General features: G+C 34.8%; 4 protein-coding genes across 4 annotated transcripts; all 4 read right to left on the bottom strand.

Annotated features, from left to right (window-relative positions):
- Positions 1-11,404: 11,404 nt before the first annotated feature.
- LOC128235207 (E3 ubiquitin-protein ligase TRIM71-like) lies at positions 11,405-17,992 on the bottom strand. The gene is made up of 4 exons (XM_052949975.1): positions 17,818-17,992; positions 13,805-14,692; positions 12,607-12,705; positions 11,405-12,234 (listed from the first exon to the last, which is right to left on the bottom strand). Exons 1-4 carry the CDS (start codon positions 17,990-17,992, stop codon positions 11,405-11,407), a joined length of 1,992 nt encoding a protein of 663 aa, XP_052805935.1.
- A 7,963-nt stretch (positions 17,993-25,955) lies between these two features.
- LOC128211494 (uncharacterized) lies at positions 25,956-27,331 on the bottom strand. Its single transcript, XM_052916393.1, has 2 exons — positions 27,271-27,331; positions 25,956-26,934 (listed from the first exon to the last, which is right to left on the bottom strand). Exon 2 carries the CDS (start codon positions 26,843-26,845, stop codon positions 26,120-26,122), a length of 726 nt encoding a protein of 241 aa, XP_052772353.1. The 5' UTR covers positions 26,846-26,934; positions 27,271-27,331; the 3' UTR covers positions 25,956-26,119.
- Positions 27,332-28,414: 1,083 nt separating this feature from the next.
- On the bottom strand, positions 28,415-29,347 carry LOC128235193 (tripartite motif-containing protein 45-like). The gene has a single exon (XM_052949949.1). The coding sequence runs from the start codon at positions 29,345-29,347 to the stop codon at positions 28,415-28,417; it is 933 nt and encodes a 310-aa protein (XP_052805909.1).
- Positions 29,348-51,195: 21,848 nt separating this feature from the next.
- LOC128235184 (tripartite motif-containing protein 45-like) lies at positions 51,196-52,209 on the bottom strand. Its single transcript, XM_052949937.1, has one exon. The coding sequence runs from the start codon at positions 52,207-52,209 to the stop codon at positions 51,196-51,198; it is 1,014 nt and encodes a 337-aa protein (XP_052805897.1).
- Between the last annotated feature and the right edge of the window lie 18,511 nt (positions 52,210-70,720).

Raw genomic sequence — 70,720 nt, 5'->3', positions numbered from 1 at the left:
TTTCTATTAAGTGATAGAAGCAACATGGCTGGTTATCGAACATGACCGCGCTTTTCTGTCAATACACATTCTGACCAAATTTGGTTATACTTGGACTAAGGCTTCTGAAGTTATTGATAAGACAAGAACGATTTTAAGTTATTTCTTGAATTAAAGGGCGATTACTCTCGAGTGACAACAACGATATGGCTGGTTATCGAATTTGTCCGAGACATAATGCTTATTATAGCCACCCAAGCAGTATGGCTGTCTGTCGCCATTGTCCAGGATGTTATCTCCATACACATTCTGACCAAATTTGGTAATGATTGGACAAATGCTTCTAAAGTTTGTGATCGGAAAAGACCGATTTTAGATGATTTCTTTCTAAGGGCGATATATAACTGTCGAGTGACTAAAGCGACATGGCTGGTTATCGTACTTGCACGAGATATTGTGCCGATTATAACCAAATTTGGTGATGATTGGACAAAAGATCCTTAAGTTATTGAGCGGACAACAAACTTGACGCCGCCCGCCCGCCGGCAGGCACGTACACCGAAGGTGAAACTATAATACGTCCCGTTCTATGAACGGGTGTATACAACGAATGTTCTAATTACATTCGCCGTTGGTTTCTGACTCAACGTGGCTTGGCTTATATTTTGCCTTGTTATAATATTTATAAATAATAAGTATTCGTTTTTGGTGCGATTCCTCTAATAATACTCAGTTTTTCTAATAAAACAGATGCTGGATTTCGAACACGCAAATCGTGCCAAACTATCACAGTTTTATTATGCTTATATTTAGGCAGGTCAGTGCCATATATCCATCAAAAGAACACAATACCCTTACACTCTGAATTTTAATATAATTATTTTAAAACTCTGAAAAACAAAACAATATGTTAGTATCAGTGTTAAAGAGAGGTTTATGACAATGGGTAATTATTAGACAAGGTAAAATAGCATATATTGAATGTGAATGGTTCATTTTGCAATAATTAAGAACATGTACAATGCAATGGCTTCCAATCCAATTTAAAATAATCAAAATATACTGATAACTATTATTTCAGGTACTGCAGCTTAAAGAAATAAACATACATTGCACATCAGAAAACATTTTCTTCTGGCAGAATATTTATGCTATATTTTCAATGACATTTCAAAAATGCATTGTATTTGTACGCACTTTGAATGTAAATAAAGCAAATCATCAAATTGTATGGAGTACGTGTTCTTTACCATGAAATATAACGATCCAATGTTCAATACAAATAACCGTTAAAATCGTTTCCTGAAATTGGCTCACGCATCATTCTCATTAGAATGTAACAACTGAATGCCGCACGGTAAGTGAACGTTTAGTTGATGTTTCCAACCATTTCACGCTATTGGCTGGCAGAATCCGATTGTATTGTATACCTTGATTGCACGATTCGCAAATTCCAAAACAATAATCTTTCTATGTTGCGGAATGTAGTAGACAAATATTGGATTTCGTATCCCCTCCATCTCTCCCATCAGTTGTGTCATCTGACCAGTGGACAAATCAAGTTTCATAATGGTGCTACTTACACAACCACATATTAACAGTTGGTCCCCGAGTGCTGTGATACCTCTTACCTCGCTTTTTAAGGCAGGGTCCTGGAACGTCTGGAGAATGTATAGGTTTATATCAAGCTTTGTGATGGTGTTCATGTTATTTTCTGACCCGTAGATGACGGCAGTCGAACCTTCACAAACCACTGTTAAGTGGACAGGACGTTTGAACAGTTTTGTTCCATTGTCATCTCTTTGTATTTCTCTTATAACATGCCCGTTCATATTCAGTACCGCTACCTTTACATAGTAGAATGACACTATCAACCTATCTGCATGGTAAGCAATACCTCGACAGTTACCATCCACGATAATATGGTTACCAAGCGCGAGTTGCCCTTTAGTCTCCAGGAACTGAATACCCTTATTGGCCATAGTAACAGCAACCATGTCCCCGGGAAGATGAATGTTTTTCAGATTGTAATCATTGTTCATCATCTTCATTGAAATCCAGCTTGGATTTACCTATATCACAATTTTTCAATGAAAAATACATGTTTGTAATATTTGTTTCACTTAAAAAATAACATATTCTTTCTCCTCTAATAATATGGGGTCAATGGGCATTTAAAATCCACATAATTGTACAGTGGCTACCTTAAAAGATATGGTTTTGTAAATGCATATGATAAGTGAATACTTGATAAGTAAATGCACTTATAGTTTCTTAAAATAAGAGCTTTTGTACATTTAGTAACTTTTGTACAACGTAATTTAAATATAAATCATGCACCGTAATTTTATCTATTTAGACTATGTACTATTGGACAAGTCTTAATAAACTGTCTATTATGTCCTGTTTCATCAAAGGTGTTTACAATATTTTAATTAAATGAATATTCAGATATACCTGATGCGGATGTGATCTTGTGCAGTTCAATCACAATGTGTTCTAATGTCCCAAGGCCTGTGTCAGATGCAATAAGACGCTCTGTGGCTGGATCCTTTCTGAATTCGTAATGGTGAATTACGTTTTCCTTTTTAATGTCAGCAAGGTCATTCTGCAGACCCTCTAATAGCTTCTTAGCTTTTTTGGTCTCAATGAACAACAGTATCATGTTGTTTTCTTGTGCTTTAAGTGTGACATTTATTTCTTTTAGCTTTGATTTAAGGTTTGTATATTTCGGTTTCAGTGAGTCAAGTAGTTCTTTATCCATTTGTCTCGTCTTCTCTATCAGCTTTAGCAGTTACTGTTCTCTTTTGTCAATATACTTGTTAACTTTCTCTCAATATGTTCTCAGCTTGTGTATCTCATTTGAACTAGCCCTGCTACAACGTCAACGTTTTTCTCCACATCAATCTTGCATGAATCAATGTGTTCAAATAAACTGACTATTGTTAATTTATTATATCTCCATACTCTTGGCCTTCTTTAAAGGCATTCGATATATTTGATATAATATCAACATGACACGAGCGATGATTCTGCGCTACACAGTGCCCACAATTTAGGGTTTGGTGGCTTGGACAGAAGTATTTGATAAACTCGCTCGGATGGACCCCACACGGCTCTGTGCTTTCATATTCAACTTCTTGTCCACAGATAGATGTGGGCTAATTGGACTTGTCAAGAAGGGTATGAGATCTTGTCATTTTCTGTTTTCTATGGACTCTTGCACAGTTAGAGCAGAAACACTCTTTGCAGACGATACAGTAAACCTCAGCAGGGACGATTTCGCCATCTTGTTCACAAGGCTGGCAGTATATAGTGCCTTCTGCAGATGGCCCTGCTTGCAATTTCTTCCCTGGAACCTCCATAGTTCGGGTATCTAACAAGAACAAACTGATAATTATAGACAATTGTGTATGCCTATCTAAACATGATAAGAGATTGCTTTTTTGAAAAAGCTTATGTTTCCCGATTGTGTGATCATAGGTGATAAATACTCAATGATGGACATCAATTTTGTACTTTATGACTTCAGACGAACAAACAAAGGGGTCGTATACTGTCCATGAAAAACCTGCATAACAAGTATGAAGTTCCTGGGTCCAAGTATGAAGTTCCTGGGTCAAAACGTTCTTTAGTTATTGAGCGGAAAGAAATGTGTCGAATGGACTGTTGACCCACAGATTGGTTTTTACCTTAAGGTCACAGTGAACTTGATCTACTGACCTAAAAATCAATAGGGTCAACTACTAATCAAGACCAACTAGCAAATCAATTATGGACTTACTGGACAAAGGCGTTCTTTAGTTATTTTTTCACCTACAGGTTACTGCGACCTTGGCCTTTGCTTTACTTATCCCAAAATCAATAGGGGTCATCTACTAGTCAATATGCCTATCAAGTATAAAGTTCACGGGTGCAAAAATGCTTTAGTTAATGAGCGGAAAACCATTTTACATCCCAAGGTCACGACGAACTTGACCTTGGACCAACTGATCTCAATATCAATAGCGATCATTAACTAGTCATGACCAAGTAGTATACCAAGATTGAAATTCCTGGGAGAAAGCTTTCTTTAGTTTTTTTACCTCGCGGTCACTGCGCATCTACCGCGACCTTGGCCTTTGACCAACTGAATTCAAAATAACAAGGGGTCATCAACTAGTCATGACAAACATTCATACCAAGTTTTAAGTTTCAAGGTGCAAGCATTTCTTATTTATTTAGCGGAAACCGTTTTTTACCTCAAGATAATCACGACCTTGACCTTTGACCTACTGATCCCAAAATCAATTTGGGTCATCTTCTAAACATGACCATCTGGCATACCAAGTATGAATTGCATGGGTGCTAGTGTTTTTTAGTTAATATTGGAGACTTTTTTTCAACCGCACTGAGACATTGAAATTTGCTATACTGGTCCCAAAATATAGAGAGGTCATCATATAGTCATAACCAACTGGCATACCAAGTATGAAGATCCGGGGTGCAAGTGTTGAAAAGGTATTGACCAGAAACTGTTTTTTTTACCTCAATGTCACCTTGACCTTGACCTTTGACTTACTAATCAATAATGCCAATCAACTTGCCATGTCAAACTGGTATTCCAAGTATGAAATTCCGGATGAAAGCATTCTTTATTTTTCAGCGCTTGATCACCGCAATATGTCGTTTTTATCATGAAGTTCACCCCGACCTTGACCTTGGATCTACAGATCTCAGAATCAAAAGGTGTCATCTTATGGCCATGTCCAATATGCATACCAAATGTGAAGTTCCTTGGTATTAGCATTTTCAAGTTTTTGTTCAGTGGAAACGAAGTTTGGCGCAGGGACGGACGGACTAACTGGCTGACTGACTGGCTGACTGACTGACTGACTCACTGACTGACGGGTAGGCAAAAATAGTTATACCAAAAATACTCCAGCACATTATCATAGTAAACATATGAATGGGTTTTACCTCGTACCATTGGTGTAAAATGATAGCGAATTTTGTTGCTCACATGTTACAATTTGCGCTCATTCCAACGCACGCGAAATGACTCACATTAATTGGCGGAACGGATTTTAAGCCCTATACAGGATGGTATTTTGTACGAGTTTTGACTATCTGTAGATAAACAAATTTGCACTATGTCTAAGACGTAGAAGGCGAAGGATGAACCGAGCTAAACGTATTGCAAGGATAAATATATTAGGAAATAAAGCTATTCATTTTTAATCATGATAGCTAATAAATGGCCTTAACAACATGGAGAATACAATTCTTTTGCCAAATACCATTGTTGGTCAGCGGCGGCTTCAAGACTTTCTAAATGGGGGGGGGGGGGGGGGCACAACTCATTATAACCATATCAAACTTTTTTTGAATTAACATTTGTCTTCAGTGTCAATAATGTTGGGCAGATAAATTGAAATAAAAATATATCATTTACTGAGATAAACCACTGGCACCGGATTTTCAAACTCAATCATTTTTTTAAAAAAATCAAAAAAAATCTTATAATTCCTTACTAAAAGATATAAAACCGAATATGTGAAAAAATATTGATTTCTTTTTTTAAATATGCAGTTTGTACTGTATAATATACTAACACGGTATTGAACGTTTCTCTACCCGGGTCACGTAATCATTTTATTACTCAGTTCAAAAGAACTTCTGCAGATTAAAAGCCATCGAAATTTAAGGACATGATATATATCTGCCGAACACTCCACCTAATCCCGCAAAGAAATTTGCCTATCATACGATTTTTTTTACTTTATTCCCATTTTTCTGTTTTCCTAGATTTTCTACCACCTTGACTTCCGGTTTCAGAGTAAGGTTTTATAACGGCTCATTTCATTGGTCCATGAACTCCGCGAGACATTTCGCGTTTAAATGTCAACATCTGTAATATTTGGACCGAAAATGTTAATCACAGTTAGGTCTTTGACATTAAATACCGCTTTGAGTGAATTGAGCGTGCTTATTTCGGGTCAGACTGGTTCTGGAATTACACATACCATCAAAACCGAATATGAAATTGCATGAGACAACGGAAAGTGGCTTAATATGTACCACAGGAGTGACTTGTTTCCTTGACAGCGATCTCATCGCAAAAACGTTTCACAGGTAAGAAGTGCATAATGTTTTATTTATAAAAAAAGCTGTTTACCAATACGCCGTGTTAAATAATAATCTATATAATTGTAGAAACATGCATGTATTTTGTGTGTATACATGCGTTTGGTTCATTTGCACATGTATATTTATTAAGTTACATTATATTTATTTATATATTATACTAATTTTCTTTCATTGAAAATTGTGGAATATATTTTTAAATGACATATATTCACTATTTTGTCAAAAAAATAATTAAAAAAAAAATGATAATAAAAAAGAAAAAAAGAAATGTATTACTGTATCCAGGCAATGTGTCGAACACCTTTGATTAATTCATTTTGTAGTTAAACTTAATGCTTTGTTTGTTATGCATGCTTACAGAAATGAGTGCCATCTCAATTTCCTTTGCAATTGTCAAAATGCTCTTAAAGAGACTTGGTCATGTTTTGTGGTATTTTCTTTTATTTCCTGAAACTGAAAATGATTAATATGTATTAGTTATCTTTCATATTTTTAAAAATACGGAATATATTGCAAGCGAGCCGATGGCAATCATCAAATGAAAGGTGTTTGTTCGAAATGTTGTAGGCAGGGTCAGTAGGACTGCAGGCTGGAGCACCAATGTCATGGGTGGAATCTCTATATGGTAATCAGGAAAATACTTCTTGACCTAAACACTTGTACTTTTGATAGGCAGATTCAGATAAGCGTGAGCACCTTTTGTGGATAAAATGCTTGCAGAGCGAGCATACTATATTTATATGATTTTTTTTTCAATTTCTAATGAAACAGGCCCAAATATCTTGATTGAAACGGGGCCATGATCTGTATCGTAAAAATTTGAAATACACATGTAAATTATATAATTAAAGTGACGCTTAAATTTCGAAATTAGACCAATAAAACGTGATGTTCTGTTAATTTTATCATTGATATGACAATAGTGAATATACATCACTGCAAACTAATGAGTGAAATTACAACATTAAAAACTACTTAAAAATCACATTTATCAAGACTGAGACCCTCACTTTCGAAAAAGCAAATAATGTCGATTATAACAATTTTAAACGTATTCTTGAAGGTGAATGTTCGAACCATTCCTTGCACATGTAATTATTTTGTTCGGTATCACTTATTTTTTGTTTTGTTCTATAAAGCATGATAGAGTCCTTTCAATATTGACTCATGCGCACGGTGGCCTTCGATGGACATCTTTGAAATATAGGAACATACTTACCAGCAGTATAGGTACATTTTAATGCAAGTCTAGAAAATACATATCAACTATTACTAGAAGTTTTAGGTTTATTGTGTACTTTTAATTGAGGTTATCAGTCATAATTTGCAAGTAAAAGTTAGGTATTGCTCTCTTTTCTCTTCAATTATTAAAATCGCAATACGTGTAGGCTCAAGCATTATAACACATTTCGAAGAATAGCAAAAATATTAATTACAATGCACCTTTAGAAAACTAAACAAGTATATATATTTTACAAGATTAATTTTTTAAGTCCGAAATGAGTCCCAATATCTCAAAACCTTTTATAATCAAAGTTTAAAAAGATCCAACATACCTGTACATTATTATTAGATGTCTGTGAACAAGCACGATACTTAGGTTAACCTTGATCTCGTTTATTCAAAAAATATAAATCATTAAATCTGAACAAAATGCTGCATAAAAACTATAAATAATATTCAAGACAACGCATCTTTCATAGGACAGTTTAAGTGTTCTGGTTTTGTGCAATTTCACAGATAGTAATGGTTATAGTTATTTTATAAAAGTTAAAAAAAAAATTACGTACGATTAAACAATGGAAACTAAATAGCAAAACCACATCTTAACTGGTATCTAAGGCTATTCGGATTAATGCTAATCCTGAAAACAACGTAGATGTTATATATTACGTTTTACAAATTCAAAGAATTAATGAGAAGGCGGCGACTCCGAATATGGTGTTATAACCTTCCAAAATCTTTTTGAATACTGTTCTCTTGAACATAAAAACCTCTTCCACAGCTGGATTGCATAGTCGCGGGATACCTGACACACTATGAACCTCGATCATAACTATCGATAAAACGGGTAATGAGGGTCCTAGTTCACACTCACCTAAGCATAAGTATTCAAAGTAACCTACTGATTTTAACAAACTTGGTGTAGAACCACAAACAATCATGCCACAATATCTCCGAGCAGTGTTGTATAGTATGAGAGCTTTCATTTTTAATTTTCATTTTCAAGGTTTAAGAGGAGGAAGAATTGTGCCCAATAGCCTTGAAGAGCAAAATATATTAGCGGGAATGTTCTTGATGCATTACAATGTCTATAGCAAGAACGGCTTGGGATGGTTTTTTTAAAGAGCATTATTTCACACAAGATCGGAGAACATTTAACCTGAACTTCATTCTTTTGGTTGCAAATGAGTACTATATTTTGAACGACGTTAAAAGAGCACCACAAAGCGATTATGTTGAGGTGGATTAAACTACTGAAATAGTTGAATAAGCTCCTTGAAAACTTCTTATTACCAAACACACTGTTAACAAAAACTGTCGACAAAAGTGACAGCGCTGATAGCGAACCCCGTGTCACTAGCCGCAGACAGCCATGACTACGGAACGTCCTCGATCTAACGATGTGGAACGCAGTTCTGATAAATTATTTAAACGCATTATTCATGTGAAAATAACGAACAATGTGTAATATTATGTCCGTCGGTATATTCATTAAATGCGAAAGACATTAGTTTTATAAAGGTATATCATGGTTTGGTGCGTACTTGAAATATCACCAGCGACGGCTGCAAATCGACCACTGCCACTGACTCAAATATGTACTGTTATGTGTCCAGTCGGAACTATTTTCTGTTTAAATATGTCGGTTCTTGAGCAATTCTGTCAACTCCGTACCATTAGACGGTGAATGAATATACCGCATATTACTTAACATCCCGATATGCAATAGTGTATCATACATTATAAATACCGAATACAGGCTATACATATACACATAGTTTACTGTCTGTAAACGTTGTCATTCGTCGAATAAACGTTTTTGGAACCTTTTATGGCCATCGACTTTACAGTTTGACTAGAATGCAATTCTGAGTACATTTTGTAGATAAATCAGTCACGGGAGTTCATGGTATTTTCTTGAAGTTACTTAATTAATTGCTGTTTTACGGCAGCACAGACATGGTACACCATGGTTGTTTTCAACAAAACACCAGTATTTCTAATTATCTTTTTAAATGTGTTGAAGAAAGGCAATTAAAAGTGTAGTTTATTTTACCATTTCACTGGACGAGTACACACATTCACTTGTAGTTCATTTTCCAGCTTTTACCTCCGTCAAAAGAAAATTGTGAGAAAATCAGACAATAAAACAGGCTCTAGTCATTATGTTGTAAGATTCATACATGCATTTATTGTTCATTCATATGTAACATAACATGCGAAAAGCAATGCATTTGTATAACTATTATATCAACACTAAAATGATGATATTCACGCTATATGAGTTTGTTTCATATCCTGTAACCGCCATTTAGGAAACTGCAAATTACCATTGGCAAACAATCTATGAGTTGAGAAAAAATTAAAGTGTTGTCAAGTCGAATTGATATAGCCGCATTAAGGCGCTGTGTATTGCTTTACTGTGGTTTATAGAGATTTAGCAGTGAAAAAATGATATATCACTGTTGCAAACAATGAAAATATCACTGGTATTTTTCATTGATTTGAAAGTTGCACCCGCTCTTGGTTCCAATAAAACAGCGCACAATTTCAACAACGACATATCCGAAATGGCGTTACGTGCGTATACGAATTGGAGCGTTTTTTTTCTAAAAAGGTGTAAATTATTCAAATTTAAAGCATACATAAAACGAAATAAATTGTTTCTGTGAAAGATAGCAATACATATGATCTTGTGAACAACAAAAGTGAATATTTCACTCGTGGCTACACAACTCGTGAAATACAAATTTTGGTGCACACTCGGTGAAATATATCATGATCTTACACTGAAACAAACAATTATCCTCTAAGTATTGCTCAAAGAAAAGGTATATATCCAAAACTTATTTAGGAAACAAACCCATTTCAAACCGTACAATTATTGTGTGGGATCATCATCATCATCATCATCATCATCATCATCATCGTTGACCACGCCATCATCATCATCATCATCATCATCATCATCATCACCACCACCACCACCACCACCACCACCACCATATCATCATCATCATCATCATCATCATTATCAACAACAACAACAACAACAGTATTTGCATAATTGTTAACCCATTGTTGCTGTTTTGTTTTATTTTGCAAATGACTTGTATTAAATTGAATATAATCACTCAAAATCAGTGTTGTTTTATTTGGGAAGGTCACAGTGACCTTTTATTCAAAATAATAGTAAAGTTATGTATGTAAACAGTTTTATTATTACGTACAAAAATACTTAAGATTTTTAAGTTTCCAAACTGGACTCTCATACACTTCAAATTCACGACATCGTTGGCCTTTATAAAACATCTTTCAAGTATTGTAGCATCACACATTTTTAGGTACGTTCTTACACATATTTTAGAGAAGACATGTACTTCCCTTTATTGTATGAATAGATATCAAACAAAAATTGCATGGACTCCTTATAATAGAATGCTGTTGTTTTGTAGCCTACACCCATTTAATTTTTTAAAGCGTTATTAACGCTTTTCGGTCAATTTGATCATTTTAGGCGTATGTTTTAATATATTTGTCACAGAGCTCTTGTTTGAACTTATGATGATTATTGTGATTATTATGACAAGCTTTTGATAGATGTATTACCATCCAAAACTGTGATTGGGTACCTTTATCTCATGTCAGTCCTTCAAATAGAAGTATTTCAATATTGAACGCTTTAAATGTGCAAACTGATAGACAATCTTAAAGCGTAATTGGCGAATAACAGTTGCAGTGTAGTGTAATAAGTTGAGCTATTCTACATGAAATTTCATAGATATAAATTCTAAAGTTTATACCATACACTTTTTGATACCAAAAAGACTGATACAATATTGAAAAAAAAAAAAAAAAAAAATGGCCATAATACATCTTAACTGACAAAAGTTATTTGATCAAAAGTTATTTCCATAATAATCAAGAACGCCCACTATCGTAAAATACGGCAGTCCACTTTTTAGGACACCAAGTGTTCACGTTACAATCTCATTAGAATGCAACAACTGAATGGCGAAGGGTAATTGAACGTTAAGTTGATGTTTCGAACTATTCACACCATTGGCTGGTCTTATCCGATTGTATTGAACACTTTGACTGAATTATTCGAATATTCTGTGACAAGAATCTTTCTATATTGCGGAAGGTGGTGAACAGAAAGTGGATTTCGTATCCCCTCCTTCTCTCCCATCAGTTGTGCCATGTGACCAGTGGACAAATCAAGTATCATAATGCTGCCACTTCCATATACAGAGATTAACAATTGGTCCCCGAATACCGTGATACATCTTGGGCTTTTCAATGCAGGGTCTTGGAACGTATTGATGATGTCCAGGTTCATGCCAAGTTTTGTGATTGTGTTTCTGCTCATATCTGATACGTAGATGAAAGCGGTCGAACCTTCACACACCACTGATAAGTAAACAGGACGTTCAAACAGTTTCTTTCCATTGTCATCCCTCCCTATGACTCTTATAACATGTCCGTTCATATCCAGTACCGCTACCTTTCCATCATAGAATGACACTATCAACCTATTTTCATGGTAAGCAATTCCTCGGCATTCACCATCCAATTCGATACGGTTACCAAGCACGAGTTGCCCTCGAGTCTCCAGGAGCTGAATACCTAGATTGAACATAGTAACAGCAACCGTGTACCCGGAGAGATGACATATGTCCCATGGCTGACCTGGTACACTGATCTGGGACACCAGGTTATTGGTATGCATGTCCACCATCTTCACTGTGCAGTTGTTACAGTCCACAATCAGCATTCCGGACTCGGAAAGGCGTAACATGCTAGACAGGTAGCAGTTCTTGTTGTGAGTTGGAGACTTCATTGGGATGTCCATAGCTAGTGTAAACCGATATATAGTCAGGTCTACAAAGACCTGACTCACTGTAATTAATTGTTTACAGTAGATTCAATATGTGTTACAATAAAATAATATAGGGCAACATATCAAAGTATAAATTTCATCGTTAGGATATAGCATTATGGTTTTCAATTGAAATGTTATATTAATAGTATTAATACACATCATGTTATATATTTTTTCATATTTCGTTACAAAGCTGAATATATTTCAACGGAAATTTGTTTTAATTTATGATCAATGCTCTTTGGAAAAAACAGCAACACAGCGCTAAAAATTTCATCAATTTGAAGTCAACCTATCTCATTAGACAAATATGCATAGCGCATAATAGGAAAATGAAGGTTATTAAAGAAGGACGTTCATTTACTCAGATGGTTCATGACTGTCAATACCTGTAGGTTCAAGCGTTGTTATGGTTTCCCATTGTGCAATGGTCTCCCATTGGTCATCTTCCTGAACTGTTAGTCCCATTATGCCATGGTCGCTCGCTGCTGTGATAAAAAAAAACATAACTGTTATAACTGTTTGTATTAGGAGCGGTGTTTGCAGTTTGTACTTCTTGTTTTTCATAATTAATGTTTTCAAAGTTCGTCAAAAAGCATTGACGAATTAATAAACTTGTTAATTAAGATATCCGATGTACAAATAATCTTTCACTATGAAATTAGTTCTTAAGTTATATTTTTATGCCTGCTGACCCCATGCAATTTTGGTACAGTTTGAATGGGCATTGCTAGTTGATTAATTTATATAAAATAAATCACCGAAAATAAATTTAGATGAAGGTTTTGCAGATTGTAATCGTGTTCATTATCTTAATTCAAATCCGGCTTGGTTGACCTATTTGGCAATCTTTCAAGATAAAATAGCTTGTTTATAATAATTGCTTAAGTTAAAAAAATACATTTTATTTCTCCTTTCATTAAGCCCTTTCAATTAGTACCAAAATAGTATGAGATCACTGGTCATTGAAAATTCACATATAAATACAGAAGATACCTTAAAAGATGTGGTTATGATAATTTGATACTTTTTAAATTTATGCACTTGTAGTTTCTTAAAATAAGGGCTTTTGTTCATCTCTTAATGAACGTTATTGTTTCGGATTTAAAGACTGGGTAATGGAATGTGAAAACTATTTAAAATCTATTTGTCGAAATTATCTGCAACTTAGACATTCCTGTATTAAACGTTATTGCAATCAGTTTATAGGTTAAGTGAAATACTGTCTTCATTAGATAGGAACGAGATTAGGAATATTATGACTGTTATAAAAACACTTATGTATAACGTTATTAAATTATTAAACTTGCAGCGTATGTTTATGTAATTTTTGCTTACTGCCTTTGTTTGGAAACGTATAATAATCTTATTATATATCTATAGTGATTGTTCAAGGGCATGCCATTTATTTCATATAAATCACTTCACATTATTTGATACGTTATTACACGTGCAATGAATGCATATAAACATAATTAAATTTATTTAGACGACGTTCTATTTGACAAGTCTTAATAAACTGTTTCTTATGTCCTGTTTCATCAAAGGTGTTAACAGTATTGCAATTAAATAAATATTCATATATACCTGATGTGGTTGTGATTTCAGTCGTAATGTTTTCTAATGTCCCAATGCCAGTGTCAGATGCAATAAGACGCTCTGTGCCTGGGTCCTTTCTCAATTCGTAGAGGTGAATTACGTTTTCATTCTGCATGCCCTCTAGTAGTTTCTTGACCCTTTTGGTCTCAATGAACAACTGTATCATGTTATTTTCTTGTGCTTCGAGTGTGACATTTAATTCCTCCAGCTTGGACTTCAGGTTTGTATATTTCGGTTTCAGAGACCCTAGAAGTTCTTCATCCATGCTTTTTGTCTTCTCTATAAGCTTTAACAGTGCCCGTTCTCTTTCTTCAAAATACTTGTTAACTTCCTCTCGGTATTTTCTCAGCTTGAAAACTTCATTTTCACCTAAACTTGCTACAACGTCAACGTTTTTCTCCACATCAGACGCGCATAAATCTATCTCTTTAAATAACCTGGCAATTGTTTTAATGACATCTCCATACTCTTGGCCATCTTTGAAGGCCTTGGAGAGATCTGATATAACATCAGCATGACACGATCGATGGTTCTGTACTGAACAGTGTCCACAAATCAGGGTCTGATGGGTGCTGCAAAAGTATTTGATAGACTCTTTCGGATGGATATCACAAGGCACTGTGCATTCATATTCAACTTCAATGCCACTGATAGATGTCGGCATATTTGATTTGTCAAGAAGTAAATGAGATCTAGTCATTTTCTGTTTCCTATGGACATTTGCGCAGTGAGAGCAGAAGAATTCTTTGCAGACGGTACAGTATGAATCAGCAGGGAGGATTTCTTCATCTTGTTCACAGGGCTGGCAGTACGTTGTGTCCTCTGCAGATGACCCTGCTTGCAGTTTCTTCCCAGGAACCTCCATTGTCTGGGATTCTAATGAGAACAAACTGATAATTATATGATAGATTGTATTAATTTCTTAACATTTAACTCTTGTATTTAAATAACCCCCAGATGAAATGATGAAACATCATTGGCGTAAATTTGGTACAAATTAGTGTTTTCGCATTTTACAAGTTGCACGAATTAAGAATAGCACGTAGATTGACTGATTCTAAATCGCGAAAAAGATACTTGTTGATTGAAAGCCATATACAGTATTGTATAAAGCACTAGCGGGTACAGGGGTGGGGTGGGGGCTGCGAACCCAACGCGCGCCCTCCTAAAATCGTCTAAGTTTACTTTTTATTTCAGTATAGGAGAGAAAAAGTAATACAATACGCTCAAAATGCACCATTTTGGAATAGAAATTGTTAAAATTTTATTTGGGGAGTACCCAAGTCCCACCTCTGCTAACAGTTTAAACCAAATAAAATTGGGTTCTGAGGTAGCGGCACAAGTGAAAAGGTTACGCCCTTAAGTTACGCCCCCTCTGACGTCGAACCCAAGCTAACACTTTAAACTAAATATATTTCGGTTCTGAGGGAGGGGCGCAAGTCAAAATGTTACGCCCCCTCCGACGTCGAACCCTGTCTACGCCCCTGTAAAGTATGATACGTCTACAGTGTACCGTTTTTGATGAATTAATATAAGGATTCGTATAAGAATGTGCACCAGAATCTCGGTTACAACTAAGATATCGCACAACATTCCCCAAAATTGATTGCAATTCTTTTCTAATCACATGATGATTGTAGATTAACAAGATATGTATCATATCGGAAAGTATTTTCTTTGTTTTTAATCTATAGATTAAGTCATATATAGACACGGTAAGAAGAAGTTAGATAGTGAACCGTGGCATGACTATCGTTGGAATAAATTACAACGATATTCACTTATACGCACGCTACTTATTGCATATTGTTCTTGACAACATGGAACAACACAGCCAACTGTGGTTTCTTTTAATAACGCGAACTGTAACTACGGTATGTGTATTTTAGTTCAACATTGGTTTTAAACTGTAAAGAATGAATTAAAAATCGAAAGTATGTTTCAGTTTACCTTTAAACATTGATATGTACAAGATACAAACCTAAAATACAATATGAATAAATATAAAATTGATCGTTTGATTTAAAATAAATGCTTACCTTTCCTCTAAATTTAAGGATACAGAGGATGAACGATCAATATCACACAGGGAGATAAACATTATCAGAAATTATAGGTAGGTAAGGTTATCTCAAACTGATATAGACAAGATATATTGCTGTACTGATATAACATGTGTTAAAGGGCACATTACACCGATTCGTACCTACTCATTATTCCATGCCTTATTTCTTTAAATGAACAGACCAGTGGTTACTTTCCATACTTATAGGTTTTTAAGCTGAATGGTTCTTAATTAAAAAAGGTATCTACTTGATCTACTGTTCTGCTTACATTAACATCGCATTGTGTGTACTCCTACATCGGATTTGGTCGCTTTATCGAATACACAGTGGCTACATTCAACCATTTTGTTTGATAAGAAACGCTACTTTTTTCTAAATGTGTCAAATATTGAGTGCACGTTTGGAACTTTCTTCCAATATATGGTGATGAGGGTCGTAAAGCAGTGTTATTTCGCATGTAAAGTGGTCAATATAATATATAGGAAATTGATATATTTGTCAGCGACCTAAAACGAAAGAAGAACACATTGCCATACAACCGTTTAATTATTTTCTTATAGGTAAAGTTGATAGGATTATCTTGAAAAAGAACAAATGACTTCAAATAAAAATGTGAAAACAGTTGTACATCAAAAGTTTGATGAAATAAAGGCTCGATTTTAAAATAAAAAACAGTCTAACTATGTTCATATTAACACTGTCATAATGTGAAATGTCAATGGATAATGTGTTGTTCAAATGCCTAATTTAATTGTTAACATAACTTTGTTGTATGTGTATCATACTGCAAAATAGAACGATATGATTTAAACAGAATTATCTTATGCAGAATTTTAAATTTCAATATTATTCTATCTATGTTTATGATTGAATGTACTTCTAGAATTCTTTAAAACTCTAAAATGTTTTTTTAAATGAGCATAAGACTCATGTTTGGGATAAACGAATGCTTTCCATTTTTGTAATCACGAACTTGTGCACATTTGATTACAACAAAAATGTAGTTGTTGTGGGTGAGTTGTGATAAAAAAAAAGCTATTCTGGTTTAAATATGTTTTATTTCTACCCATAAAATGATCGTTATTCCCTTAACTTTTATTATTACTATTCAGAATTTGGTCATTTTTGTCATGGCCTTCAAGCACTCAGTCTGTATGATACAAGCCGAGTACCTAATATTCAGACGTTAAATCGTCTGGTTATATTTCATTTCAACACCACTAGTCAGGTCGTCAACTTTTACAAAATATGTTTGAAAGTCCGGATTATGAAGTATATTGTTATTGCATGAGGGCGCGTGACAATAACGTCAGAAACAACTTCACGATTAAATTCAACATTCTTCTTCCAAAGGGGATATGGATGATATACCGGCACAATCTTTTGTCGTAAAAGTGGGTTTAATCGCATGTTTCAATTGGGTTATAAAAAGAGGTTTTAATTAACGGCTTTGTTGGTGTATTTCTTTTAAAACCGCAAATATGGAATTTATAGCAGTGTACCTTGTTCAAGTAGTTGCATACAGTTCGTAGTTAATTTGCGTAAATCCTCCTACGATTGGGTTCTCATTCAAGCTCATTGACAGTGAAAAGCTATAAAACCACAATCATAGAATTTTAGCCAAAGAAAACCTCGTTGTTAACTGTTTGCTTTAAACACTCATATCAAAGTCCATCAAACGTAGTTTAATCTTTGTTTTATATACTGCGATTGCGTGCTTTGTTATGCTAGGTCGCTCTCGTTTGCACGATCTTACGCCTGCGCTGTGTGTGAGAACAAAGCACCCACTACATTATACGTGCACTCAAATGCACATGCCCCAAAGTCGGAATAGACCCCGGGTCGCATCGGTGTTAAGCGATTTATCAAACCACTTCGCCAACCGGAAAATCTTACTCACAAGACATTGTACACTGGTACACTTGGCTGGAATACCAAGGCTGTTGGTATGAATGTCCACCAGCCTCACTGTGCCGTTTGTAAAGTCAGCTAGCAGTAGCTTGGACCCACCAAGATGCAGCATGCTTGACAGGAAGTTGTCGCCGTTGTCAGTGGGAGATTTGACTGGGATATCCTCAGCTGGTGTAAACTTAAGCATGTTTTTTTCCATAGTGGCTGAAGTGATATGTTGTTGAAACATATTTTTATTCAAAACGTTAGGTGTTGTTTTTATGAAAGCAAAACGTTTAGTTATAAAAATACAATATGAAACTCGACATTGATACAACTCATATAAAGAATACTAGGAACGTTCTTTTTGAATTTTAAATATGTAACGCACTAATGTCATGAAAATGTATATAGAACCATATTTAGTTCGACATATTATGCGAGAACCTTTATTCGAATTGAAAGAAGGTTGAGGGAATGTTATAAAGATTTTGTCGGTCAATAAATCAGGTGTATTCCATTAGAGCTGATGAGTTGATAGCACGCATATCTGTCGAGTCGGGAATTGTTTCCCGCGGTCAACCCTCTTGAACTGTAAGGACAGGTATGTCAAGGTCGCTCCCTGATATAAGTAGAAACATAATTTACACATATTAGAATTGTAGAAAATCGTTGAAGTTTTTTTGTAAGATAAGTTTTGTTTAAGATAAAGAATGTTGAATTGCTCCGCAAGTATACATTGACGTATTAAAGCTGAAAAAAAGGTTTAAATCTAGTTAAATCCAAATATACCTGACATTGTTAGGAATTCAGTCATAATGTTCTCTATTGTCCCAAGGCCAGTGTCAGATGCCATCAGACGATGGGTGTCTGGATCATTCCATAAACATCCATATGTTTCATATTCTTTATAAGCTTTAACAGTGTTTGTTCTGTTTCTTCAAAGTACTTGTTAATTTCTCGATATCGTCTCGGCTTGAAAACCTCATTTTCACCCAGCTTTTCTAAAGCTTCTATGTTGTTCTCCACATTAGACGCACAGGAATCAATATCTTCAAATAACCTGGCAATAGTTATTATGATATATTCATACTCTTGAAGGCCTTAGATACATCTGATATGACCTCAACATAACACGTTCGATGATTATGCACTACACAATGTCCACAAATCAGGGTATGGTGAGTTGGGAATAAGTATTTGATAAACTCTTCTGGATGGATGCCACAAGGCTCTGTGCATCCGTGTTTATATTCTTGATCACTGATAGATGTAGGCATATTGGACTTGTCCAGAAGGGTATGACATCTAGAAATCTTTTGTTTCCTATTGAGACTTGCGCATTTGGAACAGAAAAACTCCTTGCAAACGGTACAGAATGCCTCAGCAGGTATCATTGGGTCATCTTGTTCACATGGCTGGCGGTAGATTGCGTTCGCTGTAGGTGGTTCTGATTGCAAATTTTTCCCCGGAGCCTCCATGGTCCTGGACAAGGAAAAACGTTTAATTGTATAAAATACCGGATGCGTTTATAAACACTTTAAATATATTATAAAGTGTACGATATACATTTTGTATTTTTGAAAAATACATTTTAGGATTCAATTTAGAATATTTTCACCTCAACTTCCATTTTTAAATGAACTGCCTTTCGGCAATTGCGTTTATGAATCGATGAACGTAACAACTTCGGATATGTTCGGATCGTAATTCATCGCATAATGATATACATGAAAACTATTGAACTTTTTATTGTTTGTCTTGTGTCAGCCGGTCCTGTAAAATATAAATCAACATTTTAAAAAAATTAATTTATAATATTTAAATGTATTGTTGTCATAAATGTTTTATTTTTACGTTTAAAAGTTATTTCATGTGGCTTGTCTTTTTCCGTTATTGTGACGTCATTTCAAAAAATGTTACCGGCTACAGTCTGGTCGTTCTATTTACAGAATGGGTTAGAAAGGATTACTGAAAGGTTTTCTTAAATGAAATGAAGTATAGTTTAACAATTCTTGAATGAAATAAAGAACTATTTGTGTAAATATAAGTAATGAATTGCGGGGATGATGTCATTATCGGGGATATCATCGCAATTCGGCTGGTCAAAGCACGCGTGGAGTCCTCCACACACTTGCTTTCATACTCCGATAATGATATTAACCTCGCAATTCATTTCTTAATTGTGCGCCAGTAACACTGTGGCATCTAACACATCTCAAGGCCTTCATGTAGCGTAACAATAGGACTACATTTTTTCTAAAAAAATGTTGTTTTTTCGTATATGCTCTCTCTCTCTCTCTCTATATATATATATAGGAACGGTATCAAGAAGGCTAAGCTTACCCGTCTCATAAACATGATTGGGTTTAAAATTATTAGCTTTTTCACATGCTAGTTTTTGTTTTATGTCCTACACGGAACAAAACAATAACTTCTCCTACTACCTTCGATATAACCCATGTTGTATGAGCAATAAACATTACTTAATACATTTACTTTCCACAAATATAAGCTTTATATATGCTGTTTTCAGAGCATTTTCAGAAAAGTCTATAAAGTCTAATACAGAAGCTTTTAAACACTGTAATGTGTATGATACAAACAAACTCAGGAAACATTATTATTTCCTTAGATAAATAGAATGGATATAAAATCATTGCTATGAATAAAAATAAAATACAACCTTAAGTTTAAGTGTGAACAGGAAGTAGATAATTAATATCACAATAGGGAGGAAAACATCACCAGAAATTATGTCATGCTTGGTAGGGTTACACTTAACTTTACGGATATTAGAATGTAGAACACTAATCAATAGAAACGATAAAATTTCATAAGTTTGATTGGTGATTCATACAATAAAAGATTGAGAAAGGAAATTTTATTTATTCTTACCACTGGGACACACTTGATAGCCAAAAGAGACATTTTACTAAATTTTGTGTTTATCGTACTATGAAATAAACTAGCAACCATGTGACTGTCACTGTGGTCAAATGTGTGTGCTTGCTAAATAAATAAATGCGCGATCCCAATGATTCGGTAGTGTTTATTTATTTTTTCTCCAAAGGTCAGAATAAGATAATATTAGTCATAGATACGAACTAACAATCTATTGAGAAACACATAAAGAAACTAGATATTACAAACACCACTAGGAACATGATCTCTGTAAGACCTCATCAAGCTAATTCCGCTTAAAGCTTACGTTTGAGCTATAACAACAACGACCAGGGGCTTAGTGATAATAATATGTACGGAAAGTACCGGCTACGAATCAAGGACTCTATCCCATGCTATTTGCTAAGAAATATTTCTTCAATACTGTTACAATAATATACCAGTCTTGACGGTACGCACGTGCGCACGTCTGTGTCACTCTCTACCTATCTACCGACGACCGAATTTCTCATATATGGAAAGTTCCTGGATTAAATATATGTATTGTTATGGCATCATACATTTTCAAAATAACTTCTTTCAGAGGAGATTTGCATAATTTAGGTCATCTCAACCGCTCATCGATGATCGAAAGGAGATCTGATTTTGCAACACTACGGAAGGCTGTAGGAACCACAGTCATGTAGTATTAGTATTTTGTTGTTGTTGTTGTTGTTGTTATTGTTTTTGCAATTTCGATTTGAGAAAAAAATACTAAAATTGTCCCATTTTAAACCAATACTGTCAAGAATATTATTTTTGAAACAGAAACGTGTGATTCGGGCGTTTTTCGAACTGTTGTCTCGTAGCTTTGTGTCTCTTGTTGGGTGCTTGTGTGGCCCTGATCCTGGTGCCCTCAAACACTATGTTTGTAAAACTTTAGGCTACTGGCCTTGTATCGAAAGTCTCAATTGATTTAAAAAAAATAACTTACTTTTTTATTTTGTTTTCTTTTTTTCGCTTGCTTCGTTGTCCATAATGGACAACTTGCAATTCGTTTCATGAATTTCTTGAATTATATATTGAGAAAAGGATTGTTTTATTTAGGATAAGTACTCACAAGTTGGTAGTTTCGGTTACATTATATCATAGTTACCGCCTCTGAAAAATCTACTTCAGTCCAACACGACCTCCAGGAAATAAAACACAATAGTAATAACTCTATTTTATTATTCAATGCGAGCGACAGTGCCAGTAAGCATTTTAATTGTGATGTTATTTAGGATAAATATAATACATTATTTAAGTACTTAAGTTCTTAAGTGCGATAAGCCATCCTGAGTGCTAGAAGCCGATCTGAGTGTGAGAAGCCATCCTGATCCCGGTGCTAGAAGCCGTCCTGTATGCTAGAAGCTGTCCTGAGTGAATAAGCCATCGTAAAAAATAATTTAAATGAAATGTTAGAAGACGTTGTGAGTGCTAGAAGCCGTCCTGTATGCTAGAAGCCGAAATGTGTGTTAGAAGCTGTCCTGAGTGCCAGAAGCCATCCTGTGTACTGAAAGCCGCCATGAGTGCTAGAAGCCGTCCTGTATGTTAGTAGCCGAAGTGTGTGCTAGAAGCCATGCTGTATGCTAGAAGACGAAATGTTTGCTAGAAACCGTCCTGAGTGTTATGTGTGATTGAAGCCGTATTGAGTTTTTAGTGTGCTAGATGGCGTCATATACCATAGAAACCGCCCTGTGGTGCTAGAAACCGTCATATATACTAGAAATAGTCCGAGAACCATGCTACAGCTCACGTTCAAGTTAATATCAGTAGCTGTATCTACATAGATCCTTATTCACAAAGTGGTGTACACATTCAGTACATTCTAAATGCAACGGATTTTGAATGTAAATGACCATCACCTTATCTACAAGAACAGGTCAATTTAATTTATCATGAATTTTGCTTTAAATAATGAAATTCAAAAAGTAAAGCTTTAAAATCGTTTAAATGTATACGCTCTGAATTTTAATTTAACTCCAAATAAGTAGTTTCTTAATAAATAAGTTTTGAAATAAATAACTTGCATTAGATGTGAAAAAACACCTAGTTAATTTTACAAGATATTTTAATGTATAAATGATTTCAATGTTTAAATGATTTAAACGACTGGATAGAATCGGTACTTTCATCATCACAAGTCACATTGGAAACCACCTTGTCCAACGAAGCAGGAAATGGCCGAGAGTAAATCGCTTCGGTCGTCATAACAATTATAGGGGATTATGAAGGATTTTGCGTTAAAAGGGGATCAACTTGAGGGCGCTTCTTTGAACATGCACCCTCCCCAAAATACAAACTGTTTTAAATAAAGTATTAAAATATTTCAAAAATACTTGGACACTTTTATGTGGGGGATGACTAATATAGTTATTACTATACATGTGCGTATTCATCGTTGTCGTTGTTGTCGCTATTACATTAGTTAAAGTTGCTATTGTCGATACTCCATGAAGCGTGACCATGGTAACTTCTGTTTCATATATAGTGCGGCACTTGTAAAGGGAGATCACTGGGTAAGAGACGCGATAATGTAATCATCAATGTCGTCGGCATCATCACCCGCAGTATTTGCATTATTTTCGACCCATTTGTTGCTGTTTTGTTTTATTTCACAAATGATTACATTGAATATGGTCATTTAGAATCAGTGATGTTTCATTTGCGATAGTAACAGTGACCTTAGTTCAAAAAGCATAGTACAATTATATTTTTAAACAGTTTTATGATTGTGTACAACACTACTGACTGAACATCTCAAGAATACTTGACTTTTCATAAATATACTCTCACAGACTTAACATTCACGACATTGATAGCCTTTGATAAAACATATTTCAAATATTGTAACATCACACTTGTATAGATACGTTCTCATATCTATTTTATAGGAGGCATGTACTTTACCTTTTTTTCATAAATAGATTTCAAACAACAACTTGCAGGTACTCCTTATAACAGAATGTTGTTTTTAAGCCTAAACTCATTCGATATTTGAAAGCGTTATTAACGCTTGTCGGCAAAATCGAGAATTATAAGCGCATGTTTCAAAATATGTTACCAACAGAGCTCTTGTTTGAACTTGTGATGAGTGTGATGTTTATTTCTACAAGCATTTAATTGATGTATGAGCCTCCAAAACGTGACTGGGTACCTATTATCACAGGTCAATACATCAAATAGAAGTTGTTGTTTTTTCCGTTTTGAATGCTTTAGATGTGAACAATGATAAACAAAACATATTTGGCGAAGAGCAGTTATAATGCGCTATTCTACCTGGAATTTCACAGATTTAAATTCTAATGTTTATATCATACACTTTCTTGATACAAAACAGACTGATAAAAAATAGAAAACAAACAAAATTGTTATATACATCTAAACTGACATTAAAAGCTATTGCAATAATTAGCAAGAGCACCAAATATCGCAAAATACGCCCGTCCTCTTTTAATAACACCAAGTTTGGTGACAAGTGGTTGCATGTTAAGCCAACTGTATTGAAAGAACACTGATTATACAGTGTTTGCCAATTCAAAAGGCATTTGGAGTGACAGAGGCAACATAGCTTGTTATTGCAGTTGACGGAGATATTCTGTCAATACACCCTCTGACCAAATTTGGTGATGACTAGACAAAAGCTTCTGAAGTACTTGATCTGAAAAGACCGATTCGATAGACCGGACGGTTATTTAATTTAAAGGTGAAATATAACTGTCGGGTGACTAATAATATATGTCATGTGTTTCCGTTCCGGATAGAAAAATCCGACCCGAGGGCACCGGCGTTGCAAGGTAACGAGGCTTGCCGAGTTACAGGCAACGCAGCGTGCCCGAGGGTCGGTTTTTACTATCTGGAACGGAAACACATGATAGTTATTTTTTCTAGCATACTTTAAATCACATTGTTTTGTGAAGAAAATACATAAAAAGCGCATTTTTGTTCATTTCACCAAGAACCGCGTGCGATGATGTTAACTGACGTCATGACGCGCAGTAATTTGTATTTACTGCTTACGTCAATAAGTTCATACGATATCACGTCTTCTAAGCGTTGTTTTGTTTTGCTTTGAAGATTTTTTTGTCAAGTTAATGTTTATGGAACTATTGAAATCGCATAATAATGGTTACATTAAGTGCATTATAAAATAAATAAAAAGTATTACGTCACAGCGCGTGACTCATCTGGCATAGGGGGTGCAAATGGAATTTTCCATCACGGCTCAATTCACCGGAAATGCCTAAATGGTGTGCTAGAATAAAACGATATGGCTGGTTATCTATCTTATCCGAGATAAATCGCCTTTCTGACCAAGTTTGGTGATGATTGGACAAAGGCTACTAAAGTCTTTTGATCGGACAAGATACTTGACGCCGCCCGTTCGCCAGCACGCAAGTGAAACTATAATACGACCCAGTCTATAAAAGGGTGTGTTTTTTTTCTAATGGCATTCGCCGTTGGTCTTATTTCTCAACGCGGCTTCCATTTCGCCCTTTTTTAAAGTCGATATATTACTAATATAGACGTTGTAAACAAATAGGCAAAATAGTAAACACTTGGTCATGCTTTAACAAAACTAGCAAACAAAACGCGTCAGGACGGTCACAGATCGCTCAGACTTTCATGGCATCAGACAAACGTGACAACAATTCAATAAAGATCGAAGTCGATCCTATTCATAAACTGGAATGATCTTTTCTACCACATGAGATAGGCATTTCCGGTGAATTCAGCTGTGCTAGAAAATTCCATCTGGACCCCAGGCCAGATTAGTCACGCGCTGTGACGTAAAATGTTTATATTTTTACACTGTATATAACCATAATAATGAGAATTCTATAGATAAGTTTCATAAACAATAACTTTACAAAAATATATCTTCAAGGAAAAACAAAATAACCCTTAAAAGACGTGATACTGAAGGAACTTTAAAAATTACTGCGCGTCATGACAACAACTGGCAACGCAGGTGTCTTCGGGTCGGATTTGTCTATCCGGAACGGAAACACATGACAGTGTTGTTCCTACAGATTTAATATGATTAAACTTACAGATATCAAAAGTTAATGACATTTGATAAATAGTATGTCAAGGAAAATACCAAACAAAAATAATCCAAATATACTGATAATCATTATTACAGATAGGTTATTGCAGCGAAAATTAACATACATTGTACATAGAGCAGCTGAACGTATTCTTTCTGTCAGAATGCTATATTTTCGATGAAATTTAAAAAATGGATTTGGACGCAATTTGAATGCAAAAGAAGAAACATCGTCAAATTATATTGATTGCGTGTTCTTTATTAAAAAACCTACAACGATCCGGTATTCAATACAAATACATTCATTTAAATGACGTAACATTCTCAAACAATAAGTTGATATTTCGAGCCATTTTACTCGATTTGTTGGCATCATTCGATTATATTGTACACCTTTACTGCACTGTCCGTTTGTCCAGTGACAAGAAGCTTCCTCTGTTGCAGACAGTAGTAGACACATATTGGTTTTCGTATCCCCTCCTTCTCCCCCATCAGTTGTGTCATGTGACCAGTGAACAAATCAAGTATCATAATGTTACTTTGCGAACCACAGATTAAAAGTTCGTTCCCGAGTGCAGTGATACATTGTGGGTGTTTCAATGCAGGGTCCTGGAATGTCTTCATGATGTTAAGGTTCATGTCAAGTTTTGTGATTGTGTTCTTTCTATAGTCAGATACGTATATGAAAGCAGTTGAATTTTCACACACCACAGTTAAGTTGAGGGGCATTTTAAACACGGTTTGTCTACTGCTTTCCCTACGTTTGCCTCTTATAACATGCCCGTTCATATCCAGTACCGTTACCTTTCCATCGAAGTAGGACACTATCAACCGATCTGAATGGTAAGAAATACTTCGACAGTCGCCATCCACTAATAAACGGTAACCAAGAACGATTTGTTCTCGAGTTTCCAGGAACTGAATACCATTACTGGCCAAAGAAACAGCCACCCTGTCTCCAGGTAGAAGACATATGTCCCACGGATTACCTGGTACACCGATCTTGGAAACCTGGCTATTTGTGTCCATGTCCACCACATTGACCTTTCTGTTGTGAAAGTCAGTCAGCAGCAGTCTCGATCCAGCCAGGTGGAGCATGCTAGACAGGTAGAAGCTGTTGTCGTCAGTTGGGATGTCCGCAGCTGATGTAAATTGTAGTCTTGTCAAATATACAGTGGCCTAACTCACTGTAATGAATTGTTTATAGTAAATTGAAAGTTTGTGTCACAATATCTTTTTATAGGGCAATATATCAAAGTATAAATTTTATCTCTAGCACAAAGCATAATGGTTTTCAATCACAATGACATATTGATTAACATCAAGTTATACATATATTGAAAATATTTCTGAGTTTTGTTTTAATCTATGCTCATTGCTCCTTGAAAAAACAACAGCGCTTATTATTACAGCCATCTAAAGTCAAAATATCTTACAAGACAAATATACATAGCACATGATAGAAATATGTAGGTCATTAAATAAGGATGTTCATTTACTCAGATGTTTATGACTGTCAGTACCTGTAGGTTCGGCAGTTGCCATGGTTTCCCTTTGGCCATCTATCTGAACTGTTAGTTCGTTAATGACATGGCCGCTCTGTGCTGTGATTAAAAACATAACTGTCATAACCGCTTCTTAGTCGGGGTGTTGTTTGCAGTTTGTTGGAATTGTACTTTTTGATTTCCATTATTAATATTAAAAGTTCGGCAAAAAATGCGAATCAATCAAGTTTTTAAGTTATCCGATGTGATAATAATCTTTTACCAAGTCATTAGTACGGAAAATATATTTTTATGGATTACTAGTTGATTTCTTATATATTAAATAAATCACCGAAATAAATTTTAGACGAAGGTTTTGCAGATTGTAATTGTATTCAGTATTTAAATAGAAATCCGGCTTGGATTGACCTATTGGCAGTCTTTCAAGATAAAATAACTTGTTTTTAATTATAATTGTTTCAGTTAAAAAATACATTTTCTTTCTCCACTCATTAAGCGCTTTCAATTTTTACTAAAATAATATAGGGTCACCGGTCGTTGACGAATTTACATAAGTTGTACAGTGGCTACGTTAAAATATATGGTTATGCATATGCCTATGATTACTTAATACTCTATAAGTTTATACACTTGTAGTTTCTTAAAATAAGGGCTTATGTACATCTCGTAATGAACATTATTGTATCTGATGTAAAGATTGGGAAAAAGAATGTAAAAACTATATCATATTTATTATTCGATACTATGTGCAACTTAGAAAATTCTGTATTAAACGTTATTGCAATCTGTTGATAGGTTAGTGCAATACTGTCTGCATCATATAGGAACGAGATTGTGAATGTAATGAATTTTATGAAAGACTTTTGTATACCGAGATTATGAATAGTATGACTGTTTATGTGAAGTTATGTTAATTTTGCTCACTGCCTTTCTTTACAAACTTATAATACTACTATGATATATAGTAAACGTACATGCGATTTGTTTTATATAAATTACTTCCCCATCACTTGGAATGTTTAGACACGTGCAATACATGGACTGTATATAAATAAATACTTGTATTTAGACGATGTACTATACAGAAATAAATATATCTATACTATTGGTCTTAATAAACTGTGACTGTTATGTTCTGTTTTATCAATTTGTTAACAATAATCTAATAATCTTTTGTTTTAGATATACCTGATGCAGATGCGGTTTTGTGCGGTTTAGTCACAGTGTGTTCTAAAGTTCCAAGACCTGTGTCAGATGCAATAAGACGCTCTGTGACTAGATCCTTTCTGAATTCGTAGTGGTGAATTACGTTGTCCTTTCTAATATCGGCGAGGTCATTCTGCAGACCATGTAATAGATTCTTAGCTTTTTTGGTCTCAATGAACATCTGTATCATGTTGTTTTCTTGTGCTTTAAGTGTGACATTTATTTCTTCTAGCTTGGACCTAAGGTTTTTATATTTCGGTTTCAGAGACCCCAGTAATTCTCCATCCATGTTTTTCGTCTTCTCTATAAACTTCAATAGTGCCTGTTCTCTTTCTTCAAAATACTTAATAACTTCCTCGCGATATCTTCTCAGCTTGGAAACCTCATTTTCTCCAAGCTTTGCCACAACGTCAATGTTGTTCTCCACATCAGACGCAAAGGAATCAATATCTTCAAATAAGCTTGAAATTGTATTAATAATGTCACCATACTCTTGGCCATCTTTGAAGGCCTTCAATATATCTGATATGAACTTAACATCACACGATCTATGATTATTCACCAAACAATGTCCACAATTCAGGTTGTGGTGGGTTGGGCAAAAGTATTTGATGATCTCTTTCGGATGGATCTCACAAAGCTCTGTACGTTCATATTCATCTTGTATTACATTGATAGCTGTCGGCATGTCGGACTTGTTAAGAAGGGTATGAGATCTAGACATCTTCTGTTTTCTATGGAGACTTGCGCATTTTGAGCAGAAGAACTCCTTGCAAACGGTGCAGAAGGCCTCAGCAGGAAGGATTTCGTCATCTTGTTCACAGGGCTGGCAGTAGGTTGTGTTTGCTGTAGATGGTCCTGCTTGCGATTTCTTCCCCGGAACCTCCATGTTCCTGGTATTAAAGAAGAACAAATGTTAAATTATATACAATATCGAAGGCATTTGTAAACACTTAAATCATTATAAAGTATACGGTATAGATTTTGTATTTTATTTTAGGATACATAAAGGATTGTGCTTAGTACTATTGTAAAAACTAACATATCTCATGGCCTTTACCAAAATTTAAAAGAAATACATTTCTGATCAATACGAGTACAATTTTGTTTTTCGTATATATGCTACATCTTGTAAAAAGGAACGAATTGACAAGGCTGAGCTTACTTGTGCCGTAGCCATGGTGGGGTTAAAAACGATTGGCTTATATGTACGTTTTTTATTGAATTTAGACCCACAGAACATGGTACAAAACATTTATTTCACCCACTGAGATCATAATTGTTTACTAACTACGGTTGTGGGAGCAAATACTATTACATGATTATGAATTTAATATTAATTATAGTTTTCATAATTATAATCGTATAGATTAAGATTGTACTCACATGCTGGTTCTAACATATAAGTAAGCTTAACATTTTACGTCAGGATATATAATGTATTTGAATGTCAAAGAATGAATTCAAAATTGAAATTCAAAATCGAAACTAAATCAATACATTCACAGAAAAAAATATATTTAGGGTTACTGCTCTCAGTAACCTGTTTTATCGCTGCATCATTTACTAACCACACGTCAACTGTCAGTTGTGTGTGACCTACGCATAATGTACCGAAAGAAATTATGACGTAACTTCCTTTTCCTTTCTGAAATTCTCTCAAACGGTAGCGCATTTTATTCCTCCTCCAGAAATCGATTTTGTTTAGCCATTTCAACAATCGATCTTCCCTCAAGTACTTCTGTATTGGTAAATGAAAACGTTAAACGAAACATTGTCAGTATATTTCAAGCAATAATCGCTAGTTATCTTTTTTGTCGGCTTAGGTAATCCCTTGAATATATGCACTCTACACCTCGTTGGGATATCAAACTTCATGAACAGTTATAGGTTTAATGTAAAAGGTTAATGTAGTGAGGGTCATAGATAATAGAATACAGTTAAAAATTATACTAAATCATTTGTCAAATTCCTGCTGATTATTCTTTATTCTCACTGAGAAACATACAAGAACAAAGATGCCGGTCATGCCACGCTATGGAGAAAGACCAAGAGACCCGTCTAATGCAGCCGCACCCAGGCGACCAAATCACGCAGGAAGGCGTCGCAGACGGCTCCCGAGACACCAATCGCGTACGGTCAGCACGGATGTTTGGTTGTGAGGCCCTAATTGAGGGTCCTACGCCGGGACAAAAATTTCCCGATAAAGTGGCTTAGGGCGTCACAATAAAAGGTAACGAATTGCTAGTTTTTCAGCCACTACCAGCAATTTCTGAGAAACAATGGCGTAGCTACATATAGGCCTTGTCGGTCTGGTCCTTCAACCTTTTGGAGAATGACAATATTAAATAACCCGAAAAAGCAATAAAAACTAATAGCTAATCAAACACATAGAATAACTCAAAAGTTTGTTTAATTATGACCAATGCAAGTTCGGTAATTATTTAAACTATGTGCAAGGAGATTTTATTTGAATCATTGCATATTTAATAAAGTGTAGGTAATTTGCATTTAAAATAGATGCACTTGTGTTTTTGGTTTTTCTCATGAAATGCTTCTTAATTTCACCATTTTGCTTCCTATTTATGAAGAAACTTTGGGTTGGAGAGGGGGATGTCCCCAAACTCACATAGATCCATCGGGCATACAAGTTTTTAAGGCCTAGCTACGCCCCTGTCTGGTAACACTTTCTTTCAGGGAGTCCTTACCCTAACATCTGTGTCTCCAGGCAAAATGTCTTCAATTTTACCGAATTCTCGAGCATTTTTTATTGAATTATTTTATGAGCCCAAAAGAATTCACACACAATATTTATTAAGATTATGAATACCATAAGACCAGCTGCTAAGCGCTGCAGAACTGGATTGTAAAACTATGACAATCAGATAAGATACTGAATAGCCTTGGATTCATTGAAATCCTGGTCAGAAAATTATTTACTTGAAAAAGAAATTTCTATGTTACGCATGGATGCCCTTTTAATATACCCATAATGTCAAATTTTAGAACTTTCCCTATCGGAGTGGTTCCAAAATCAAACGGTGGTTTTCGTTTAATCCCACATCGCTCTTACCCACCTGAGCTTAACGCCAACGCCGGTATTGATCGTCGTAATGTATCATACGGTGAAATATTCTACTTTTGATGAAGTCGCGGATATGTTATTGGATTAAGGGTTCGATGCCTTAATGGTGAAAAGGGATATAAACCCGCATTCATGTTACTACCTATATACCCTTCGGATTTTCATCTTCTTTGCACAATGGCAATATAATATTTCGAGTTATGGTTGCAGCTACGCCCCCGCTCTTTTTGTAAAGTTTGCAACATTCCTTCATTGGTCCGTATCGGAGGCCTTACAATCTCTCAATCATTATTTAGACGATTTCATATTCACGGGACCCTGGGATTCAGACATTTGTAGTATTTTGGTCGATGTGTTCACGTTTACTTTTAATTGTCTTCGTTCCTTTTTCGGAGGAAAAATCCGCCGGTCCGATAACTTGTTTAACCTTTTTTTTGTCTCGAAATCGACACGGTCACCATGCCAATTCGTGAACCTGCTGTAAAAATCTGAGACAAGGTCAATCTAGGGGCAATAAGTTACATCATAAATCGCAGCAAAATCAGATCGAGGGAATTATAATCAATGGCCGGTAAATTTAGCTTTACTTGTCAAGCTATAATGGGGACGCGCATTTAACATACGATTTTACGATGTAATGATAGGTATTCACAAACCTTATTTCTTCGTCCGTAAAACACAATCTTTAAATTTTTTGATGATCTGGTTATTATTTTAAACTCATTTAACGGCATTGTTCATATGCCTAATGTCTGTGCGGATTTCAAATGATATCTTAGAATATTGAAATTACAGCGCCGGTGCCAACGGTTTAGGCGCGGCATACTACATGCAGGGGCGTTGGCTTTCTTTTAATGGTCAGCGCACTGCAGGGTCAAATTGTGTTTTTTGTTTTATTTAAAGGCTATACCATTTTTAGAGCTAGGTCCAGTTTGGACAGCCTTATACATTTCGGCCCCTCGTCTCTCCGCTAAAACGTTGATCTTGTGGTCTGACAATATGGGCCTAGTGAAAATACTTAACAGTCATCAAATTTAAAGCGCTTGGTGCAGCTTCTCCGCCCTTTAGTTCTGCGAATCATGTCCCATTACATTGAGTTTAGAGCGCGTTACATACCAACCAAAGAAAATACAATTTGATAACAAGAAAGTCCTAATTCGGAAGTTTTACTTGCGGAATTCCTAACCGTCATTTACTCGCCGAAGCTTAAAGACCCTTAAACTCGGCTAAAGCCCAAAACACGTATGCACAGTGTCTGGCCAAGTTTTCCGAGTTTGGAACATTCTACTCTTCATCTCATAGAATTCTAGATTCGTCAACTCAGTTTATAGTGATAAAACTCCGGCTACCACCGTCAATGAGCGGGAAAAGACACACGCCTGCCCATCACACCACCTATTTTAAGAATTGCACGTTCGAAGTTACCGTTGTTTGCACCAATAGATACGAATCTTCCCTTTTTCTACAGCCTTTATCATAATGTTTGTTGGATTCTTCTGGATAAGGTATCGTCAACAAAATATTATTAGTTTCATAAATGACATCGCGTTTGGGAAGGTACACTTAACACTACATTACGAAATTCAAAACAAACCAGCTTGGTGCTTCGGAAACAATAAGCATAAAAAGTTCTAGAGACATGGTTTGTCCCGTAAGCTCTCTCATGCAGTATCTGCGAGTGCGCCCAAAGTTCCGGGACCCCTATTCTGCCATTTCGATGATTACCCTGTCACTAGGTATCAGTTCAAATCGGTGCTCAAAAAGGCATCGGGAGTGGCAGGTCTTGACTACGCCGTTCAGTTCTGCTGAGCAGACACAGAGGGCCGGTCGATGGCCTCAAAGGCCGTCAGCAGATACGTTTGCTCCAATCTGGTTAATGTCCCCGATCTGTTATCAATTCATTACAATGAACTATCAGGATTTGGCCATAGCTGACTTAGGTTTGACCCACTTTAACATAGTCAGCATAAACGATTAAAATTTAAGTTTCTGTGTATTGCAAATCGTCAAATGATCAGCTATAGCATATTTTAATAGGCCCCCTATTACTCTTTATTTCAGACTGGTGTATCGGTCTATCGATCATATTAACACTTATATCAAGGTAAAGTTTGCGGGCAGGCAGGTCCATTCTCGGTCCCAAAAACGTTGAAATCGTCTGGCTGGCATACGGAGGGATGTCCCTTAATCAAGTCAAATATGTTTGGTCTTTTTTGCTAAACAAACGGGTTCGCCCTTCTAGTATGTTTCTGGGCTAATGATATAGGTCGGGAGCAAACTTTCGATATTATGTCCGAGTTGATAATCTGTTCGAATTCAAGAAACAGCAGCTGCCCGGAACTAAGTTCATTTGGTCTCAAATACTACCGCGTAAAGTTTGGCGATTTTCGTCCGACGTGAAAGCCATGTAATCCGTCCGCATAAAGATGTATTAGTATGCTGCAAATCTTATTGGAATCTGATGGCTAGTATTAAACATTTTTCGTCTGACCATTCTTGTCTTAGACTTGCTTTAAGTGACATTTCAGCAGCCTTGTACGAAGTCATACATCTTGGCTCGCCTGTTTGCTTTTGAATGTGTGAAGTACTTAAAACCTAACAAATGCATTTATGGCTACACTACACTTAAGCTCTTTTTTCACCAATCCACGGCGTTTTGGCTTATCGACCGCCCAAAAGGTATTTTGGGGGATGTTCCTGGATCCCTTACGTTCCTAGATTAACCTTTTCGGCGGTGAATCCCTACGGGCTCAATATAGCGGCTTCGATGTGCCAAAACATTTTACATAATTAGGAAACAGCCTTACGCAGTCCGGTACCGCTGATTACCAGGGTCAGCTGCGGACGGTGATTCTAAGTTTCAATACGTTTGTGATCGGTTGTGTACTTTGTGAACATTCATGACTTTGTGAACATTTGTGACTTTATGAACATTCTTGACTTTGTGAACATTTGTGACTTTGTGAACATTTGTGAAAGGGATGACATACATGGTCAAGTGACGACCCCGACTCCCGCTGTCCTTAAAAAGCCGTGCATTCTTCGGCCAAACCTTAAGATTAATTATATTCATAAATAGACATTATCAATTAACATGTGTAGCCTTTTATAAAATAACAGTTAAGATAGTGTGATGTGTAAGTTTGTATAGTAAATACATACTGTGGTGTAACGTGAACAGTCTTGATTCCTAGTGTTCATGGTTTAGCGTCTAGAAACATAATTTGAAGACGTTGGTTAAACCATATAAACTGGACTTTGAACAGTTTACACAAGACGTCCGTCAATTATCTGAACGTGCATGATTTCTGTCGATAAATAGTAAACAAAGATAGTTAAATATCCAAACTTTTAAACTGTGGAATGTAAACATACAAACAAACCCAGAAAACATTATCATACTTAAACGAAATTTCAATTTAGGCTGTATACTGTTTTTAAAATGTCAAAGAATGAAATCAAAATCGAAACTAGATTAACGCATTTTTCAAGTCAATATATATTATACAATGATAGTTAAATATACAAGCTTTTAAACTGTAGAATGTATACGATACAAACAAACATAATCATACTTCAACAAAATAATATAAGAATAAAAATGATTGTTATGATTGAAAATGAATTCAACCTTTAATCCAAGTTTAAGGGTGAACAGAAAGTAGATAATACATATCACAAAAGGAGATACACATCATCAGAAATTAGGTCAAGCTTGGTAAGGTTACACTTAACTGTACGGATATTGCATTTGTTTAAATTGAATGTAGAACCCTTTTCAATAGAAACGATAATAATTTATGTTATAGGTTTAGTTGACTGCTCTTAAGGCATTTAATTAAAATTCCAGAGATATGTTGGGAAACAAATTCTATTCATTACCACCACTGGGAAACACTTGAAAGATGTTTGTTGAAAAGAGAAATCTTTCTTTATTTTGTGTTTATTATCCATAAAACAAAATAGCAACCACATGAAATTGCATGTCAGTGTTTATGTGCATCCTTGCTAAAGTTCTGCGTGATTGCAATGCTTCGGTAGTGATTGTACAGTGACCAGAAGGCTTAGCTTTACCGTTCTATTTCTATTCTGCGGTTTAAGTTATTCATTTATGCATACGCTAGTTATTACATTCTGTACAGGCAGCATTTGTGCAGAAACATTTGCTTACTATAATATAACTATTACATGATATAGTTTTATTGTTTTCGAAATTATAACATTACAGTGTGAATTGTACTGATTTGTTAGTTCTATCATTTATACTAAACGTATACCTGTTTTGAAACGTTATTGAATGCATTTAAAATCGAAACAAGATCAAAACATTTTGAGAAAAGTACGTTTATTTACATCGATAATATCCAGGCCTTTGAAATATTTACGTAAATTATACAACCAAACTAAAGAAGCATTATAATACTTTAATGTAATATATAATATATATCATGTCAAATTTGAATGTAATGATAAACCTCATTTCTAACCTTTACTCCAAGATTTACATACATCAGGTAAACCATTCGGAGCTCCTCGGCCATTTTATCGAAAACAACCTCGGATGTATATGGATGGTTTACACACTCAAAAAGTGGTACGTTTAAGTCCGCTGCAAGTAGATCGCGTAGTAATTTTATTTAGCAGTTAAACTTTGTGACTTAACTCTTGGGATTCTTCATTATGTTTGCTATAATACAATTCAATGACAATAAATTTAAACTTAGATCAATAAATACAACTCTAAAACACTACATTTAACTAATGATATAATTCAAAATTTTACGAACTACTTCAACAGATGTACCGGCATACATCCGAGGTTGTTTTCGATAAAATGGCCGAGGAGTTCCGAATGCAGGTAAACAATAAATATCACAAAGGGAGATAAACATTGCCAGAAATTAGGTCCGGCTTAGTAAGGTTACAATAAACTGAGATGATTGACGTGTGAGGTGTATGCTTATGACAAGGTGAGCTATATGCGAGGAAAGTGTATGTTCATTCCGCATATAGCTAATGTCATTTTAGGTTTAGACTACAGGCATCGTCTCTTTAGTGCAAAGTAGTTTTAAACATATTAATTAACTTATTTATGTTTTTTTCGAATGTTCTTTGTTGTCAATGATGATCCAACTTATAATTCGTACAATATTTCCCTTGCAGTAAATAATGAGCGCAGAATTGTTTTATTCAGGATAAGGACTCACAAGTTGATCATTTCGGTTACATTATACTGTAATTACATTGATTCCATAGCGTGTCAACATCGCATTATTTCGCTCCAACGCCTGCTGGATATAACTCCGGGTAGACTACATTGAAAGATGCAAAACGCAGAATCTGCCATTTAGAGGGTTGCATCGTACTTCTACGTTCTCTGTAAAATAATAAGCACGTTGCAGAACGTAAGTTGTTTGGAAGATTTAATGGGATAATTCCGTTCGTATTAAGCTTGTCATAAGATATCTTTTGTTGCAAGTGTGCAGAGGGCATGTGTCATATTTTACATTTCTCGCTCAAAAACAAAATCTTATATAAAAATAATGTAAATACTGTGTCGAATTTGGTCTGAGATGTAAATCTTAGGCATGCAAACAATGCATTCAGCTTAATGAAAAAACTAAAATGAAGGGTAACCTTTTTGATTCCACAAACAATGCAGCTAAATACATGAAAAAGTCGTGATGGACGATGCTGCTATTTAAACAGAAAGCGAGATTGCCGATTCACTCTCTGACACATCTGGATATACTCATTATACTGACACAACGCTTAGTGCTGCAAAAAGTGACGAAAAGAGTGTTTCCGATATTGATACAACTGATCATATAAAGAGCAAAGAAAAAGAGGAGAAGGACAAAAAGATTGTTACAGTTAAAACTACTGAACCTGAGGCTGACGAGGCTGACAATAGGATAGTTTCGAGTAACAACTTTTTTCAGCCATTGGTAAACGAGGTTTATTCGTCGTTTTGCTGTTGTTGTTTTCTTGTTTCCATGCACAACTTCCGACTGTAAAACAATCTTTAATCGATCTCAGACTCATGGTTGTATCTGAAAGCACTTATAATCCCATTATAGTTTATGAAAAAAATGTGCACGAAAAAATCAAAGCCCTTAAAGTGCTGAAGAGGCAATGCCTTGATTATATCTATGGTTTGTTGACTTAAAGCAAAAATTATATTTTCTTGAAATAAAACCTTGTTCAACATAAGGTTAAAATGGCAATATCGAAATTAAAAAAATGAGATAAAATGTAAATTTAAGACTGAGTAAGACATTGAGCCAACTAGGTTGATAATCATATTTTTTAAATGATCCAGCGGGCACAACAACGTTGAAAGCCACTCTTTAACGTTAAAATATGGGCGAATAATTGATCTAGACAGTATTGTAGACGCAGAGATTACAACGTTAAAACAACTGTAAAGTGTTTTTTTTTAAAGTTACATAAACTTTAGTTTTACATAAAGTATAAATTGGTCTTGCTTGCCAAGTGGTTGAAGATAAGTTCATCAATGATATGGTAAAATAATTGTATACCAATGATGTAAGTCGATGCTCGGTCATTTATCTGGTTGCTAAGGAATTCTCTGGCTGCTAAGGAAGGCAATTGTTGCTATAAATGTTGATAGTTGTGAAGATTGTCAGTTGTGCCTTCAGTAATGCTTGGTGAATGTAGCTGCAATGGAAGTAAGTGGTTGCTTAAGAAGTTTTAAGTTGCTAAGGAGGGCATTGGTTGCTAAGTAAGATAGTGGTAGCAGAGCAAGTGATTGGTTGCATAGAAGATAATTGATTGCTTAGTAAGTAAATGATTGATACGAAAGTGATTGGTTGATAATGATGCCATTGGTCACTAATGAGGTCACTAGTTGCCAAAGAAGAAAGTGGTTGCTAGGAAATCATTTGATGCTTTATAAGAGAGTGGTTGATAATGAAGCCAAAAACGGCTTAGGAAGTCACTGGTAGCTAAAAAAGACATTGGTTGATATGGTTGTAGTTAATGTAACTAAGCCAAACATGAGAATAAATACAAATATTAAGATGTTACCCTGGTTGTATTAGACGAAATATAATTGAATCTCTTGGTGGTATTCATTAAACATCTTCAGTCATTTCCACACATAAGTCATTTCAAAGTTAATATATTATTGGTCATAAGATATTTAATGAATACCATCAAAGTTTTCTACTTCATACGTTATATATAAATCTTGAGATCCACAGGGCAGTGCATGCTTTGGACATAGGAACATAATTTGAACTAAGTTAACAGCCATTACATGAGGCTACAAACAAACTATTAATTTATCAACAGTCTTGTTTTAGAGAAGATTTTCAAAGTTTTCCTGTATGAGTATAAAGGAAACAAGGGACAGCTTGGGCAGGGTCACTTTTGACCACGGAGTCATTATTTTATTCTTATTGTGCCATTTGGTATTGAAAATCAGCTCATATGAAATGCCAAAATTTATTTTGAAATAATTGAATTGAATTGCAATGAAATACTCAATAGTTTAAATAGACCGTGTTAAAGTGTTTATGACAATATTCATTGATAATGCGTTCAACTCTTAATCAAATATCACCGGGATCAAGTGGAGGTTTCCGGTACTTTTTATCATCACCATCCTCGGCAGCCCAGGGTATAAAACCTATATGTTATGATACCCTGGGGTGCCGAGGATGTATCACCACAAGTCTTCAGTAACCTCCTTTGCGGTCGTCTTTTGACGGAAAAGCCGGAAATGGCCAAGAGTAACCAGCCTCGTATTCAGTCGTCATTACGCTTATTTTTGCAATGTTTCTATAGAAGTTTTGTCTTCTATCAAGTTCTCCTCTTTATGAGTTTGCTGAATATTCCCGATATTATTTATTAACTTAAAACAAATTGTAAGGTTAATCTCAGTTTAAGTAAACTCTATGAAAATGAAAGGAAAATATAATTTGATGCTGCAACTGGCACAATTTCTCCCGTATCATAGATTCATGCTGTTCAAAATCAATCATTGCTTGTTTTTTGTTTTGTTTTTTCAAAACTACCTCGGATCAAACTGTCTTCAGCCAATCCACGTTGAAAGAGATAGCTAAAGATAAATTGTGCTGACAGAGCTATCTGAGAGGTCATTTATTTGAGATATGGAGGACCTGTATTGGTTTAAAAGATCATTGCGAAAACTTCGATACAATTATTAAGCAATCCATTGTTGTTCGAGCCCATTTTGGTGAATGTTTTGAAAGGATTATTACGATCAGGGGAATTACTATTGTATGCTAACGTTTTGTTCATTTGGTAACTATGATTTTTAAATGTTTGTTAAATTCGTTGTATTTAGTCATAATAATCCTAATATAAGTATATTGCATATTATAATTTATCTAAAGGTTTCAAAATGTAATTCGTAGAGCGTCACTTTAAATACATTTATTGCACAAATAGTATTAAATCTCACTACTATGTTACCTGTCTGCTTTCAGGAGTAGGTGGATACATTTAGCACGTGCATGGACTCTGTTGACCAGAACGACGGAGGGACTCCGAAGGAGAAATAGGTAAGGTGTTTACATAAATCACAGGGTTCTATCCAGGATTTAACATGGGCGCAGCTTTGGGGAGCTAATTTGAACATGCGTCCTACCCTAAAACCGAACTACATGTACTTATGGTTAAGTGTTGATAGGAGGGCGGGGTTTTTGCCTATTTTATTCTGAAATGGTGCATTGTATTTTTTATCTCCGATATTGATGTCAAAAGATAGAAATTGGAAACTTTTTTAGGCTTGGGCCTAGTGAAAGTAATACATGTGTCGTATTCATAGTTGTCGTTATTAATGTAATTAAAGATTCCGTTTGTGTTGTAAGAAGCTTATGTTAAGCAGAATGAGTGCTAAATACTAAATGTGATTTTATTCCCAATTTGTGACTGTATTATAGAAAGCCATTTGCTTACAAACACGAACGGATTAATTATTAAAGCAACGATTTTTTTATCATTTTCTCCAAAGCCGCCTTAGGCAAATTTTTACGTGAAAGAGTATACTATCAATTAACGGTTCTTTCAGTCATATTTATTCGAATCCCTCACATTGATGACATCCTTAAGCAAAAAGAGCACCACAAAGCTGCTGCCCACGCTTATCTGTTCTTGTTACATAGGTATAATCCATTAAATGAATGTGCGCTCTAACCCATAATTGACTCAACATTTAGTTAAAACAGAGTTATTTTACCTAACGATGATATTTGTGCATTCTTTCAGGAAAAAACAGGATGGACAATTGTTGAAATTTGTAAAAAAGCACATTCTACAGCGAAAAGGTTCGTCCAACAATGTAAAGGAGATTCTCATCGTTCCGGATGGAGACGAATTTAAATGGGCGCGCAGGAGTGGCGGAAGTGCAGCCTCCCGGTCCAGCACGGGAACCTCTGGTAGTGAAGGAGATCGGTGAGAAGAAGTCCACGATATGGCGGAAGAATACACGCAAGAGGCAGTATGACGTGTTCAAGCTGAATGCGTATGAATATCTGCGGTGCTACATTGTAAGTTTAACATATACCTGTTCGGCGTAATTATATTGAGAAAGAGTATAGAGTGGATTTGTTTTTAACTTCTTCTTTTAGTCAAGTTGTGTCTCAATATCATGCTAACACTAAAACCGTTGCCATCTTCTCTAGGCTTACCGTCCAAAAACAACCGATAGCCAAAAGAAAAGAAAAAAAACGATCAGAAGAAAATATGACTGCTTGAATACAAAAAATAGGACTTAATGAAAGCAAATTAGTTGAAAACAATCATTAACTCTCAATCGTTAATCTATACACAGGATATTAATGTTTGTTTCAGCGTTAGATTGCAATATATTTTAACCGGGTGAGCACCATAAATAAATTTTCACGAGTGGCATATTGCGATCTGACACTAAACTATTGTTTTTCTTGTATTATATGCCTAAATATGATATAGAATAATAGCTAATAGTTTCTTTTCAGTAAAGCGCGCCAGCTTGTATGCCTACGTTATGTCATTTTTTGGAGAAACCATTCATAGTTTTGTATTCTTTTCAGGACTTGCCCGAAATAGCCTCAAAGTGTCACAGGAGAACGAAACCTCAATACAGTCGAGTCGTCACATATGTGTATACTGCCATAATTACGTCACACGATGAGGTCATCACAGAAGGAAACTGTTTCGGATATCATTTATTTCGGATGTTTTGATGTTAAAGTGACATAATGTTCAAGGAAACGTTGTCATTCGTCGAATAAATCTTGTGTGGCCATCAACTTTACAGATTTGTATATAAATCAGTAACGGGAGATCATGTTACTTTCTTGAAGTTAATGAATTAAGTGCTGTTTTATGGCATGGTACACCATGATTGTTTTCAAACAAACACCAATATATCTAATTATCTTTTTAAATATGTTGAAGAATGGCAATTACAAGTGTAGTTTATTTTACCATTTATACACATTCACTTGTAGATTATTTTTCACCTTTATCTCCGTCAAAAGAAACTTGTGAGAAAATCAGACAGTAAAACCGGATCTAGTCATTATATTGTCAGTCACATACACGTACTTATTTTTCATTCCTTTGTTACATGACATGCAAAAAGCTTTGTATTTGTATAAATATTGTAACAACACTTAAATGATGATATTTGCAACCAGGCTATATGTCTGTTTGTTTCATTCCCTGTAACCGCCATTTAGAAAACTGCAACGTACAACCGGCAAATACTCAATGAGTTGAGAAAAAATAATAGAGTTATCAAATCGATTTGATCAAGTTTCTTTGCTTTATTTTATGATTCCCAGTGATTTATAGAAATGCATTAGTAAATTAAAATTGATATTTCACTGTTTCAAGCAAACTATTTTCTTTTAATGTACATGTATTTCTCAGTTGCAAGTTACATATCTAAACTTTACTCTTCATTTTAGCATTTTGTTTACATATTTTATTTAGGAAACAAACGCCTTTCAACAACAACAACAGTATTTGCATAATGTTTGACCAATTGTTGCTGTTTTGTTTTACTTTACAAATGACTTGAATTAAATGGAATACAATCACTCAAAATCAGTTTTGTTTTATTTGTGATGTTTACAGTCGATTTTTTTCCAAAATAATAGTACAGTTATATATGTAAACAGTTTTATAATTATGTACAACATTACTTTCTGAACATCTTAAGATTTGTAACTTAAATATATGCACTCTCACAGACCTTAAATTCACGACATCGGCGGCCTTTGAGAATCTTTCAAATATTGGAGCATCACACATTTATAGATACGTTATACACACCATTTAGAGAAGGCTTGTACTTTACTTTCCGTAATGAATAGCTATCAAACAGCAACTTGCATGAACTTATTATAACATAATTCAGCGCATGTTTCAATTATGTTACTCACAGAGCTCTTATTTTAACTTGTGATGAATAATATGTTAATCGTTAAACACATTTGATCGATGTATGACTCTACAGACGTGATTGGGTACCTTTATCACTGGTCAAATAGAAGTAATTCAGTTTTGAATTCTCTTAATGTGCACAATGATAGACAAACTTTAAACGTATCTGTTGGCGAGTAGTTACAGTGTAATATGGCTGCGCTATTCTACCTGAATTTAAGACATTCACATGCTTATTTTTATACGTTATACTACACGACGCCCTACTGCCGGCAGGCAAGTACAACGTAAGTGAAATTATAATACGTCCCGTTCTATGAGCGGTTGTATAAAAATGAATTTTCTAATAACATCCGCAGTTTGATTATGACTCAACATGTCTTACATGTAGCCTTGTTTTTATATCCATAAATAATCAATATACATTTTTGTTGCAATTCCTCTATTATTACTCAGTTTTTTTTTCTAATGAAACCGACCGTAGATGTAGAACACGCAATGTCGTTCCAAACTACTACTGTTTTATGATGCTTATATTTAAACAGGTTAATGCCATATATCCATAGATATAAGTTATATCATATAACGCAATACCCAGCACTGGGGCCTGTTTTTTTAACTCTTAATTTTAATATATCTTAAAACTCTGAAATAAATACACCCAAAATGTAAGGATATTAACAGTTACGACCAATGTTAAAAGAGATGCTTATGACATTGGGTAATCATAAGACAAGGAAAATACAAAAAAGACAACTAAAACATGGTATAATATCATATATCGAATGTGAATGTGATAATAAATACAATGTTACGGCTTTTAACCCAAATAAGAATGAAAGGTATACTGATCATTATTATTATTTCAGATTGGTAATTTCAGCTTAAGAAAATATTAATAAAAATAAAAGAAACATTGCACAGTAAGAAACATTTTCTTTCTGGCAGAATATTTATGGAATATTTCCGATGACATTTCAAATAGTGGATTACGCATCCCGTCCTTCTTCTCCATCATCAAGTTTCATAACGATGCTACTTACATAACCAACTATTTACAGTTGATCCCCGAGTGCCGTGATACCTTTTGGACTTTTAAATGCAGGGCCCTCGAAAATCTTTATTATGTTCAGGTTCATGTCAAGCTTTATGATTGTGTTCCTGTTCATGTCTGATACGTAGATGAAAGCAGTCGAACCTCCACACACCACTGTTAAATATAAAGGACATTCGAACAGGTCCTTTCCATGAACATCCCTTTCTGTATGCCCTATAACATGCCCATTCATATTCAGTACCGCTACTTGTCCATTATAGAAGGACACAATCAACCTATTTTCGTGGTAAGCAATACTTCGGCAGTCACCGTCGACTTTTATACGGTTGCTGTTGGTCTGCAACTTAACTTTGTTGTTGTAAAAGTCAGCTAGCAGCAGACTACACCCCACAAGGGGTAGCACGCTTAACAGGTAAGAGAACCTGTCGTCAGTTGGACATTTTACTGTCCACAGCTGGTCTAAAGCGTAGTCTTGTCATATCCGCAATGACCTGTCTCACAGTAAGGAATTATTCGAAGTAAATAAAATATTTGTGTTACACTTGCACTTTATAAAAATACAAGTTTAAACTTTAACATATAGCATAAAGCTTTTTTATCACAATGCCATATAAATAAATGTCACGCAATATATTTTCAATATTTAGTTTAATAATATTTTATTGCATACTTATATTTACATACATGTATATAGAAAAGTTTGAAATAAATGTTATCAAAGTTGTATGCAAAAGGGTCGGGCCACAAGTTATCAACAACATTAGTTACGGCCCTCCCCTTATAAATTCGTTAGAGGTAACAAGATGATTGATATGTAAACTAGTATATGCTAAAAAGAGAGTAATGCATAATATGCTAAAGGTATATAATGTATTTAATTTGTGAATTTGCATGTATAAGTAATATTCGTTGTATTATTATGAAAAAAAGAAGAAAAACAACAACATTGTATCAAACAAACAAAATGAAGAATTGATATAGAAGAAGAAAAAAAGAAGAGAAAAACTGACGAGAGAGAAAAAAGGACAGAGAAAAACTTATAAAGGAGACAAAAGCACACACCCAAGCACAACCCTCGCATATCGTTACATCAAATGTTACAGCGCTTACGCTTCCACATGGCTATTTACTAATTCGTATACTCGCTTAGGTAGTTTGCTGGTGCAATCTTCATGTATGTTTAATAAAGGCTTGGACTTGTTGAAAGAGTTTACTATTATCGTCATCAGTTAAACTGTCTATACCATTCAGGAGTTTATCAGGACTTAAAGGGTGATAGGGTCTAGTTTTTGTAAATAAAGTTAATTTCGCATTTTCATATAAAGGACATCTGAAGAAATAATGTTCAGCATCTTCGTAACTATTGCCACATTCGCAAAATGGATCCTCACGTAGAAAGTTGTTAAAAAGATCTGCGTGAAGATTGCTACATTTGTTTCTTATTCGAGTGTGTTGAATTTGCATTAATCTCTCACCATGATAGTAGTAGTTTGGGACTGTTGGGGGCTTGTACATCTTTTTAAGCTGATATTTAAAAGCTGCTAGTGTGTCAGACATTTTTATTTCTGGGTTAAGATCATTCCATAAATTCGCTGAGGATGGTATCGTGGAATTAGAATACATTTCAGTTCTTCTTGCAAGTGTTTCAAGGTTATCATTATTTCTAAGATTATATGGGGTATTATTTCTAACAAGTTGAGGCATATCGTCAATTAAATAATGTGGCAAGTAACCTTCCTTATATTTATACATCAATATTAGTTTTTGCATTTTTCTTCGATCAGCTAAAGATACCCAACCTATTTCATTTAATACATTGTTAATAGCCCAGATTATTGACCCATATTCTAGAATTGAACGAAGGTATGAAATATATATTTGGTTAATAGTGTTCCGCTTCAGTTTATATTTAAGTAGTCTCATAAATCCCAATACTTTGCCTGCAGAATTAATTATAGAGTTAATATGTTCATGCCATTTTCCATTCTCACTAAATGTTACTCCGAGATGTTTATGGTGTTCAACAAAGTTGAGTTGGACGGTTATCATTGGTTCTTGAGAAGAACATAACTTGCGTTTTAGCAGAGTTAAAAGTTATAAGCCATTGCTCTGCTCAACGATGTATTTTATCAAGATCATGATTCAATGTACGTTCAATGTAATTAACATCAGTTGAAGTTACAGCTAGCGAGCTATCATCAACGAAAAGGCGTGTTATACTTAATAACGGATCAGCTATATCGTTAATCTTGTTACGACCTAGACCCGTGGTCCGTCGACGCTATCAACTGTCCCTTTTAGGGTGACCAAGTATTTGAAGTGTTCCCCTCGTGACTGCCCCTCAGGTACTGGTAGCGAAACCTCTCAATGGCAGTTAACTTGTATGTAGTCTAACCATTACGTGTCAAAAACAAGTTCACCGGGAAGACAACTCAAATCGATGTTTACAAGTTTAATAAACGTTGGAAAACAGTACACCAGCGGAATAAATCATCATTTAAACATCAAAAGAAGAAAAGGTACAGTATGAAATCGCTGGGTAGACACAGGAAAACGCTATATCATCGTGTTGAATTTTATAAGTCCTTTAAACATTAATCTTCCGCGAATTTCCTATATAATTCTTTTTGGATTTTATCAAAGAGACAAATAATAAAAATCGTTTCATTTGTTATCGTTTTCTATTTCCAGTTAAATGTCAAAACCAAATGCCAAAATGGACGAAACGCCCGAGGGCGAATCGTACGGGATGTGCTTCAAGCTATGTCCATGTTACGTCTCCTCACGATTCTGGAAAACCCCGCCTTATATACTCACATGGTCAAATGACCGAAAATCATGGTCATATGACCCGACCGAAAATGACCCGACCGAAAACGACCCATATTTTTGGGTCAAATGACCCAAAAATATTGGCTGACAGACAATCCAAGATGGCGTCGTCATAGATCGTGAACTATTGAAAAAGTAAATAAACAATCTTCTCTACATGAACACGTGGATATTCACGTCTGATTTTCTGTGTCTTTACCCAAGTTTATCAGGTTTGTGAGCAATGGAATCTGAATAAAATAAATGTAGATAGCTTTGTGTAGCATTTGTAATAACTTCTATCCCTGTGGAATGATTGCTCACTCGGCGGTGGCAAAATTCAAACAAGGCTGGCGCGCCTGGAATGTCGGGACGTTGCTAGTTTCTTGTGTGATTGCCATTGACCGATAACAACAACAATACATATTATACAAAGAATTAAGGTAAGTGCATATTTTTCTAACACAACCTGCTGGGGCATATCAATATATATAAGGAACAATAAAGGGCATAACACGGACCCTTGGGGGACTTCAGCATTTATTGACATTTTTTGAGAGAATGATGATTATACAAAAACCCTTTGTGATCTACATTGAAGGTAACTTGAAAGTCAATTTAAAACATCACCATTGATACCGTATTGTCTTAATTTAAATAACAAACCTTTATGCCATACTCTATCAAATGCTTTACTAATATCACAGAATACAATACATTTTGACTTTTTGTCATCAAACGATTTAAAAATTTGATTATACATATCTACGAGCTGGTATATTGTCGAATGTCCTGGTAAAAAGCCTGATTGGTTTTTGAATATGAGACTATTTTGTATAAGATAATTATGGATATGTTTATGTATTACTCTTTCCATAACCTTGCCAACACAACTAATTAGGGAAATTGGTCTATAATTTGAGGGCAAATACTTTTCACCTTTTCTGAATAATTGCAATACATGAGCTAACTTCCAATCGCTAGGAAAAGTGGTCTCTACTAACGATTTGTTGAATAATATTGTGAGTGGTTTGCAAATTGTATTTTTTGTTTCTTTTAACATGCCGTGAGATATTTGATCAGGTCCTGTTGCTTTATTTATATCCAGAATACCAAGAATGTCTGTGAATTCTTGTTCATTAATAATAATATTGGTAAAAGAGGAATTGGTTTTAGAGGCAAATGGAGGAAGAGAAGAAGTTGAATCATCAACAGTAGATATTGACGAAAAGTAATTATTAAGAGTAATTGCTTTATCGGTCTCAGCAAATGAAAATGACTGGTCATTGTTTTGCAGTGGTGGTATATTCTGGTCACAGTTTGTATTGCTTTTAGTTAAGAGCTTTACGGTCTTCCAATATTGTTTTTGATTGTAGTTTTTGAAATCATTTAAAGACTCCTCAATGTTGCTATAAAAAATTGTTTTAGCGTACTTTTTCATGTTATTAACTTTGTTTCTAAAGGTTTTGTATTTATTCCAATCTAATGTTTAACCACTTACGGTTGCTACCTTCTTTAACCTGTCGCGTTGTCTTGAAAACTTTCGAATCTCGTTTGTGTATCATGGTTTGTCGTCGGATTGTATAGTAACTAAATAATTTGGAATACATTGTTTGACTAAGTTTATGAATATTTCTGTAAATTTACGTGTTGCTGTATTTATATCAAGCGGGTGGGTGTAAAGAAGACCAATCATAATTATTAATTAGGTCATTTAGTTTAGTAAAATCTGCGCTTTTATATTTCCAGACTCCCCTTTGGTAAGTATTATTTTCCGGAAAGTTAAAATCAATGTATGCAAAAGTACCTAGATGATCACTGATCGGTTTATTTGAATCAAGTATGCCAGCGTGATGCAGTTTTATGTTATTGCTTATCGCGATTGGGTCCAAAAGTGTTGCAGAGGTATTTGTCACTCGCGTAGGAGCTTTAATTATATTTGTCAAATTATTTAAAAGAAGAATATCCTTAAATTTATGATTTGAAGTATTGAGTTGATCTTTATTTATGTCACCTACGATGATGATTTGGTTCGAAATTTCGTAAGCTTTCTCAATGCCTAAATGTAATCTTTCCCACATTTCAGCAGATGTATTGGGTTGGCGGTATACGTTACAAATTATATAACTACTTGATCTGTCATAAACTTGCACCCAAATAGATTCTGGTATAATTTTTTCAATATCAAATAATCGTTTCGGTCTGTAGACCGATGACGTATAGATGAGAAGACCGCCAGAGTACGATGAACAGTCTTTTCGAAAGATAGTATCAAATCCTTCGAGAGCAATATCTTCGTTTAGAATTTCGTGTGATAAATGCGTTTCCGTAAAGCAAAGTATGTTAAAATCTGACAGATTGTCCCTAACATAATCGATTTTGTTACGTATACTACGGATATTTTGATGAAAAAGTGAGAAGCTGAAATTGTTTGTGTCTCCTGGACCGGGGTTTTGTTCAATATCACCAGATATAATAAGCAGCCTGTATAATGCAGTTGAAACAGACAAAACCAAAACGCAAAGAGGGTCGTTTAAATGCATCATATCCGCGAAATCGTTATCAAAACGAGTTAGTATTGACAACGTGCCAAACAAAGCAAATATGCCTGAAAAGGACGCGGGAATATTAACGGCCTGTGTATGCAGCTAGGTGCTCAGGAGTTGTTTTATGAATAATATATAAAATAAAAGTTTCAGAACAAGGCTACCCAGCGAATGTACTCGTATACTTGAGGTCGTTTGAAAGCGCTGTGTTTTACAATAAAATAGTCCGATCGCAGATTTATATGCTTGAAGATCAAACACCTATGCGGATACAATACAACATACACACAAACATGTACAACCTGCGATCGGAGCAAAAGAGAAACAAATATAAGCATATTAAGGGTTTCCTGGGGTGTGGCTAAGTAATGAGACGAAAAGGGAAAGAGAAATAAGTAAAACATCTGTTGAAGAACTGTAAAAAAATCAACTACATTCAGATGGGACAAGTAGTTATACATTAACGGTTAAACTTTAAGTAATTATTCAGCAATGCGTTAAAATAAGTATACAATCATGTAATGTTGATAAGACGATCACTATCGATGGTCGTTTAACAATAGAATTAGGACAAATTATAAAACTGTGATAGGCCATACATATTGACAATGTAATTTAAACATGTGTCAAAATCAATATTTATAGATGGTAGCCGCAACTAGCAGATACAATCATATATATAAACTTAAACATGCAGATATTATTTCCCAATACGTACAAAATGTAACTAATTTTATTTTAATTTTAAAAAAAAACAACCTTATTTTATTTCAATATGTCTAGTATCATCAGGGATCACCAGGACCCTTTAACAACCTAATAAAACTAGTAATGGCATTGATCGACTGTCAATATCAATATTTCGCGACGCTATTAAACTATTTAAACAACGGTTTGTTTTAATTTATGCATATTGTGAACATATTATAGAGCTAAGTATTACAGCAATTTAAAGTAAACACATCTTATAGGCCAAAATGCACATTCCACACAATGGGAATATGAAGGTCATTATAATTATAAAGATGTTTATGTTAGACATTTACTCAGATGGTTTATGGCATCTAGTACCTATAGGGTTAGTAGTTGCCATGGTTTCCCTTGGAAATCTCTCCGAACTGGAAGTCCGTCTATGCCATGGTCACTCTCTGCTGATATTAAAAACATAGTTGTCATAACATTTTGTTATGTGGGGCTTTGTTTGCAGTTTGTAGGGGAAAATACTTCTTGGGTTCCATCAACAATGTTTAAAAGTTCGGCAAAAATGCATTGACGAATTAATGAAGTTGTTAAGATATCCGATGTACAAATAGGCATTCACCAAGTCATTGGTACTCATGTTATATTTTTCTGCCTGCTGATCCCATGCCATTTTGGTACAGTTCGAATGAGCATTGCTAGTTCATTACATATATATATAAACTAAATCAGCGGAAATGAACTTAAGATAAAGGATTTGTATATTGTAATTGTGTTCATTATCTTATTGAAATCCGGCTTGGATTGACCTATTTGGCAATCTTTCAAGGTCAAAACAGCTTGTTTATACTAATTGTTTATTTAAAAAACGACATATTATTTCTCCTCTCATTAAGCCCTTTCAATTAATACCAAATAACATGGGGTCACTTGTCATTAAAAATTCACATACTTGTACAATGGCTACCTTAAAACATATGGTTATGCATATGCCTATGATAACTTAATACCTGATAAGTTAATGCACTTGTAGTTTCTTAAAATAGGGGGTTTTGTGTATCTCGTAATGAACGTTTTTGTTTCTGTTGTAAAGATAGGGTAGTATAATGTGAACACTATTTTATATTTATTTGTCGATATATCGTCAACTTATAAAATACTTCATTAAACGTTATTGCAATCTGGTTAAAGGTTAAGTAAACAACTTCATAAGTAAGGAACGAGATTGGATGCGGATGCGATCTTGTGCGGCTCAGTCGTAATGTTTTTAAAGTCCCAAGGCCAGTGTCAGATGCAATCAGACGGTCTGTAGCTGGATCCTTCCTGAACTCGTAGTAGTGAACAACATGCTCCTTGTTAATGTCAGCAAGGTCATTCTGCAGAACCTCTAATAGCTTCTTGGCTCTTTTTGTCTCTATAAACAACTGTATCATGTTGTTTTTTTGTCCTTCAAGTTTGACATTTATTTCTTCCAGCTTGGACTTAAGGTTTGTATATTTGGGTTTCAGAGACCCAAGTAGTTCATCATCCATTCTTTTTATCTCCTCTAAAAGGTACAATAGTGCTTGTTGTCTTTCTTCAAAATACTTGTTAACTTCCTCTCGATATCTTCCCAGCTTGAAAATCTCATTTTCACCAAGTTTTGCTACAGCTTCAACGTTGTTCTCCACATCAGACGCGCAGGAATCAATGTTTTCAAATAACCTGGCAATTGCTTTCATGACATCCCCATACTCTTGGCCATCTTTGAAGGCCTTAGATACATCTGATATGACATCAACATGACACGTTCGATGATTATGCACTACACAATGTCCACAATTCAGGGTGTGGTGGGTTGGGCAAAAATATTTGATGTTCTCTTTGGGATGGATCTCACAAAGCTCTGTACATTCATATTCATCTTCTATTACACTGATAGATGTCGGCATGTCAGACTTGTTACGAAGGGTATGATATCTAGACATCTTCTGTTTTCTATGGAGACTTGCGCATTCGGAGCAGAAGAACTCCTTACTAACCGTACAGAAGGCCTCAGCAGGGAGGAGTTCGTTATCTTGTTCACAGGGCTGGCAGTAGGTTCCGTCCGCTGATGGTCCTGCTTGAAATGTCTTCCCCAGAACGTCCATGTTCTTAGTATTAAAGAAGAACAAATGTGAAATTATATAAAATATCATATGCGTTTGTAAACACTAAACATATTATAAAGTGTACGATATTCATTTTGTATTCTGCTTTTTGTGAATACATTTTAGAATCCATGTAAAATCACGGCTTTCACCAAATTTTAAAGGAAATACATTTCTTTTCAATATGAGTACAATTTGTGTTCGTATATACAATATCAAGGAACAAATTGAGAAGGCTGAGCTTACCCGCGCCAAAACCATGGCGGGGTTTAAAAGTATCGAATTATGCACGCCATAAAACATTAATTTTCGAACGGAAATATGAAAATCTTCGATTTGATTTTTTTCAACAACCTTAAAGTGCTGTAAAATTTGTGATATATATATATATATATATATATATATCAATTTTAAATACCAGTACATGCTTTTATAATTCATAACCATGTAGTCATGTGTATATGTTTATTATGTTATGTGAATTATTGTTTAAAAGAATCAAAGTTCTTTGTACATCTACTTAAATTTGTTTGAAACGTTCAAACACTATTTTCCGCAAATACCTAATCGAGGACAGTAGGTTTTTTAATGTACATTTAAAGAGTGTTTGACATTTTTATCAGTCAATATCCGTCTTTAACTTGATAACGTTCTGTGTTTTTGTAGTACAATTGCCAACTCCAGGATTCAACTTATAAATGCTATCATATGTAATCAAAACACGGAAGTTTTATATCATGGAAAGCTTTTCAATGGATTCATAAATTAACTATCCGATTAGGGGAGAAGGATGTAGTAATGTGAAAAAGGCTATAGGTTGAATTTCCTTACTGTTCGCATTGTCTAAATGTATTCATTTGTAATGTGATGCTTGTCAAGACTAAATGTATGTAAAAGATATGGAAGTTTAAGTTATAACATTGTTGCCATAGGAATAAATATAGTTTAAAACAAATAAAATGTTCACTTATGCATAACGCAGTTTTATTAGTTTTTTTGGCGAAATATGATGCAAAATGCTAATTTCTGAACTGATTAGAACAATATCTTATGACACTAATGTTTTCTTTTATTAAAATAAATGGTTCACTTTTAAAGATTCATGAAAACAACGCGTATCAAACATAAGGCATATTTACTTACGAACTGGGCATTTCTTGACCAGGCCTTTCTTGTATTCGGCCTTTTTGGAAGTGGGCCGATTTGACCCGCTTTCGCTGGGAGTTTAATGTATTTATTGGTCCAAAGATAAGAAATGGTTAACTTAAACTATTTTTTCAAGGCGACCGGTATTCTCATATCATATAACTTGAGTCATATTCTTCAAATCATTATCTCAATGATCAAAACATAATATTTTAAAACTGTTTGAAATACTAAATGTTCATTGGTTTTAATGCATGTATACTTTTATGTTCAAAACGTTCTATAAATGAAGTATGAACATTCCAAGAAAATAGAATTAAATGAAGAAATTACTTGAGCTGTTTTATGAATACCGGCCTTGGTCTTTCTATAGTTCCGCTAGAAAAATGCATTATTTTAATCATAGATTTACATTAAGGGGAAAACAGCAACAATCGCAGACTTCAATTAAAAATGGCAGTTAGTAACCTGATACCATAAAGGTGTATCATTGCCGAAAGTGCAAAAAAGCACAAAATGTCACGAACAACACTAAATGTCACGAAAAGCCACGAAAAGCCAGCAAATAAACAATATTTTTTAAATGACTTCTAGTAGATAGCATATACAACATTTAAATAACTGCTCTCGTTCGTTGTTCGTTCGAAGTCGCTCTTCTTTTATACACTTGTTCAAATGTTAAATGTCTACTGGTTTAAAACCTGGGCCAATACGACAACAGGTCTAATTTGAAGCATCGTCACTAATAGACGTCACTATTGTTTGTTCTTGAAACATGACTAAAAGGAAGCCGATGCATTAACTCAGAATACCAAGTTTGAGGTTCGTGGATAAAAGCATTCTTCAGTTATTGAAATGAATCTTGACCCTTGACAAACTGACCTAACAATAGTTAGGGTACTGGTTATGCTCGTGGAATCTCTACCAAGTTCAAGGTCTCTAGGTCTAAGCGTTTTTCATATATTGATCGGAAACCGACTTTCAGCTGAAGGTAATCTTTATGTTACCACGACATTGACACTAAAGATCCATATGTCGACCATATTTCCTTATCCGGGAGTGGTCCCATACCATATTGATATGAAAATATCACTTCGACATATTTGGGTGGTGGTGGCGGGCTTGGAGCGACCCGCCACTGATCGTAATGTATACTAGTATTTGTAAAATAGTTTTACTCCTATGTGAGAACAAATAATAGGTAACCACCCAAACCTCTGCCCGGTCACTGTTCTGACAATATCAGCACCTACCACTGTGTAAGAATGTATATATGTTGGTTTATGTTGGGATAAACATCCCTCAAACAAAATATTGTATGAACTCTAGCCGCAACAACCCCTTCGAATACTCTATTGTATATACTTATGAACACAAAAGTGTTTTCTGTTTTTTCGGTTTTCAGGGTAATCCACTTTTCTAGAAGGTAATAAACTCAAACCGGAATTATCTAAACTGAAAATCCTGAGATTTGATTGGCTGACGCTTTATCGTGTGAGCCTATGTAATTGTTGGGTTACGTACAGTTCCTACATGATATCATTGATAGTGTCACATGTAATGAATGGTTATTGACTTTTTTAAGTTTATTCATTTATTTAAAATCAAATTACTTTAAATATGAAAAACATCCTCCGAAACGTTTTCCTGAGCTTTGATGAATCGGGTCCTTAGTTCGTGAACCAAAAATATAAAAACCGTAGCCTACGGGTTTGAGGACAAGTTATTGAATACCCATTTAATGTACCCAAAGGTTTGTAATAACGGTATAAGACAAACGTTTTTTTGTATGTGGATGTTCCCTTTTTCTTTAATAATTTTATGCAATTGTTTGTTTATAAAGGTTGTTTTTATCAAACATATTTTGTATTCATATTTTACAATAATAATGTTGACTGGTCCATTTTGATCACGTGACATTCTATGGTACAACATTGAGACCTATCCCAAACTGACGTCCACGCGACGTCAATAAACTATTCAGACTGGTCTGAAATCAGGGTCGATACGAGATCATAACCTTCAAATGTATGTGACAATTCCAGCATTTTGAAATAACAACAAGAATCAGGAATATTATTTACCAATACAATAATATATAACAAGAAACAACATGGTAACAGTGTTTTTAAAGTGTTTAAATCACTGTTTTAAAACTAGAGCGACAGGAACACATATAACACAAACATCACCATTTGATATTAAACAAACCAGTCTAATAAAAAAACCAGTTCTTATAAACGTACACGTTATAAAATCCTCTTTTAAAGGGAAGAGATTAAATTCTACTAGTAGTTGGAGTACAAGCTGTATATTGAACTATCAATCGATACTCAACAGTATATAAGTAAACTATTTAAGGTACTTACACTTCGCCTAAAAGGGTTTTATAAAACGCTCGTATTATTCAAGCAAAACACTAAATACCAATATAATTGAGACCAAAAACAACAACAGCAAACACATATCTAACACATAAACCATTTCTTCAATACCATTATAGAACTGTAAAGCAAACAAACAATATTGTTCCGAAACAACCCAATGACAGACGCTGTGAGATTTTTGTCCACATACTCGAGGTCCTGTTGATTACACAGATCTGCTTTGCAGAAACACACGATTGCCGACGATCCATTTATTGTCACGTTCAATCTGCATTTGTTTACATTCAACCGAAATAATACCTTTAAATAACGTTCATGACAACGGCGCTATGACAAACATAAGTCTTTTAAGTGCCATTTTATTATCATTCTAAGGGACAGTGCGCCTTGACCGTCTCTTAGGTGCAAAATGGCTTTTCAATCGTGTTTTTGTTTATTTGCAATTAGAAAACAGCCTACATTTACAGCCATTGTAATTGCAGATATGTTACTATTAAGTACATTCAAATAATAAACTTTTCTCCAAGAATTTAAGAGTGGTCGCCTCTCAATTAAAATTTCAAACGAAAGTAACGGCGGGGCTTGTATCCTAAAATTTCTTCGTGCATTTCTGGGAAATGTACCTACTGTTCTTTTCTTCGAAATAGTCGAAATAGTACGTCTTCCATAAAAAAATAGAACATACCCAGCCAGCAAAACTTATGGGACCCATATGGGTCCCACATGGGTTACCATATGGGTCCCATATGGGCTACCCATCTGGGCCCCACATGGGTTTTGCAACAGGGCTCCATGTGGGTCCCATATGGGCAACCCATATGGGCTGAATGTGGGACCCATATGGGCCCCACATGGGTTTTGGAACTGGGCTCGATTTAGGACCCATATGGGCCCCAAATGGGTTTTTGAACAGGGCTTGATATGGGACCCATATGGGTCCCACATGGTATTTGTGGGCTCTATATGCCCTACCTAAGCAATTAATTTGGGGTAAACCGTTACTTTTGTTATTACAGGTTATAATATATTGATTCCAATTACCTAAAATATTTGATCTTGAGTGTTCACCTATTGCATTACTATCCTTTCATTGATTATCTCTACAAACAGCTATGTTGAGAAGTACAAATGACATAATGTCAACATAATATTTCATTACACAACAAAGATAGCAATAATCTTATTAAGTTTATTAACATGAAAACATTAGAAATGTAAAACAAGATGTACACATAAAAAGACAACAAAAATTACATGCTGACAATGTTAAGATTTTGCGTAATACTGGCAATATAAAAGTGGCACACAAGAAAAATGTCACTGAAATTATGACACATTTTTTTCAGTTTGGTTTGACAATACCAAGCTAAAACTATCTAGTACATTTATAATTTGATTAATAACTTAATAATAAGTGAAAGCTTTGTTTTATTGATTGTATCTGTCAGTTAAAGCTGTCAAACTGAAAAAGTGTGACAAAAATTACATGTAAAAAACACACTTTTTAAAGGCTTTAACGACATTCGGAGCTCCTCGGCCATTTTATCAAAAACAACCTCTGATGTATTTGGACGGTTTACATACTCAAAAAGCGGTACGTTTAAGTCCGCTGCAAGTAGATCGCGTAGTATTTTTTTTAGCAGTTAAACTTTATGACTTAACTCTTGGGAATCTTAATTATGTTTGCAATATTCACTGGCAATCAATTTAATCTTAGATCAATAAAAACAATTCTAAAACCCTACATTTAATTAATGATATAATTAAGAAATTTAACTGATGTACCGGCATACATCTAAGGTTGTTTTCGATAAAAATGGCCGCGGAGCTCCGAATGCTTTAACGAATGTGTTTAAAAAAAACACTAATCGAAAGACGCACAATTCTAATAAACAGAGCATGGAGTGCATCTACACATTCAAGTATAACAATATTGCTTAGACATAAAGCAGCGTTTCAAACCAGAAATGAAATAACAGTTTCAAGTTCATTGGTACATTGGATTCAATCACAAAAATCATACATGTAAAATAAAAAAGAATTTAAAAGGAGAAAAAATTAAACACAAACCAGAGCTATTGACTAACACAATTAATGCACCTTGTAATACTGACTAGTGAACTGACATGACTGAATGTTAAAACATATATATATATATATATATATATATATATATATATATATATATATATATATATATATATATATATCCTTATTTCATCCATGTATGTTGAGTTACATTACAAAATACATATGAAACAAAAGTAGAGCAACAGCATATAAGTTATAAGAAATATTTACATAATAAAATTATATCATTTAGACCTGATTCATTGTTGTATATCAAGAAGAATTTATTAATATATACACGCTCAATCCATAGGTTAAAAAATGGATCTACCATATACAAATCTGGGATCACTGTTATCGCCAGGGAAATAAATGGGGTTGATATAATTAAAGTCATCTGGCCCCAATTTCTCGAAAGTTCTTAAGCGTAACACCCTTAAGTAGCTTATTTCATTCAGCCAAATTTCTTACTTCGTCTAAAAATAAGTTTATTTTGAGTGTATCAAAGTTTAAAATGGTGTACCCAGGATAAGAAAATATAGTAAAACAAAAACTGACATCATTCCGAGATATTATGATAATTATTCAATGTCAACAGGTTTCGCTTATTAAGAGTCTTCTTTAGAACAATCATCCAAATGTGAACTAAATATATTTGTCTTGTTGATGGGTCTCTTATTAGTCATGGACAGTTTGTCTTATGTTTATACAAAAAAGTAAAAGCAACATGGATTTGCCTATAAATATAGATAAGAAATGCTCTTCTTGAAGCCCTTAATGATATGAAAATTTAGGGGAAAAGTTGGAGATATCTCATTATTACATTATTGTGATACATTTTGCATACAAACTACATAACATGTCACACAACATTGATGTGTTTATGATAAAACAATAGAAGCATACATATTGTATATTATCAATTTGAAAAATAGTCTGACAAGTTTTGCTGGTTTAATTCTGAGTCGTAAATCCGTATGTTCGTGGTTCGTGGAATCGTAAATTTTATGGTAAGTAAATAAGTCAACATTCTACTCAGGAAGCATCGGGGTGACTCTTGCTCGGTCTTTGCGGTCAACCTCACGACTCCGCGACTCGGAAAGCCACTTCTATATGGCCCCCTCCATTTCCTTGCGGTTCTAAAGTGTGTTGCTGGGTTCAATTATTGACATCCTGTAAATAGTGTTAGTGGATAGATGAATATCTGAGACAGTTATTTAATCAAAATGATTATCAAATGTTTAGTAATAAATAAGCAGCATTTTATCGTCAACTATATATGGTAATTTTAGCTAGGCAGATAAATTTAGGTATCTTAAAAAGTTTATCATTTTTTAACACTAATGCTCAGTTATATAATTTTTTTTAAATCCATTGATGTATATGCACAGCATAGGTAGTTTCATTTAGCACACCTTAATATATACAGCAACAAAACCACCTACTGAAAAAGATGTTTATCAAGTGGAGTCTGTCCAGTTTCTTTTTTTTGATTGGTTTCCTTTAGGTTGTATTGGCGGGCCAGATTTGTTGTCAACACCGTCTTCATTATCCGGGAAAACGTGCCCACTGTGTCACTCCCACCATATTCTGCCAAGTTTTTTACCTTGAACAAAAAGTTGTGCATGAAAATGCCTGTAAATCCACATATAAATGCAAAACAGCAAAAACTTTCAAGCAGAACCACAGTATCACACTCAATGTGGTACAATTAAATATTAAAATTTGAAGCACTGTCAGCGCCCCCTGTACTGGCTCAGTTTGTGTGTCTGCCCTTATATTGATAATATCAGATCACGTTTCAAAAACAAACTTAAATGAGTAATGTCACTTCAAAATGTAATTTTAAAGCTCAAATTATGCATTTTTAAATTTAAAGACACCTCATAAAAAATCAGTCAACTATGTTTGGGAAACTTACAATGGATGTTGCAGCATTCGCTTGTGACTTTCGCTCTTTGAAGGCTGCCAAATCCACCACAGTTTTGAGGGGGAAAGATATATCCTCTGGCAACTCACTCGGAACTGCATCTTGTGCTGAACCTCTCGCCAGGATGAGACGCAGGAGCTGCGTATGCTATTGCAATTGCTCCTGCTGGTTTTCCAAAATCACAAAGATCCAGGTGTCCTGATCTGGAATAAATAACATTCTGTCAAAAATAAAAATTTAAACAAGACACTTCAGGTAATAAACAGTGAACCATTAAACCAATAATGTGATTGGCTGTTTTATAATGTTTATAATAATAAAAAGATGCAAGGTTCAATTATGAAAACCATACTACATTCCATTAACATTTTCTATTTACCTTTTTGGATTCTGCTCTGCCGAGCATCGAATAATGAACAGGTAGCTGGAATGTTGAGGGGTGTTGGTCTTGACTGTAACAGGGCCATCATTCTCATCATCACCATTAGCATCAGTGGCACCCTGGCTCATATCCTCGTACAGCCTCGATCCTTGGTGCACTTTTAAATTGGATAAAAGATTAATGATTGTCAGAATCCATTCAAGAGAAAAGAATGTTAAAATCTCTTTGGAGGTCTATATGTAAATAGGTTCCACACACCTGCATGAACCATTAATTTGCCGTTGTTTTTATTTAGTTTTGTTTTGTTTTGGCATCTGCCATCCCGAATGCCTTTACTTTATAATTTATATATTATCGCGAAATTATATGACAAAATACAAAATCGTAGCACAAACAATACTTCTACAAGAAATTCATCAGTAATTCACTTGTTTAAAATCAAATTACTTTAAATATAAATACAAGTTGCTTTAAAAGTTAAATAAGAACCCTTACCTTTTCTTTAAAGATGAATTTAACCATTATTTTTTCACTCAATCACGTTCATCATCCGCGCGTCTATAAAATGTCACGTGACAATTTTTTCTGCATATTTTTTTTTTATTTGTGACTAAATTGCTACTAAAAACACAATAGCAAAAGGTTTATATTTAAGAAGTAATAAAAAAATGAAAATACGGAAAAATATTTGTTCCTTGTGTATTTATGTATCATCGCCACAACATCGTGCCTTTCCATCTAACACTGCCCTACTATAATGATAATGCCGAGTATATGGGACCCATATGGGACCTATCTGGGGCATATAATGTCAAAAGATGTGAATCCGATTCATGAAATAATGAATTTTTTTCACATAGTATCGATGTTTACATATTTTCATATAACAATGATCTTCGTTTCCCTTTGTATATCCAATTAATATAGATGAACAGCTATATGGGTCCCATCTGGGTCCCATCTGGGCATTCTCAACCATATGGGTCCTATATGGGCCCCATATGGGCTTTGTGCCCAGATTCAGCCCATATGGGACCCATTTAGCCTTGCTTGCTGGGTAACTGTTTACTCAAGGAAAACGTCTCTTGAAAACCATCTTATATTATACATGTGCTTTCTTGAAAAGAGAAAGTACAGTATGTAAGACGGACAGGGAGGCCACTGAAAGCCCGGTTGGGAGAACATGGTTATAAAATCAAAACGAATAATAACTCTTTGATTTTTGTATATTATAAGAGCGGACGTGGTTTTGATAAATTAACCATTCATCCAGTAGAACATATATTATTTACAGATAAAATCAGCAATTTCTATAAATCAAAGCAAGATGCACCGCAGAATTTAACTGGTCATCCTTCTATTGAAAATGTGGATACACACATTATATATCGTATCAAACTTTCGTTTAGCAAGAAGGGTATACCTTCATCCTACTATTGATAATGTGGATACATGCAACGGATATCGTATTAAGCTTATCTTATCAAACTTTGGTAATAAATCGAAAACGGGGCTCTTTAAGCGACATAGACTGCCCTTTGTTTTATTTACAAAAGGGTATAGTTAAATAAAAGTTATCTTTGATTTAAGTCATCATTTTAAACAAAATTTGCCTTCAGACGTAGCGTATGACGTAATTTATCACGTGCTATACACACACTGATAATGGCAATACTTTGAACAGAACTTGCCTTCTGGTTTTCGAGAATGAGCTCCTTATAGAAATATAAAGTTGATATGGCGTCCTTACATAACTAAGCTTTCAGATCTTTTAATTAAAAAAATGAAGATTTGTGTTATCTTTAAAACCGTTTTTTTTCACCGTTCGGTTCCCTCGTAATGATGCAACGTATAACTTCACTTAATTTCAAAATTGTACTACTGGTTATCATTTGGAAGAAGGTTTTAGCAAATATACATTTAATTTCATTTTTTATAAATTAAATGTTTTCCTTGTTTATTCCCAGAGTAAGTGCAATGATGCTTTTCATTATAATGAAACTCTTTTATCACACAGTTCTAAACCTTTCATTTGTTTAAGCAGACTGTGTGGAATATTTATAGTTTCAAACGATACCTGCTTTATATCTTTGAAAAGTTTATTTTGCATTATTAACTCTGAATTGTTTTCCTTCGTCAGACCCTTGAAGAGTTGGGATCCCTAATCATAGAAGAACTTGGGGTATTCCCATTAGTTTATTAGTCCCCTACCGGTTTCACCGGAGGGGACTTAAGGTTAACCGACCATCCGTCCGTCCGTCCTTCCATCCGTCCGTCCACAAAATTCTCGGTCCTAGGATAACTAAAAAAGTATCCAAGCTAGGTTAATGAAACTTAGTATGTGGAAAGATGGCAATATGGAGCTTATGCACCTTAGTTTTTTTTCGTCGGACAAAGTAATGCAGAGTTATGGCCCTTGACTTATTAAAAATGTAGCCAATTTGGTCCTGTGATAACTCCAAAAGTATCAAAGCTAGGTTCATGAAACTTAATATGTTGATAGAGGGTAAAATGGAGATTATGCACATTAGTTGTTTTTTTTTTTCATCAGGCAAAGTTATGCAGAGCTATGGACCTTGAATTATTAAAAATATAGCTATTGAGTGAAAAAGAAAAAAATCCGGTCCTGGGATAACTAAAAAAGTATCCAAGCTAGGTTAATGAAACTTAGTATGTGGAAAGAGGGCAATATGGAGATTATGCACATTAGGTTTTTTTTTCGTCATATAAAGTAATCCAGAGATATGGTCCTTTACTTGTTAAAAATATAGCCAATTTGGTTCTGTGATAACTCAAAAGTATCAAAGCTAGTTTCATGAAACTTAATGTGGATGGAGGGTGAAATGGAAATTATGTATATTAGTTACTTTTTCGTCAGACAACATTATGAAGAGTTATGGCCCTTGACTTATTCAGAATACAGCTGTTGACGGAAAAATAATCTCGGTCCTGGGATAACAAAAAAAGTATCCAAGCTAGGTTAATGAAACTTAGTATGTGAAAAGAGGGCAATATGGAGATTATGCACATTTGTTTATTTCTTTCGTCAGACAAGATAATACAGAGTTATTGCCCTTTACATAAAAATATAGCCAATTCGGTCCTGTGATAACTCAAAATGTATCAAAGCTATGTTAATGCAACTTAGAATGTGGATGGAGGGCAATATTGAAATTATGCACGTTAGTTTATTATTTTCGTCAGACTAGATAATGCAGAGTTATTGCCCTTTACATTAAAAACATAGCCAATTCGGTCCTTTGATAACTCAAAAAGTATCAAAGCTAAGTTCATGAAACGCAATATGTGGATACAGAGCAATACGTCATAAGTAGACATGGGTGATCTGGTAGGTTTCACTGCTAAGACTGTTGCATTTTGATGGTTAAAGTTTACTGTAAATGCCATAAGTTCACTTGTACATGGGGTGAAGTGACTTAAACAACTTTGAATCATTGGTAGGACTTATTAAAGTGTTCATGGAGACACGCTCATCCTTTTTACAAGGCTTAAAACCGGTAGGGGACGCTTGACGCCCATTTCGCACTGTGTTGTTTGTGGAGTTTTGTGCTGTTCTTTCATGTTTCTTGTTTGTGATTTTTTGTTTTTGTGTTCTATGTTTTTGGCGTTTACTCTGTGCCATTAAATGGGCTTTATGTTTAAACGTTTGGCTACTGAGCTTGTTTCTGTAGTTTTTAGGTTCTAGGCCGCTAGGCCTGCAGACTTTTATAACCGTATCTCGGAAATCGCATCAGCAGATCGACATAACATTTTAAACTTTTGGCGAATTAAAGCGCGCACGGGCGTATCAACCCCAGCGCGTTTATAAACTGCGGTGGTCACCTAATTTACCTTAACATTTACATCGAAAATACCTAGTAAGCAATCTGCTCTAATAGCAACGGACTGCGTTCTGCATATTAATTAGCTTGCTATAAATAGCGCTGTAATGAGTTTTCAATCTATGTTATGCGGTTAATATATTTGAATAAGATGCGTTCTGCGTAATATAACGCTATTGAAATTGTACAAAAAGCAATTCTTTTAATATCGGCGGGTTACAGAACGCAATATAAAAAGTAGAATCCGCAAATAGTTTCAAAATAAACGCGTACTGAATCAAATAAATACATGTATTATATACCTGTGTTTAGATTTTGCTTCGGCCGAGGACCGATAATATCTACATGTACATTGTAGTTAAGAATAGACTGTGGGTTATCGCATTCGGACAGGTTTATTCTCCGGAAATAAACCCTGAGAGGTCGTTAAAACTCGAAACAAATATGGATCGTATTATGATGCAATTAAATGCTAATTAGGCGTAAAATATCAATTCATAACGATTTAAATGAAATTATAATACTTCACTTTATCCTACAATCAATTTTTTTGGTGATTGTCGGGCATTCATAAGTATATTTTGTTACGTTTCAAATTGCCTAAATCGGCTATTACTTGAAATTTGTTTAATTAGATTGGTAGTTTTTAATTGTGTTTCTAAAATGTGTGTCGCATAAAACCATTGTTTTGTGTAAGTACATACTAACAACCTTTTAACCATTACTAAATGAATATTATACACTTTTACCATTCAAATCAAAACGCGTAAAGCGTTGACAGGCTGTCGACCTGCTACAGTTTGTATCATTGTTATGTTATGTCAAATGAAACGAAAAGAATGTGAATATTTCTTAGTTTGTCTCTGTAATTTCAGTCCAATATCTTGAGAATTATGCATATGCCTATTTAAAACAAAAACTGATATAAATCTGTTCATTTTGTCCACGAGTGACATATGTTGAGGGCATTATTATACATGTACATCAAACATACAGGGAATAGATAGTATGTTGGTGATTCGATCCAGACGTATTTGGCGTTATAGAAAGAAGTCTTAAAAACATAATCATAATTAATATGTCTAATGCATTTTGTTGGGATGCATTTGTTTTAGCTGGCATACCCTGCTAGTAAATTAAATACGCCTAAGTCAAGTTTTAAGTGTAGAGTAGATTTTACTAAAATTTCCTTAATGCTTCATCCGTGGCAGTGCATTGTTTATGAAACCAAAGCTCCATGTAAGGTTTTATTTGATATTGAGAATTGCTCCATACCTTATAAGTAACTATTTGGCGTATACCACATTTCAAGTGACTATACTTCATGATCTCATTGAGAATCAACATTAAACTCTATAAGTTAAAAGGAAATTATTAGCGAGCATATACTATCTTTAGATGTTTATATTAATAATTATGTTTTACAATTACATGACTATATTCACAAAACACTGCAGGCCGAAAGTCATTGTATGCTTTAAGCGCTTTGATTCACATAAGTATTGAACGTTTTTGATAGATTACTGTTGCAAAATTTATAAAGAATCATTCTTTTTGTATAATGACACTTGCAAAAGCAGTGTTCATACAATATTCAAGTATTTCCCAAAAATATGATATCATTATTATCGTCCATGAATGCGGGTACACTAATATTAAAGAACATTGCAGATTTCTTTGTCCTTAATACCTATGTGAAAAACTACAAAAACAAGCTCAGTAGCCAAAAGTTTAAACATAAACTTAACCCAACAAGCAGCACAAATATGTTGAGCCATCCGCATATTACCCTTATAACCCGAAGAATGGCTACCTTCGTGAGCACATCTTTCTTTAGGTAAAATGCGAACAAACGGACAAACATATAATCACCGGAACGTGAACAATGTGGAAGCTTGAAAAAAGGACGTGGGTTCGAAAACCGGCCAGGTTGAGCTCCTGCGCGATTTGGCTTGTTCAAAATACATGTCTTTAAGTAATAAAAATCATCACTCCTAGCGTTTCCTTATTTAAAGATTTTTAAGAAATCTAGAGAGTAGTGTTTTTTTCTGGACATCCACCAATTACCTTGCATAATTACTTCAGTTTTTTTTTAGAACCTATCAAATTAAAGCGCAAGTTGAATATGTAGAATGATAGCTTCGGTACCGATAATCTTGTTATTATCAAATATAATCAACCATGAGTTTATAACTAGATTTCGTGTCATTTCAAAGAGATGCAAAATCTGTTTTTCATGAAAACTGGCACGACCAATAAAATCTTTCGGAGCATAATTTGTGAAACAAAAGTCGGCCTCTCATTCAAATACATCAACTCATAATATTTCTAAGGGCTTATATTAATGGAGAAAAACGAAATAATTAGACAGACTAATAATGCATATGTTTCCTATCTTTATAGAAAACAGAACATGCATAACAAGTATTTATGTTTAAATGCGTATCAAAAGATGGATCCTTGCACTGTTACCTATGTTTTGCGTTAGAGTTATTGAATGTTAGTTTGGTAATCATATTTTTTTATGATTTAGGTACTAACACGGTTCATTCAGAATTACGTATGACAGTTCAAAACCCATACAACTACATTCTCATACTGTGACATTTCAATTAAGTATCTTTAGTTAGTTATTTGTTTCAAATTACACGGCCTGCCAAACAGAATCAAAAACGACCTGGAAGCCAAAACTAACCTAACCCATTTCGATCATGCTAAGCGGTCCAACACCGCGGTCCAAACTGACGGGTGGTTTGCGTTAGTCAGTGGGTTGATAAAAAGGTAAGACAATGCATATTAACGGTTCATAAATTTTATTCAGTTAATATCAGAAATAACAGGGTGACGAGCAGAAAGACCAATAGTAATACGACAATCCCATTCCATGTGTCCCTTAACTTCCACAATTCCATGAGATGGATGTTTAGTTGTATCGACATATTCCTCCTTAGTGTAGTGAGATTCCCGGTTCATAACATACTTGAACGGTTCATAATTTGAAGAAGTCGGAGCTCCATATCCAGGTGTAATCTGAGTCTGAGTTTGATCGACAACTTTTTCTCTAATCACTTTGTCAATATATTCGTTGTCTTGGAGCATGAGTTGAATGTATTTTATTGCATCAACTTTGGTATTTTTCTGACCAACAGTCGACACAAATTGCAACCACTTTCTAGATGGATGAGCCTTAAGTTTGCGAAATATTTTGAAAGATGGTTTCATTGATCCCATATACAAGTTTTTGGCTTTGTACATTTTTTGTTCATCTCCTTCAGGCATACCCATAGTCTTGAAGATATTATCATAATCAAGAACATATCTGATATCTTGCTTGTTCTTTTTGATGGTTTCACAATTGGTGATCATTTGGTTAGTAGACGACATTTGTGAACCATATGTCACAGTCTCCTTACATTGAAAGTTAAACAGTTCAGCCTTGATATAATCGAAACGATATTGTTCGTAGTTCTTACAAAGTGAGATAAGCTGTGGTGCAAATTCACTAGCACTGAAACTGGTCTTAGCAATGTGAAATGGATAAATTCTGAGAGTATCATAATCAGTCTTGGCAGGTGTGAGAGTTTCGTGATATAATGTCTGGTAGTGTGGACAATTTTAATCTTCCTCGATTTGGCAACGCCAAATCGCTTTCGCTTGGCATGACCAAGCTTATTTCTGGTGGTCCTAGTATACTTTCTATTATATCGTTTCTTCTTTGCAAAACGACTCCTTGCATATAATCTCTTAGAATTGGTCTTTGCTATTCTTCTTCGTTTTGCGAGAGATGAACTTCCAGCGAACGTAGATTTGCGTTTTAATCCTGCCATTTTTTGTTTGAAAAGTGCAGTTTGTGGAAAGTGCAGCAGATCAATGCAGTGCTTATCTATATGGATTTATATACTGATATAATGCATCGCCACTGAAGAATAACCTGTTTTACGTATTGTTTTGTAAATGATTTAAATTTCTTTAAAATAATTCGGATCAATAAGTTATATTTGATCAACTCTTCACACTTGATCGATTTAAGGCTATTTTTATTTCATTAGCTTTTGAATTTCAGTATCATACATAACTTTGTTTTTATTTTGTATTATTATGTTGGTTCTACCAGTTAAACCAATGTGTCTTATTTCATTTTTGCAACATATAATGCTGAAAAGTGTACTTCTGTTGTTTACTTGATTTATATATGTTTAATGATGGGTGTGTAAACTTTGTATATCTGGAAGGTAAACTTCATGGTACTACATGTACCCTCATTCTAAGTAACAGAGAGCGCTAATTTGAACACTATTTAAGAAATAATACTCACCACTGAGGGTCATATGACATAAGGACCGGCCAGTCAGCCAACGAAAGTGTATATGGACCGAGGTGTCAGCCAAGGTCCATTCACCTTCGGAGGCTGACTGGCCGGTCCTTTTAATGCCATATGGCCCAAAGTGGTGTGTAAATATTTCTTATATTATACCGAACACGTTATACTGCCATTCTTAAAATGTTTACTTACAACATTTTTGCCGTTGTGAAAAAAGTAATCCACACTTACCAGATGCATGACTTCAGCGGTCCATATAACATTTTGGCGAGATCCGGACCGGCCAAAAATATGATATGGACCGCTGACGCCATAAAACTGGATTTTTATCAAAATACAGTGATATACGGACCGATCGAGTTTAAATATACAAAGAAGGGACAGATTTATGTAAGGTATAATACATGAATATATTATGCATGGGTTAAAAAAGGTGTCTGGTACAAGCGTTCGTCCATTTTCAAAGTCCCTTCAAATTACTATAACCTTTTTATTTTTGATGAAATGCTCTAGATGTGATTTGTTTTATTTGACGTAAATTTAATTGAGTGTTTTCTGAAAAAGATACCTTAGAAAACGTATGAGTTTCCTAGTTTCCTAAGGAGTTGTACTTTTCAGCATGTTGATAATAAGCAATTATTGACAATTCACAATGCAGTATACAATAAAGTTACAGCTGGTGTTTGCAATACACACTTTTAAAACATTAACAATATGATTTTATTGAAAGCGTACGCTATAAAAACATTATCGAATTGTTATCAAAATATATGGACTCTTAAGGTAGAGCACTATGATTCCGTTCCAGAACTCATGCTTATTTTATGCATACTTTTATTGTCAAGGACAATCCTTTTGTAACACAATGCACGGCGCTAATCATCTTAACATTTCAGGATATCCGAATATTAGCTAGACTATGTATAATTACTTCAGTGTCATCCAAAACCTTGTAAAATAAAACTAAGATTATGAAAAGCATTTTAAACCATACCTTCTATACCGGTGTGTACCAATGTAATTACAAAAGCAAATAAGCCATAAAATACTGCCAAAAGATGGATTTTACGTTAATGAAAATACGAGTCCGTATTAAAGAAATTATATCATGATCAAAGAAACTTTTTTTCTGAACATAATTTGTAAGAAAACATTGCCTTCTCTCATTAAGGTTGTTAAACATATTTAAGGCCGTTTGTTCGCTCTTTTGCCTTACAATAGGCTTTGTTGTGCGTCATCTAAGACTTTTTGAACACATTACTGGCGGGATCATACAAGTAATCGGAAAACCTTTTACAGTTCCAAAAGTCTTAGACACCACGGTAAGTCTGTTGTCGTGTGCATAAACAAATCTTATTTTTCTGCCTTTAAATGATTCCAAGGCGCTACCCTAAAATGCATTGATAACGATATACAGTCGAACCCCGTAGGCATGAACTCCAAGGGACCTGCGAAAATACCTCGAGCCTCGGATAATTTGAGGCAAGCGGGAATGCGTACCTTCGGTACTAAGAAATCGGTCCTTTACATCCTGTTTGAACCAACGAAGAAATCGAGCCAAACGAGTTCGAGCCAACGGGATTCGACTGTTTTACATTTACGCAGTATGTGAATGCATTTGAAAAGTTTCTCTTGATCAGATAGACGCCTGGCAAAGTAGCGGATCAAAGACGGCTAGGTTCTTATGGATCGTAGTCACGCCTATACTGTTTGTCGTTGGGTTCTGCGGCAACATATTGACAATTATCGTCCTCCAAAAAGGACGAATGAGGCGGACATCGACGTCAGTGTATCTAACTGTGCTTGCAGCGGCCGACCTCGGACTTATAACATTCCTATTGCCGCGTTGGTTTCTGATAAAAGCGTTCAACTTTGATATAAGATTTATCAGTCCTATTTTTTGTAAACTCAGATATTTTCTAAGTTACATCACCACGCATATTTCAACAACAAGTCTTGTCGTTGTGACGTTGGAACGACTGATAAGCACCATGAAACCGCACTATGTCAAGTCGATTTGCACAGTGAGGTCTTCGATAGTAATTGCAGTAACCTACAGCGTGATAAACGTTCTTATGTACGTTCATATATTGTACGGTATCGACTTGTATGACCAATACATACCCGTGAAAGTGAGAACAAATGGAACTGCTTGTCCTTACGATAATCGTACTTCTAACGATAATACGTATAATTTTTCTGACGTTCCTCTTCCTGACAATATGAGTCATAGCGAAGACGAAACGGTTCACGCATGTTTTTCAAAAGTTCGTGTTTGTTCCTACTTTTGGGATAAAAAATACGTACAATTCTATAATCTCGTCTTTCGGTGGATAAGTACATTGACTTACAATATTATACCAATGATTACATTCTTCATCAGCGGTGCATTAATCATCCGGAAACTCACAAACAGTCAAAGACTTCGTCAAC

This window comes from Mya arenaria, chromosome 1 (genome assembly GCF_026914265.1).
Source record: "Mya arenaria isolate MELC-2E11 chromosome 1, ASM2691426v1".
Lineage (NCBI taxonomy): Eukaryota > Metazoa > Mollusca > Bivalvia > Myida > Myidae > Mya > Mya arenaria.
Note: the sequence above shows the minus strand (reverse complement) of the source record. Positions and strands in the feature narration are given on the sequence as shown.

What these genes read in the sequence shown, in the direction of transcription:
- LOC128235207 (XM_052949975.1), bottom strand. Translation starts at nt 17,992, where the DNA reads ATGGAAAAAAACATGCTTAAGTTTACACCAGCTGAGGATATCCCAGTC. An exon ending in TGAAATCACAACCACATCAG is followed by an intron (nt 12,706 to 13,804) that starts GTATATATGAAT and finishes TTTTTATCACAG; the next exon opens with CAGCGAGCGACCATGGCATA. An exon ending in AACAACGCTTGAACCTACAG is followed by an intron (nt 12,235 to 12,606) that starts GTATTGACAGTC and finishes AATTAATTACAG; the next exon opens with TGAGTCAGGTCTTTGTAGAC.
- LOC128211494 (XM_052916393.1), bottom strand. Translation starts at nt 26,845, where the DNA reads ATGCTCCACCTGGCTGGATCGAGACTGCTGCTGACTGACTTTCACAAC.
- LOC128235193 (XM_052949949.1), bottom strand. Translation starts at nt 29,347, where the DNA reads ATGGAGGTTCCGGGGAAGAAATCGCAAGCAGGACCATCTACAGCAAAC.
- LOC128235184 (XM_052949937.1), bottom strand. Translation starts at nt 52,209, where the DNA reads ATGGACGTTCTGGGGAAGACATTTCAAGCAGGACCATCAGCGGACGGA.